At 50.6% G+C, this 71,006-nt stretch overlaps 1 protein-coding gene across 1 annotated transcript; it reads left to right on the top strand.

The window, feature by feature from the left end:
* Window positions 1–37,275: 37,275 nt before the first annotated feature.
* On the top strand, window positions 37,276–70,600 carry Crhr1 (corticotropin releasing hormone receptor 1). The gene is made up of 13 exons (XM_038327188.1): window positions 37,276–37,305; window positions 46,818–46,905; window positions 51,857–51,976; window positions 56,571–56,656; window positions 64,703–64,809; window positions 65,505–65,625; window positions 65,966–66,119; window positions 66,334–66,394; window positions 68,959–69,031; window positions 69,368–69,453; window positions 69,656–69,791; window positions 69,962–70,003; window positions 70,460–70,600. The coding sequence occupies exons 1-13, from the start codon at window positions 37,276–37,278 to the stop codon at window positions 70,598–70,600; spliced, it is 1,245 nt and encodes a 414-aa protein (XP_038183116.1).
* Window positions 70,601–71,006: the final 406 nt, after the last annotated feature.

Here is a 71,006-nt window from a genome sequence, read left to right as displayed (position 1 = left end):
GCAGATGCTTCTAGAAAACCCGATTCTCATACTGTCCTCAGGCAGATGGCACATTCTCTGGGCCCAGGTTCCTCGAACAGAAGGAGCTGGGACTCCTGACCACCAAACTCTTAAGACTCCGGCCTCATTTCTGGGCAGAGATTTCTCATTTGCTGGCAGTTGCCCTCTTTCTCCCTGTACTTGGAGGCTGCTGGCTGGCCTGTGTGCTGGGACAACAGAGGAGGACTCCAGGGTTCAGAGCATCACCAGTCCCTGCAAGCTGACAGTCCAGGTGTCAGGAGTGGGCTGGTCCAAGTGGGATTGGCTGTGTCCTGGAGATCTGGAGCAGGACTGATCCCCACAACTGGAGGTTGGTATTTTAGAGGCTGTGACTTACGTTTGGGATTCCTTCTGATTTCCCACCACGCCACAGCCAGAATCCCACACTGGCCATTTCCAGGACTCCCTTGAGGTACAGAGTAAGCTCTCTCTCACCTTTCCTGGCCTTTTCTTTCTGATCCCAGCCCCCCTTGCCTCTCGGCTTCCCAGACTCTCTGCCTCCCAGGCCTCCTTGCCTGGCCTCATTTCTGGGATTGCTTCCCATACTTCAAAACCCACCAAGTCCTTCCAGGAATCTTTGGCCTCAGCCTAGCTGATTGGCACAGTGGCAGAGCCCTGTCACTCTGGTTTCTGTGAGTGCTACCTCTTCCCTCCTCCATAAGCATCAGATGCAGCCAGCGCTCTCAGAGCCCTGTCTGTGCGACTTCAGTCTTCATAATGAAGGACGCTGATTGCGGGCTGTCTGGATGACAGGTGGGCGGAAGCCGAGGGACAGAGCCGGAGAGAAGTGTCTGTTGTCACTGAACCCCTGCTTTGATCCTGCCCTAATAGAGCAATTTTTTCCATCTCCTCCTCCAACACCAAAGTCAGCAACAAATTCGCAAAACCCACACTTTGAACCACGATACAGAACATGCGACAACACCCCGGAATTCAAGAGAAGGGGTGAGAGGGAGAATAGGGGTTCTGGGAGCATAAAACCTCTATGAGAACCTCTCCCCTGACTTACTGAGAAATCTTGCCCTCTCCTGACTCCTCTTCAAGTGAGGCCAGAAGCAAACCCATAACAGTCTCCCCGCCCCATTTCCCTTTCTGGAGCCCCTGAACCCAGCTTAGAAGCCTGAACTTAGTAGCTGTTCAATAAATGGTGTTGGATAAATGAATTTGCAGTTCTAAGATCACTCTGAGGATTTCCTGGTAAGGAGCCAGATCTGAAGGGACTTGCAGGTATAATTTATTCACTGAGCAGCGGTCTTTAAACAGCGCTCAGGTTCCTGGCACCGCTCCAGATGTTAGGGCCCGAGATGAGGAGAATATTAAAATTCAACAATCTGCCTGGAGCTCTCATTGGCACCAGAAGCTATGCTGGGTTCAAGAGATAGGAGGGTGAATGGCAAAGATATTCACGCCTGCACGGAACCTGTGTGCCTGCCACGGGAAGCAGGCATTAAGAGAGTTAATTATGAATCAGTACGATGGCTCCAGATGGGGCATGGGCTACCGAGGAAACAGGTGGACTCGGAGGATGGCGTCCATTTGAATGGATGGCGTTGGACAGGGGAATGCCAGGGCGAGAACTGGAAGACATGAAAACTGAGCAGTTGGCACAAAGGCGCTGGGGTCAGAATCTGCTGTGATCTAATGGCAGCGTGGCTTGGGTACCGGACTCAGGGCAGGATGGAGCTGCACATGTCACCATCCTCTGCACACAAGCAGCAAGTCCAATCAGGGGTAGGAGCTGTCCGGGAGGCAGGGATGTTCAGGGAAGCCATGAGCCCATCTGTGAGGATGGCACCAAGTCCTTACATCGCACTGAGCCTCTCAGTCTCCCTTCCCAGCCAGGAGTGACTCTGGGTGGCACCAGCTGCATGCTGTGCTGACTCCTCCCCCACGGTGATTCCCTTGTCCCAAGGCTTTTCGCAGCCTCTTTTGGGTGTGTGTGTGTGGCTGGAGTCTCCTGGGATGAGTGAGCAAGAGAGTTCAGCAGTTGCTGTGGTATCTGGGTAATGTGAGCGTGGCACGACTCTGCTTTCATCTCGCTGCTTCCCCCAGAGCTTTGACTCTCACGGAGCCCAGCATCCAGCAGATAGCCCCATTGCCGCCTTTTATCTGGCTGGCTTTCAACTTGAGCCACCCTCTCCCAGTCCCCAATCGCAGAGACGGTATAGAGCTGCAGTCCTCAGAGTGGGCTGTGCCAAGCGCACGGTGATAATGCTAATAATTAATGGTGTGGCAGTAGCTGGAGGTCAGCTCCCTGTTAATTAGGGTCTGCACATGCCGGGGACTGTGCTAAACGCTGGCTGTGCACCAATGTAAATCTCACAATCACAAGACAGATGTCGGTATGCAGCTAAGAGAGGTTCACTCACTTGCCCGGGGTTGCACAGAGCTCAGTGCTGGCTACTCCATAGCCCTCTTCCCACTGTGCACAAGTGAGCGGGTCCCAGTGCTTGGCAGACCATACCAGATGCTTCAAAAGATTTTTGATTCTTCTTCCTCAGCAGTTCCGATCCTGGGTCTGGTATATCCCTCAGTGAATAAACGCACTTGCCATCAAGACTGACAACTTGAGTTTCATCTCCAAGACCCACACCATGGAAAGAGAGAACTCCTTCTGTTGTCCTCTGACCTTCACACACATGCTGTGGCATGCACACGTCTCTCTCACACACACACACACACACACACACACACACGTAACTTTTTTGCAAAAGAAAGTCTGATTCTGTAGGTTTGCAGTGAGGGCTAAGAATGATTCTGTTACAAGACAGCAGAGCTGGCAAGACAGATGAGGTCTCCTGCAGGACTAGAATGCCCCTCTAGCCTCCGTCCCTGCCTCTGGATATATGCCTATCTCAGTTCTTCCTCTGCCTCATCTTCTTCCTTCTCCCTCCTCCCCTCTTCCACTTTTCCCTTCCTTGCCCTCCCGTGCTCTCCGCCCCCCCACTTCTCTTCCCCTCCAGGTCCTCCTCCACTCCTTCTTTACCCTCCTTCCTTTCTCCCTCCCTCTTTCTCCTCTTCCGTTCCTCCTCCCATTCAAGAGAACAGCATAGGAGGCAGGAGAGAAGCATAGGAGGCAGCGGAGAAGGGTGGGGCTGTAGACAACACAGAAGAGGACTGAGGGGACAGGAGAGCGTGGATAATGTATGTGTGTGCACGTGTGTGTACACACCCACAGACACACACACACACACAACATGAAAAGAAAGAAAGCCTCAGTAGCACTTTCAGGGGATCTCTGTCAAGTGGGAAAACAGACAACCCAAGGGGCCCCTGCTGCTGGATATTTAGCACACTCTTGCCTTACAGCAGACCAGTTCCCTGGACACACACTGCTGCCAGCCTCCCTGTAATACAGGTGAGGTTGTCATCATGCCCTTTTCCAGGGGAAACTGAGGCTCATGTGCAGCCTCACTGGGGCTATACAGATCAGCAGCGGCAGGGCTGGCCAGAGGGTTGTGTGCTCCACAGCCCACACTCCTGACCGCCTCGTGGAGCAGGGGGGGGGGGGGTGAACCCAGAGTGGTCATGTTCATTTGTGTGACTGGGTGAACTCTGCGTGGGAGACGACACTGTTTTGAGCTCTAAAAAGGGCCTCATGGTGAGAAGCAGCAGAGCCAGGGACACGGTGAGGCTGACCCTCATCATTGTTTATACGGTGAGGTAAGAGGCGAGAGGGCTCACTCTGTCCAGAGGGTTTGGGGCTTGTTTCTTAGGAAACCGTTGTCTGGGAGCCCGAGAGTGCTTCTGGTAAAATGGCTTAAATTTTGTTCTATCGTTGTCGTTTTGTTGTTGTCTTATTTGGGGACAGGGTCTTACCTGTCCCAGGCTGCCCTTCAGCATCCTATGTAGTCAAGGACATCCTTGAACCTTTAACTTTAGATCCTCCTGCCTTTGCCTCCAGAGTGCTGGGATTATAAGTGTGTTCTGTCATTCTATCAGCCCTGCCAGAAGTACCAGACCCACGATGATGGCTCTTCCAGATAGGTTCTGATTACCACACACACACCAGACCAGCCAAGGTGCTCCATGCCTGCAATCGTAACACCCTAGAGATAGAGCTTGTTGGAGGATCAGAATTCAAGGTCATCCCTGGCTACAGAGAGAACATGAGGCTAGCCTGGGCTACATGAGACCCTGCCCTGCTTGCCACTAAAAGTCCAAATTCTTCCTAGGGAGGAAGAGCTGGGAAGGTGCAGAGGAGGGAAGGAGGGACAGAAAGGCGTTAGGAAACACAGACTAGCACTGCCTGGAGAGCAGTGTGTGGATACACGTGTGTGCAAGCATGGAAGGATAATTAATGCCCAACAACCCACTTAGCATGGCACCGTGGAAAGGCCTCGGAAAGAGAAATTAAGAAGAAAAATTGCAAGTGGATAGACTCAGAACTGTGGATTTTAATAACTGGAGGATTTCTAGAGAGACTGAGGGAGAAGGAAGAATTGAATTAAGCCAAGATTTATAACATGTTCTCGGGACAGAGAACATCACCATTCATTCTGCATTATTAGAGTCCAATACGTCAGGCAAGCTGCTTCGGAAGGCCTTTACTGAGCTCATGGTCCTGGGGTTCAGGGGTGAGGTGCCTGCGCGCATTTTGTTTTCAGCGAGGAATCGTCATAGCCGTGGCATTTGTGGGAACCCAGTGACTGCATTGCCAGTCAGGATGGCTCTGAGGAGATTCACTCCCTGATGCCAGCTTTCCTTTCTGTAGTTAGTCCATCCCTCTCAGAAATGACCTTCCCACTAAGCCCCACCTCAGAGATGCCTTCAGCTCCCATCCCCACACTGAGGACCAAGAATCCAACACAGGAACCTTTGAGGAAACATTAACAATATTTAAACCATAGCAGCCTCCATCTCTATTTAGAGATAAGAGGTTTCAAGTCACAGTATTTACCCATAATCCATTATATCTATGTATGAACATGGCCCAATAAAAATCATAAATTCATGTAAAACAGAAATAAGATGAGGTGGTGCCTGGGGCAATGGCTCAGTCAGCGAGGTGCTTGGCATGCAAGCATGAGGAACTGAGTCAGGCATGGAGACACACGCCTAGAACCCTGGGAAGAAAGCACGCAAAGGCAGGTGCCTGGAGCTCGAGGACCAGTCTAGCCAATAGGTGAGCTCCAGGCTCATAAGAGAACCTTTCTCAAAACAAGCAAACGAAGATAATAAGCTCATGGAAGCTCAGGGAGATGGCTCACCTGTGAAGTTACCTCCACTTCGTGGACGATAATGCGTCGCAGTGGCACACAAGATAAACCTGTGTGTGCTTTGGCAACCACAGGTTGGTGGTCTCCGTGTGGTCGTAAACAATTCTATATTCAATGTGGCCCAGCGAAGCCGCAAATTGGGCACCTCCACTCTAAGGCTCACCCCACGTTAGAGTTTATCTTTACTTTGTTGTTTTATGAACAAAAGGCCTCACAAAAGCTGGGTAAGGAGTCTCCCACGAACTCTGTCCTCAGCCCCGATATTAAGCTGACAGGTAAAGAGAGGGTCAGAGGAGTGGGTTTCCTATTATTGTTGCTGTCACGGCTTCTTTATTTTTAAAGATTTATTTTATGTGTATGAACGTTCTTGCTGTATGTATGCGTGTGTATCACATGCATGCCCAGTGCCCAGGGAGGTCAGAAGCAGGTACCAGAGCCCTGGCAACTGGAGTTGTGGTTGGTTGTCAGCCACTGTGTAGGTTCTGGGTTCTGAGCCCAGGTCCTCTGCAAGAGCAAGAAATGCATCTACCTGGATCCATCCGTCCAGCACCATTATTGCTACGGCAGAGTCTCACTGTGTGGTCCAACCTGGCTTCAGACTTACAGTCTGCCTGCCCAGCTTCCCTCCCGCTGGGATCCATCCAGGCGCTGCCATGCCCCCAGTGCTATTATTTTGACAGGTTTCTGCTCTAGGAAAACCAAGCTTATTTATGAAGAGGACGGCATATGTTGTCACCATTCCATGACCTGTTGCTGAAAGTCGATGGCTCCTGTGGGGTGTCCTCTGGGGTGACAGCTGGTGATTCACAATGACCAGAGGGAGGGCTCTGTCCTCTGTGAATAGTTCCATTCCTAGGGTAAGATGTGGACAGTGTGAAGGGAGGGGAGGGATGGCTACTGAAGGCCTGCCGTACAGAAGACAAATACCCACCCCCTTCCTTTCTGCCTTACCTCAGACTCTGCAAAGGACCGTGTGTCTGTGTGTGTGTGTGTGCGCGCGTGCGTGCGTGTGTGTGTATGCGTGCATGCGTGTGTGTGCGTGCACGCATGCATGTGTGCGTGTGTGCGCGCGTGCGTGTTTGCGTGTGTGTGTGTGTTATACGTGCGTATGTGTCAGCATGTGTGTGGAAGCCAGAAGACAATCTCAGGTGTCATTTCACATGTGGTAGCATTCTATTTTTCTTTCTATTTTGAAACAGGGTCTCTCACTGACCTGGAGTCACCAAACAGGCTAACTGGGGATTGAACCTGGGTTCCCTGAGCATGCAAGGCAATCACTTTACTGACTGAACCGTTTCCCTGAGGTCCCTGTAAAGTGTTTTTATATGTCATTCCACTCCTGGGAAGAAAGCAGAACACCCACAAGACAGCGAGATCCTGCTTTTCAGAGGAGAGATTTCCAGGTTGCATGGATTCCAAGTAGCTTGGAAACAGCTCCAACCTCAGCCAGGGGGATGCCATCCCAAAGTACCCTGGAGCCAGCAAAATGGAGGTTCACAAGGGCATGAAGGTTAGGACCCCAGGTAGGCTGTGGGTGAGGAGGACGGGGCAGGACTGGGTTTAGGGGAGCCTCCTTGACCCTTCTCACCCTTACGTCTCTCTCACCTCTCCACTGATAGCTCCCTCCTGAATTCTCTTCTTTAAGACACCGTGTCCCCAAGCCAAGCAATTGTCTGCCAAGCTCTGTCTGCTGGCAAAGCTTTTCGGCTTTCTTTTTCAAAGCCCTAGTATTAAAAGAAAATCAATACCCATGGCAGAACCTACAGCAGATCAATTGGAGAAGCTGCGATGCCTTTGCCAGGGGCTTCCGCCTTCCGTGAACCTTTCTGTGGGTGGAATCTTCCACGTGCCCCTTCTGGGAAGCCAGCCTAGCCCACCTCCTCTGGCCAGCAGCTTTGTTTGTTTGTTTAAGACGGAGTTTCTCTGTGTAGTTCTGGCTGTCCTGTAACTCGCTCTTTAGATCGGGCTTCAGACTGGCTCTGAACTCAGAGATCCACCTGCCTCTGCCTTCTGAGTGCTGGGATTGAAGGTGAGCGCCACCACCACTTGGCTAGCCAACAGCTCTTCTCAGTAGCCTGCCCCTCCTCCTGGCAGAACACCTTCTCCCAAGACACTCCTACGTCTCTTGCTTCCTGTCATTCCCCCAACACCAAGCTGCTAAGAGACACTTTGGAATAACCACTCTGGTCTCTGCTGCTCTGTATCCCTGGACCTCGGATGACTTCTCTGAGCTTGAGGTTTCTCATCAGTAAAACTGTTGCTGATAAGACCACTTTCTTGGGTCTAGGTTAAGAGCTCTGGCTGTTCTTGCAAAGGACCTGAGTTCAATTCCCTGCACCCACATAATGGCTTGCAACCGTTTGTAACTCCAGCTCCAGGGAGGCCAATATCTTCTTCTGACTTTTATGGGTACGTGGCAGACAGACACACATGCAGACAAAACATTCATACACATAAAATAAAATAAAAATCTCTTTTAAAAAAAATAAAACCACTTTCTTTATAACCAATGAAACTGTCCAGTGTAGGTCACAGCCTCAGCCATGCTCAGCAGAGAGAGGGCTCAGACATGCTCCACACCTTGGGTTGCTTCCACTCTGACCCTTCCCTCCAAGCCACTGGCAAAGCAGCCCGCCCATCTTGGATGCTTTCAGGATCCAGTATGATATTGAGCCTCCATGTGTGGAGTCCACTTCTGAAGGCGGGGCTGGAATGAGGCGCCAAAGAGCATGCTGGGGAGGTAGGGATCAGGGAGGTAAGGCAAACGGAGAGAGGGTGGAGGAAGAGAATCCACGGGTACAGGAGGAAAAACGGGATCCCTGTGTCCTCATTAGACACTTAGGAAGAATCTTAAACTAGCCCCCACAGACCACTGTGGGATGGCACATGTAGTACTGCTGTCTTTAGGGTGGGACCCCCAGAGAGCATGGGCTCTTGCTCCCCAGACCTGTCTCTGTACCTTTCTCAGGATGAAAAGCCAGGAGGGACCCAGCAAGGGTCGTGTCAGTCAGGGTGGGCAGCAGGCTTTCTATTTGGGTCCAGGGAGGAAGATTAAAAATAACTACCAGCTACTAGGTGTGGACAACAAGCACCCCTAACTTCTGGAGAAGAGCCCTGCCTTTGGTTCAGCCCTTAGTCCAGTCCTCCCTACACATAATCCTTCCTAGATGATTAAACTGTAGTCACCCATGGGGTAACTACACCTTCCACTCTCCTACCATCCACAGGACTTGTGGGAAGAGTAAACCACCTCCCATTGACTCTTTCCTCAAAGAGTACCGGAGCAACCTGCCTACAATTACAAACCAGCCTGATGCACCCGGAGGAAGATCTGGCACCGAGCGCTAACATGCTGCATGAACATGGCCTCGGATCAGCAGTTTTGCTCCAGGAATTTATCCTGTATTCATTCATGCATGCAGCGGTTAGCGGACAGGCTTACTCACTGCAATTTTGCTTTTGAGCAGGGATGATTGGTGCCAACTCGGCAGCGGGATCAGAAGTCCAAGATCCATCTAAGTTATAATAGCAAGTTCAAGGCCAGCCCGGGCTATGTGAGATTCAGTGTTGCAGGTGTTTGCGGACTCCAGGAATGTACCACGAAGTCTTAGCTGAGCAACTGCTGGAGGAAGCAATCTGCTGCTGGAAACAGGGGCAGTAGTGGGTGTCAGAATTTCTCCTGGGCACCTTTTGCCATTTATGTGAGGTGCAAATTTTCAATATCCATAAAATATGCACAAGGTAAAAAGAACAACACAGAGAAGCCATATATGTGCCCAGGGATTGCAGGATGGCCAATCCATGTTGTCCTTGTCTCTGAAATGCCAGTCTAGTGGGCAGTACCAGTAACCTTAGGTCTCATTTTGCATTCCCACAAGCATGCTTGAATAAGCACACAGTTTTCTAAATAAGAGCAGTGACCCGGTTCAGGCTAGCCAGAAATCCTGAAGTGTACATCATACCTGCCCACACCCTGTATCCAGACACCAAGAACTTCCCAAGTCCTCAGGCCCAGCAGGGCTCCACCCCTTCACTCTGCTGCATGGAGTGCCAGGTGCAGTCTTTGGCAAGGACTAGATGATGGAGACGCGACAAAGTAGTCAGTGGCCTCTCCATGTGAGCGGTCTATGGGTGGGTATTCGAGTTTGTCTGTGACTGTGACCAAAAAAAAAAAAAAAGGGAAGAAAAGGGTCTGTTCCCAATTACAGGCTCTATTCCACCATCGAGGGAAGTCAAGGCAAGAACTCAAGGCTGGAGCTTGAAGCAGAAACCATGAAGGAACCCCATCTACCGGCTTGTTCCCTTAGTGTAGTCAGCTACTGTTTTAGTTAGGGGTTCTATTGCTGTGAAGAGACACCATGACCAGAGCAACTCTTAGTTGGGATGGCTCCCTTACAGTCAGAGGTTTTGTCCATTATCAACACAGCAGGAAGCAAGGCAGCATGCAGGCAGACATGGTGCTGAAGAAGGAGCTGAAAGTTGTTGTGTCTTGACCGACAGGCAACAGGAAGTGAACTGAGACACTGGTATGGCTTGAGCATATATGAGATCTCAAAGCCCACTTTCACAGTGACACACTTCCTCCAACAAGGCCACACCTCCTAATAGTGCCACTCCCTTTGAAGGTCATTTTCTTTCAAAATATCACATTTCACATCTTGGCCCCCAAACACTTGTAACCATCTCATAATTCAAAAATGCATTCAATATAACTTCAAAAGTCCCCATAGTCTATATCAGTCTCAAATTTATTTAAAAGTCTAAAGTTCAAAGTCTCTTCAGAGATTCATACAATCTCTTAACTACAATCCCTTATAAAAGCAAAAGCAAAAAGCAAATCACACACTTGCAACAGGATATGCATTACCATTCTAAGTTTTTCTTTAATCCCATTTTACAAGTTTGATTTTGCCCAGAGGTCACCATTCCCTTTATTCCATTTCTTAATCTATTTGAACACAGGATTTATTTGCTCCTTTTCTCTTCAAATTTTACTTTCTGTAATTTACCTTGCTCATCTTGCCCCTTTTCATTATAAGTCTTCATAGAGTTGCCACTAATAACCATATGATAGAGTGTGTACTAGGCTGTTTTGAGATTTCCTCTGCCAACAAATTAATCCAAAACTCTTCACTTTAGCCTCAGATTCTTCAGACAAGGGCAAAAAGCAGCTACCCTCTTCACCAAAATATCACAAGAATGATCTCTAGGCCACACACCAATGTTCTTCTCCTCTGAAGTCTCTTGAATCAACACCCACAGTTCAAATCAACCTCAGCGCCACTGTCTTCCAGGTTCCTACTCGTATGGCTCATTCCACAGCACTTAAAGCATTCAAGTGATTTTCTAGCCCACAGCCCCAAGGCCCATAATTCCTTCAAACAGAAGCTTGGTCAGGCCTATCACAACAGTACCCCACTTCTGGTACCAACTGCTGTCTTAGCCAGAGTTTCTATTGCTGTAAAGAGGCACCATGATCAGGGCAACTTTTACAAAGAAAAAACATTTAGTTGGGGTGGCTAACTTATAGGTCAGAGGTTCAGTTCATTATCCTCATAGCAGAAAGCAAAGCAGTGTGTAGCAGACATGGTGCTGGAGAAAGAGCTGAGGAGAACATCTTGATCAGCAGGCAACAGGAAGTGAACTGAGACACTGGGTGTGGCTTGAGCATATATGAGTCTTCCAAGCCCACCTCCACAGTGACATGATTCCTCCAACAAGACCCCACCTACTCCAACAAGGCCACACCTCCTAATAGTGCCACTTCCGAATCTCAGACACAGAGTGAGGGGAGCGGAGCCTTTTCCACAGCCAGGGTTTCACCTGAGCATCAGCTTCTCCACCCATGCAATGAGATCAGAGGTTCCTCCCCCGGACTGTGGAGTGAGACCCCAGGGTGTCTCACTGTGTTGTGCCCACCTCTTTGAGTAGAGGAATAAGCACTACTGAAACCAGACACCATCACACCCTGACCCCCCCCCCATGGCCTTCTGCCTAAAACATGAAAACTCTCATGTTATAGCCCAACCGTAGCCTCCTAAGCTATCGCCCAAGAGCTGGAGGAAACGCTGTCAATGCAGACCCTGAAGGGGTGTTTTCCAGAGCTGCCTACCCAAAGAAGGTCAAGGAAGAGTCCGGCAGACCTGGCCCCTCCCATAGCACCCCCAGTCCAGTGGCCACCCTTCTTCCAAGGTCTTGGAGCTGTCCGGGGTGCTAAGCCCCAGCTTGGTCCTTTGCCACATCCCCACTGCCTTCCCTTGCACGCCCAAGAGAGCGGAAACAGCTCAGATTCCTCTGACAGAAGACTGCACCCGGGGCAGGCTGGGTTGACAAATTGCATTTTAGGAGGACTCTGCAATTAGACCTTGCATCCAACGCGCCTGTCGTTCAGTTCTCTGATTTACAGCGGCGAACTAGCTTAATGCTCAGGGACTCAAAATAGTTGTTCTGTGACGTCACCTCTCCCTCCCCAGTCTGTGATCTCTGGCCATGGGTGAGCGGGGAGGGAGATTGGTGTGTGGCAGTGACCCAGCTTCTAGACTTTCCTCCAGCCACCCAGGGAACAGAGCATCAAGGGAGGAACTGGTGTAACTCTAATGCAAGTGACCACCTTCTCCAAGACCCACTGTGTCATCTGGGCCAGTTCTTTGGGAGGAAGGAAGGAGAGAGTGATCTGTTTGCAGCTTGGATTCCAGATATTGGGGCTCCAGTCCTTACCTGTATTCTGTCCCCAATGTCCTCGCAAAGCCAACATGCATGAGCACAGAGCCCCCATGCTAGCTTTTCCTTGACAGACAGCCACTCGAATGCTGCCTTGGAAGCATTCTGGAAGTGCCCAAATCCTTCCTGGCCTCAGAGCCGCAAGCTGTATCACAGCCATCACCGTATGAAACAAGCCATTTGCAAGTTTTATCAGTCAGCCACATCTCAGTACAAGCAAGTCTGAAAATCATTTTCCGGAATCAGGAGAGCCATAGATTCTGGGTCCCTTCTAGGGCTGCCGGATATTTAAAATCTTCCTGAGTTCCCACAGCCCCTGGGGAAAGTTCTTAAGTGGAGGCTAAAGGCTTCTATGAACTGTGCCCCCAGCCAATCTTTCTTTTCTTTCCTCTGTGTGTGTGTGAATATATTTGTGTTTGTATCAAATGTGCCTATGTGTATGTGGCATACATGCCTGTGTGCATGTGTGTGACATGTGTGTGACATGTGTGACATGTGTGTCTTTATGTATGTACGTGTGTGTCATATATGCCTATGTGTATGTGTCATGTGTACCTGTGCGTGTGTGTTATATATGCCTGTGTGTATATGTGTGTGTGAATGTGAATATGTCTGTGTATGGCATATGTTCCTGTATGTGTGTGTCATATACGCCTGTGTGTATGTGTCATATGTACCTGTGCATGTGTGTGTCATATATGTCTGTGTGTGTATGTGTGTGTGTTTGTATGAATGTGACTATGTCTCTGTGTGCAGGTACAATGCCTATGCACAAGTGGAGGTCAGGGGAGAGCACCAGGTGTCCTTCTCTGTCACTCTCTGCCTTCTTCCTTTGGGACAGAGCCTCCCCCAAACCTGGAGCTGCACTGGTGGCCAGCAAGACCCAGACATCCCCCTGTCTCTGCCCACTACAGTGCAGGGGTTAAAGGTGTTTATGGCCACACCCAGTTTTTGGTTTTGTTGTCACAGGTTCTGGGATCCAGGCTCAGGTCTTCATGGTTACTCAACAAGTGCCCTTACCCACTGAGCCATCTCTCTAGCGAGCCTCCCAGCTCACCTTTCTGTCCTGAGCCTGTTCCAATCACCCCGTCCTCATGTAGCAAGCAAGCATGGTTCACTCTGAGCCTTTGCTCACTGTGTGACCCCCTCTGAAACCTGTCTCCTGTCTCCTCACTGACTCTCACTAGAGCCCTCTGTTGGAGGAAACCACACTCATCTTCAAATGTACAAATGTCACCATCACCACCCCATTGCTCAGTAGAGTCATCCCTCTGAGTTCCTTTTCTAGAAGCATGTGGAACCTTTTTGTGTTAGAACAGGAAGATCCTTAAGGAGCCAGGTACAAATGGCTCATGCCTGTAATCCTATAACTCAGGAGTCTGAGGCAAAAGCATCTACCCTGATTTCAAGGTCAGCCGTGGCTTCAGAATGAGACCTGGGCCACCCAGGGCTAGAGAGTGAGACCCTGTCTCAAACAAGCAAAACACTTCTTAATAAGAGCTTCAGAGACTATCTATAACCAATATTCCCCTCAAATATTCTGTCTGAGATACAGTGAGGAGCCTACTGTGTATGGTGAACCAGTGTACATACAGAGACATATTCATGCATCATATGAGCAGACACATGCATTTGACACAGTCATGCACGCAAACATACTTGTACACACATGTGCACAGAAACCTCTCCTGGCAACAGGTTAAATGAAAGTCCTCCACAGTGTGCAAAGGTCTGGCGTACAGGTTTCTGGCTTTCTCTGAATACTGGTTTGACTCCCTCTGTTGTTTATTTATCCAGTGATGAGTTGAGAACAGCCACATGGAAAGCACCAACGTGGTCCCACCTCTCAGCAACAAAGGAAAGCATCGAAACCTACTGAGAGGTGGAGGCTGGTCTACAGAGGTACAGCCAGGCGCCAGCTCCCTAGGCTTTGGCTGAGGGTCCTGAAAGGTGACTCAGCGAGTAAAACTTCTTGCTGTCAAGGCTGCCTGAGGTCAATCCTGGGAACCCAGGTGACTGAAGAAGAGAATGGACCCTGCTAGTCCTCTGACCGCTGGGACAAGAGTGCAATCACACACACACACACACACACACACACACACACACACACACACACACACGATAGATAGGTAGACAGACAGACAGACAGACAGACAGATAGATAGATCTAATTTTTAAAGTAAAAAAGGAGAGAAGTTCCAGATTGGGGATATGACTTAGTTTGTAGGATATTCACCTACTAGCTTCCTGGGCTTGCTTCTCCATATAGTGATACCTGCCTGTAATATCAAACCCCAAAGCAGAAGGGTTAGGAGTTCAAGGTCATCAAGTTTGAGGCCAACCTGACCCTTTCTCCCTCTTCTTTGGCAAGGTTGTCTCCTACTGCCCCAGGCCTTGTCTATAGTTGGCACCCATCCTAAAGGACATAACAGTGATGACATGCTTCATGAGCCAACAAGGGTTTTATGTCAGCCCCTGAGGCTGGAGATACGGCCTTCAGCTCTGGAGTGCCACTAGGCTTTTCCTGGCTTAGGAAACTGAACTTCACCGTGGGACCTCACTGAAGAGGAAGGTAGTTAAACCCTAAAATGTAGGTCACCAGGAGAACTGGGGATGCTGCAGAGATGACGGCATGGTGACCAGAAATGTCCAATAATCATGGAAGATCTGAGCCAGCTCCCAGCATCTGCTGTCCCTCTGAGGCCAGGAATCATGAGATGCTGTACTGTTACATGTAACCCCGAGATGAGCTACAGAGCCACCAGGACCCATCAGAAGCAGTGCCACCCAGAGATACCCACAACCTCTCCATCCTCCAAGGCCCAGGTACCCTACACAGCTGGGGACCAGGGATTCAGCCACCCATAGGAATGACTCTGGGCCTAAGGCCCTGTGGAAGATTAATGGGAACAGGTAATGGAGAAACAATAAAAGCACATTCTCTTGATGAGCTGGGGAACTGCTCCCCCACTTAGGCTGGGAAGAATTGGAGTTTGTCCCAAAGATTCTGCATGAAGGGATTCTGGTGAGTTTGGTGATTGTGAGTTCTGGCAGGCCTTGCCCTTCTCTCCCATTCTCTCTGCCTTGCAAAAAAAAAAAAAAAAAAAAAAAAAAAAAAAAAAAAAAAAAAAAAAAAACAGTTAGATTACATTCCTAAAGCTAGCCACATTTGCCTATGGGCCACATCTGCCTCCCCTCTATCCAGAGGCAGTCCTTTGTCCCTCCAATAAAAGACCCCTTTCCCCTTTCCAATCCTCTCTCTCATTTACCACCACACCATAGCCAATTCTAACACAAAGTCCCCTTTCCCTCCTCTTAAAACTGACATCTGCCAAAAGCGATCTACAGATTCAACGCAGTGCCCATCACAATCCCAGCAAAATTCTTCAAAGGCCTCAAAAGAATGATACTCAACTTCATATGGAAAAGCAAAAAAAAAAAAAAAAAAAAAAAAAACCAGGATAGCCAAAACAATCTTGTACAATAAAAGAACTTCTGGAGGCATCACAACCCCTGACTTCAAACTCTACTACAAAGCCACAGTACTGAAAACAGCCTGTTATTGGCATAAGAACAGACAGGAGGACCAATGGAACTGAGTAGAAGATCCGATATCAATCCACACATCTTCGAACACCTGACCTTTGATAAAGAAGCAAAAAATATCAAATGGAAAACAGAAAGCATATTTAACAAATGGTGCAGGCATAACTGGATATCAACATGTATAAGAATGAAAATAGACCCATATCTATCGCCATGCACAAAACTCGAGTCCAAATGGATCAAAGACCTCAACATAAAGCCAGCCACACTGAACCTTATAGGAGAGAAAGTGGGAAGTACACTTGAACGCATTGGCACAGGGAACCACTTCCTAAATATAAGCCCAGCAGCACAGAGAAACCCCAGTAACTGAGAGAAACAATTAATAAGTGGGACCTTCTGAAACTGAAAAGCTTCTGGAAAGCAAAGGACATGGTCAACAAGACAAAATGACAGTCTACAGAATGAAAAAAGATCTTCACTAACCCCACATCAGACAGAGGTCTGATCTCCAAAATATACAAAGAACTCAAGAAATTGGACACCAAAAGATAACATAATCCAATAAAAAAAATGGAGTACAAACCTAAACAGAGAACTCTCAACAGAGGAATCTAATATGGCTGAAAGACACTTAAGGAAATGTTCAACATCCTTAGTCATCAGAGAAATGCAAATCAAAACAACTCTGAGATTCCATCTTACACCTGCAAGAATGGCCAAAATCAAAAACACTGATGACAGCTTATGCTGAAGAGGTTCTGGGGAAAAAAGAACACTTCTGCATTGCTGGTGGGAATGCAAGCTGGTACAACCCCCTTGGATGTCAGTGTGGTGATTTCTCAGAAAATTAGGAAACAACCTTCCTCAAGACTCAGTAATACCACTTTTGGATATATATCCAAAGGATGCTCAATTGTGCCACAAGGACATGTGCTCAACTTTGTTTGTCATAGCCAGAACCTGGAAACAACCTAAATGCCTGATGGAGGACTCTCATTGGTTAATAAAGAAACCGCCTTGGCTTTTTAATAGGGCAGGATTTAGGTGGGTGGAGTAGACAGAACAGAATGCTAGGAAGAAGGGAAGTGTGTCAGATGTGATGAAGCTCTGGCCCAAGATGGACATACGCCAGAATCTTCCTGGTAAGCCACCACCTCCTGGTGCTACATAGATTATTAGATATGGGTTAAAGCAAGATATGTGAGAATTAGCTAATAAGAGGCTAAAACTAATGGGCCATGCAGTGTTTAAATGAATACCGTTTGTGTGTTGTTATTTTGGGGCATAAGCTAGCCAGGCGTCCGGGAGCTGGGCGGCAGGAACACGGCCCGCCACCTCCTCACTACAAATGCCCCTTGATCAAAGCATGGATAAGGAAAATGTAATACATTTTCACAATGGAGTACTACACAGCAGAAAAAAATAACAACAGCTTGAATTTTGCAGGAAAACGGATGGAACTGAAAAACATTATTTTGAGTGAGGTAACCCAGACACAGAAAGACAGTTATCATTTTACTCACTCATAAGTGGTTTTTAAACATAAAGCAAAGAAAACCAGCCTACAAATCACAATCCCAGAGAACTTAGACAAAAATGTGGACACTAAGAGAGACTTACATAGATCTAATCTACATGGGAAGTAGAAAGTATAAAAAGACAAGATCTCCTGAGTAAATTGGGAGCATGGAGACCTTGGGGGAGGATTGAAGGAGGGAGGGGAGAAGCAGGGAGGGGAGAATAGAAAAATGTAGAGCTCAATAAGTATCAATTAAAAAATAAAATAAAAAAGCAAAAACAAAACAACAAAACAAAAACCCTGACATCTGCACAGCCATTTGCTCCTCTTTTCTGCCTGAGTCAGAAAGCTGCCGCTTTAACTTCTCTTTCCCACTTAAGAAAACATCTCTCTGTGAAAACAGGTGTTTGGGTGTGGTTTGTGCCTACTCTGGAGTTTGGAAGGAAGCTCCCACTATTTGGGGGTCTCCTTCACTATGCACTTGTTGGATGGATCGTTGAGGAAGAAGCCTGGAAGGCAGCTATGAGACAGTCCTGGAGCCTAGAGTGTAGCGGGGAGCGCCCACTCAGGACTGGCGGATCTGTGTACAGAGAAGTCCACAGGAGGCGTCTGCCCCTGGGAAGTGAATGCAGGCCTTCAGGGGGATTTTTCCCGTGATGAGGTTGTGGGGTACAAGGCACAATCGGCGCTAGGGAAAGCCCTCCAGTGTGGTCTGATGGATTTTTCCTCAGCCCCAGAGATCGGCCTTGTGACGTTGACGATGAAGTTGTTTCATCTGCCTCCAATAGGACTCCTGACTCACAGTAAACAAAACCGTCCAGAGACTGAGTCATACATCAACATGACAATTTGTTTTTCTGAAGTGGACGTATACTTGGCTGAACTAAGCTCTGTCCGCAGTGTGCTTCTGAAACAGAAACCCACTTCGGGTCTCAGCGACACGCCCTCCCTTCTAGAAAGCGATGGGCAAAATTTCCTTGTGAGCCCATTTCCCATGGGGATTATCAGGGTAACGCAGCCACTGAGCCTAAAGATAAACTGTGTTTAACGAGTTGTTTAATGAGTAGCATAAAGTTCAGGCTACAGCTGCCTCCTCATGCTTAAGTTGGGCTTACGGGGTTTCTCTGCACATAGCTAACTGCAACCTAACTTGATGAACAGATTGCGGCCTAATCCAAATCAGGTGGCCTGCTCTCAGCCAATCTCAAGCAGTCATCCGTCATCCACCAATCAGAGTGTCAGTTCCTTTTCTCAGGCTGTATGAATACCCTGCCCACCTGGTGAAGCAGGACATCCAGAAATCAGTGCCGTAGGACTCACTATTAGGTGGTTACAGAGTCACAAAGCCGGTTAGAATCCGTACGCATAGCTTCTTGCCTGGAGTCATCAGGAAGATAAAGTGAGTTGTTATGGGGTTTGGGGATTTGGCTCAGAGGTAGAGCCAAATAAGTGTAAAGTAAGTGTAAAGCCCTGGGTTCAGTCCTCAGCTCAGGAAAAAAAAAAAAAAAAAAAAAAAGAATATGAAAGTGTATCTCAGATCTGCGTACACATGCGTAAGTTCGTTGCTGTTTGTTTTTGTTTTTGTTCGTTTTTTGAGACAGGATATCACTGTATAGCTCTAGCTGCCCTGGAACTCACTATGCACACCCAGCTGGCCTCGAACTCAAAGAGATCCGCATGCCTCTGTCTCCCAAGTGCTGGGATTAAAGGCGTGCGCCACCATCAGCAGATGTTTAAGTTCTTAAATGTGTATACTAAAAAAAAAAAAAATGAGGAACTTGTTACAAAATCCAGAAGATAGAACTAACTAGTCTCCTGCTCTGCACTCCTCCCCCAGCCCCCAGCTCCTCAACCCTGCCCCAGCCCCCAGCTCCTCACCCCTGTCCCAGCCCCCAGCTACTCTTAGAAGAACCACAATCAATGGTCCTTTATTTATGTCCCCCACAAAAAAACACTCGCCTTTTTCTATCTTTGTTTTGCACATTTTTATCTATCCTTTGTGACAATTTCATACATTCATATAATACATTTGATAATATTACACACACACACATTGTCCTCTCTCCCCCCACACTCCCTCTTGACTCCCCTTTCTTCCCAATGAGTCCCCTCCTGCTCCATCTCTCTTTTTTTCCCCAGTGAGATTAATGGGCCAGGAGTTACTTCCTGAAACACAGAGGAATTTACCAAAGGCTACACTACTGAAGAAAACTCTCTCTCTCTCTCTCTCTCTCTCTCTCTCTCTCTCTCTCTCTCTCTCTCTCTCTCTCCACACACACACACACACACACACACACACACACACACGCACGCACACACACACACTCCAGAAGAGCTCCTCCATCATGCTGTGATGCTGATTGGGCCAATCCTGCGCAGCTATTGAGAGAAGAAGCATCATGTCAAGTCCAGAAGACAGCATCCCACAGCCTTCCTCCATGCTCTGGTTCTTTCATTGTGCCCTTTGTTTTTCTTTCTTGTCTCCAAATGCTACATTGACAGGCATAGACCACCACACCCAGAAGGCAATTTCCCCCTGGGTCCTGGGCTTTGAACTCGTGGCATCACATATATATGGCTAGTGTGCTACTACTGACCTACAACCTATGCTCCAGACCTTGTATATCATAAAAGTAACCCCCTGGTTTAAATAAGACTATGTGAGAACCAACATGAACCCTATAAATACTTTGGTTTCCCTAAACCCCAAAGCTGACACCCACCTCACAGCAGTCAGTGATCCTTGCTATTCCTTTCAAATGTGACTGTCACGGCTCATTCCAGAGAGAATAGTCTGCCCAGGAGACCAAGTTACAAATGAGAACATGCTGGATTAGCCAGGCAGTGGGCAGAGGCGGTGGCAAGTTCCTAGGGGATATTTCTGTCATCCCAGAAACATGGAATGAATTGCCTCTGTCCCTGAAGGGAGATTTATCATCCACCCACCCAGCCGCCCCTCCATCCCTCCAGCCTCACTGCAGGGGCCTCTGCTAGGTGCCAAACAGAATTCAAGGAGTAACGAGGCTCACTCTCTTTTTGTGTCATTTACTAGAGCGAGGGACAAGAGAAGGCAGCCAAGGCACCTCTTGCCACCACGATCATTTCACAGATCCAGAGACAAATGTGACTTTCCCAAGGTCACACAGCAAGAGCAAGGCTGGGCCAGGGTGAAAGGTAGGCTCAGGGAGAGAACTCTCTCATAAGGTGGGCACCCATATACAAAAGAACGGAGTGGCAAGCTGTGGCTGTGGAGGGGATCATTCTGGGCTCAGAGCCATGAAGGGGACCCCATCTGATAGTGGGGTTCAGGAAAAGTCCATGGTCTTGGGAGCACTCAAGGTTCTAGGCTTCGGTTAGAGGACTCAGAGGTATCAGGAGGGACGTTCAGATAAGGAGCCATCATCAGCCATGGGTGACCCACAGCCAGAGAGTTAGTGGGGTAAATCCCAGTCTCTCCTCTCTCCAGCCAGAGTTTTCTGTTGGCTAAACATGCTGTGAATTTGAAAGAGGAGGCTGTCCACGGGTATGAGTTCCTCCCTCCAGCCCTGGAACAGTACGGACGGCAAGGATAGAGGTGGAGGACAAACACGTGATTTGCATGACCACCGGTCCCTCTCTGCCATCAGTTAGTATCTGTTCTCCCTTTGTGTCCCTTAACCCAGTCAGATTTCTGGCCATGAACCTCTGCTACAATGTGACAGGTTCTTCCACCACGTGACTCCAAAGTCCCTTCTGCCCTTAGCCTGCAGATGGGACCCAATGCCTCAAGCCCTCATCACCACCTGACTATATAGGGGTAGAACCCCAGGCTAGCCCCTCACACAGGAGAGACTCAGGCAGAAGAAGCAGGGGAAACACAATGCTTTCCCTCCCGGAATATGCTGCTGTGTGGCCTTTGGCTGGACCCTGTTTACTCAGGGCTTCTATGGCTCAGGTGCATTTGGGAGGCACTGGCCCCTGTCCAGCTAAGCTACTGGGGCCTGGCCACACGGCAGGCAGCAAAAGCCAAGGCTGGCTCAGTGTTACAGGCCTAGCTTTAGAAATCAAGTGATGGGTAGTCAGAGGGAGAGGCAGCATGTCTTCGGCCAACTTGGAACAGAGATGGCACAGCCCAGCCAGGTCCCCTCTAGACTTAGACCCCAAGCCCTTGCAGCATCCATGGGTGAAGAAGCCAGTATGGCATCACACCGTATGCAGGAGGTCAAGAGCCAGAGCCTTAGCTGAGTCAGCTGTGCTCCCCATCATATCCGGTCCAGGGAAACTGCTCACCCCCTAGGCAGAACTTTTCCCAGCATGCGATCTCCTGCATAACGCTGCTGTCTAAAACCCAGTTGTCCCTGGTGTAGCGGTGCATGAACGTAATCCCAGCTCTCTGGAAGCAGTAGTAAGATAAGCAGGAGTGCAAAGCCAGTCTGGACTGTTCACCAAGTTTAAAAGAGCCTAGACTAGCTAAGTCCCTGTGCCAAAAATGCCTATCATGTGGCTCAGTTGGTAGTGTTTGCCTACCGTGCATGAAGTCCTGGCTTCAGTCCCTAGCACCAAACAGACTGGGCATGGCAACACCTGCCTGGCATCCTAGCACTTAGGAGGTAAAAGCAGGAGGGCCAAAAGTTCAAGGTCATCCTCAGCTATTTTGCAAGTATAAGGCTGATCTAGGCCACATGAGACCCTGTCTCAAAAACAAACAGATGAAATAATAAAATAAACATTTTTTAAAGATAACAAAGCTTAGTCGAGTGGTGGTGGTACGTGCCTTTAATCCCAGCACTCAGGAGGCAGAGGCAGGCGGATCTCTGTGAGTTCGAGGCCAGCCTGGTCTACAGATTGAGTTACAGGACAGCCAGAGAAAAACCCTGTCTTGGCAGGGAAAAAATAGTTGAAAGCAGAGAGCACCCTGGCATGGTGACAGCTTGCTCCTCTGATTCCAACACTTAGGATGATGAGGCAGAAGGATTGTGGGCTTGAGGTCTGCCTGGATTACATAGAAAGAAGAGAAGGAGGAGGGAATTTCTTCCTCACAGTTCCTCCCCTTTCTCTGCATCACTTTTGGTACCCTCTCTCGGCGTTCTTGGGGTTCACAGGAAATAGTCTGGAAACCCTGGTCTATTAGTTCCCTAAGTATCCCGGCAGCCCCTCCATGCTCTGAGTTGTGTGGCTATTTGTTCTGTGTTGAGGATTGAAGCTGGGGTCTCGTACCTGCTAACCACAAGCTCTTCTGCAGAGCGGCATCCAGCCCCTCATGACTATGTAGAAAAGTTAAATGGTATCTTAAATATTCATGTGCCCGTTACCTAGGTTTAACAATTAACAATGGAATCTGCTTTCATCAGGATTCTTACACTCCACTCCGTTTCTTCCTGTATCACTCAGTACAAATCCAGGACATCATGACATGTCATCTGTAAATATCTGAGTTTGAATCTCCAAAAGATAGGCCATCACTTTTATTTTATTTATTCATTTTGCTTTTTCAAGACAATGTTTCTCTGTGTAACACAGCCCTAACTGTCCTGGAACTAGCTCTTGTAGACTAGGCTGGTCTCAAACTCACAGAGAACCACCTGCCTCTGCCACCCAAGTGCTGGAATTAAAGGTGTGCGCCACCACTTCCTGGCTCCTTTTATTTTTTTAAGATTTAGTTTCTCAGTTTTTATGTGTGTGCTGTGTGTGTGTGTGTGTGTGTGTGTGTGTGTGTGTGTGCAAGCACACGTTCTTGCAGAGGCCAGAAGATGGCATCAGAATCCCTGGAGTTGAAATTAAAGGCGGCTATGAGCTGTCCAGTGTAGATATTGGGGATGGAACTGGAACCCTCAGTGCTAGAGGTGACAGTGCTCAGAGATGTGAATGTGGCCCCTCTGTGATTTCCATGCAGAAAAGGACTTCTAGGTTTGGACCCAAGTTTCTTAGAGTACCAAGTCTGCCATGCATGGTGCCACTGCACTGGCTAGGCCAGATGGCCTTGTGGGTGTTTTGAGCGCGATAGCTCTTTGTTTAGGGGTGCACCACTTTGTACTTTGTAGGATATCCCTACAGAATCCCTAGACCCTTAGATACCAGCAACAACACCCCTAACCACAACAATCAAAAAATGTCCTTACACATTGCTAAAGTTTCTCCCTGGACTGGACACAAAAGGATCCCTGGTCTACAGTTTCTGCCTTAGGCTTCTAGAGGAAAGTAATTTCTCTGTAGAGATAAGTGAGCATGTGTTCTTCTTTTTAAAAATTCCCTTCTACTTCCAGAATGTTCTCAAGGTACCTTTCCATTCATACAAACCTTTTTTTACTTTCATGTATCTTCAAAAAGTCTTCTTACAAAACAACAAAATAAATAGAAACAAGAAAACATCACACACCAAAATTAGTCAGACACCAAATCTATGTAACTCAATGAATGTCTATAATATTTATTTGCATGCTTTTAATAATTAAGTTATAAATTTTAATAATAAAAAGAACAAACCAATAAACTTTAATGGCTTTCTTGGCCCCAGTTAATAAATGCAAAAATATGGTAATTGTGCTCCAGATAAGTATACATGGTGCCCTTGATTGATGCAAACTCAGACTTGGAGAAAGACAAGGAGGAGCCACAAGAATATTCTCCTTGGCCTGTGTCATTACCAAGCCCCATCCTAGAGTCTGTCTCATCCCAAGGTGTCACTTTCCTGGAACTGAAGCCACCTCTAAATCACAGTACAACTCCCTAGAGGACCGGGTTCAAGCCATCTCTCTATGGTACATAGAAACATCCAGAGTGGGAGTCAAGGATATGGGGTTGTCTGTGTCTAGCCAGCTGTGTGGCCATGGGCAAGGTGTGGTGTGGCTTTCCTATCTTAAAAGGCTGCTAAGATCTCCATCACAGAGCTGTTGCAGAGATGAAATGAGAAGATGTTTGTGCAAGAGCTGAGCCTTGGAAGCTGCCTCACAAATCCTGCTGTTAGTGCCTGCAGTTCTAAGGGAGTGAATGGACGATGTCACCCTTTCTCCAGCCTTCCTCCAGCCGCCAGCCTCCGAGACCAATGTTTGGTCTCTAAGGAAATCTCCTCTCTGCCACGGTCACCTGCCCACACTCTTCTCTCAACTGTATCCTCTCACAAAGGCGATAAGATCAAAACCAAATGGTCCTTCTCTACTTAGTGTGGCACCAGAATCCCACCCCAAAGCTAAGGGCAGTGCAGGATACATCCCTAGAAAGATAATGGCAGAGATTCCCATTTGTAGTATTTTAATAATAAAATTGGTAGCTGGGCTGCAGCGTGTCTTAGCTGGTAGAAGAGTCCCTGGAAGCCCTGGGGTTCATCTGGAGCATAAACCAGGCATTGTGGCATGTGCCTGTAATCCCAGAATTTAGGAGGTAAAGGTAGGAGAATTAGAAGTTCAAGTCGTTCTTGGCTATTTGGTGAGTTCAAGGCCAGCCTGGGTTATATGATCATCTCTCTCTCAAGAAAAAGAAAGAGAACGTGAAATGACTCAGCAGATAAACATGCACTTTCCATACAAATCTTGATCTGAGGTCCGTCCCTGGAACCCATATAAAAGCCAGACACAGTGGTGCAAAATCCTACACCAAGATGGGAGATAAAGAAGAGAGAGTCACCTAGAAGCTGAACGGTCAGTTAGCCAGGAGTAGGAAGCACAGCAGAAATTCAAGAGACCCTACCTCAAGAACAAGGTAGAGCGCTGTTGACATGACTCAGCAGGTAAAGACTCTGCTTTTCAAGCCTGAGCCTGTGGCCTGAACTAAATCCCTGGAAATCCATGTAAAGGTGAAAGGGGAGAAACAGCTCCACAAACTGTCCTCTGATCTCGACATATGTGCCATAGCCTGTGTGTTCACATATACATCACACACACAATTAATAATAATAATTTTAAATAATTATTTTAATGTTTAAGTGTGGAAGTTGAGAGCTGACTTCTGAAAGTTGTCCTTTGACTTCCACACACATTCTGGGACATGAGTTATGCACACACACACACACACAGAGTAATGATAATAATCTTTTTAAAAGAGTTTAAATAACTTTGTGGTGGCGGCTACACCTTTAATCCCAGTACTTAGGAGGCAGAAGCAGGCGGATCTCTGAGTTTGAGGCCAGCCTGGTCTACAGAGTGAGTTCCAGGATGGCCAGGGCTATACAAAGAGATTTTTTTCTTGGAAAGTGGGCGAGGCTTAAATGGCACAGGCACTGCAAGGGAAGCTCTTTACACACCTTATTTGTGGAGAACAGGAGGCACGTGCTACTAAACCCATACCTTCCTCCCTCCAGATCCCGCAAAAGCCTTGCCTCCTTGATGGCACCTTCCCTGTTGGCACACACAGGATTAACATTCTTGCCACCGTGGCCACAGTGCCTGGTCTATTGTTGACCTAATTTTACTAGCTTTTAATTATTTATCAAAGTGTCTGCATCCCATTCCACGCTGTGAACACCTTGAAGGCTAGGACCCTGGCACATTAATCATTATTAGCGATGGCATCCCACAGTGACTGGCATGTAGTTGCTGCTCATTAAATGTCTGTTGAGTAAGTAGAGGCTCTAACACTGTCTCTCCCAGTGATCCTGGGATTCTAAAGGCTGCTCTCTCTGCAAGGCCTTTCTCCTGGCTCCATCCTTTGAACTGGGACTGCGGGCATGTGTGATTGACAGGCCGATGGGAGTCTGCCAGCTGTGTTTCCAGTGTGTGACAAGGCAAGTGTCCGGATGCGCCAACGCCGTCCGCTAGAGTCATGCGGGCCTACTGGATCTTCTAGGTTTTGAACTATGCCTTTATTTTGTGTGCCTCCATTAAAAAAAATATTTTTCATTTCCTAGTTATTTCTTACCACTGAATTTGCAATAGTGTCAGTTGTGACCAATCAGAAATGTGAAAATAGCCAAGTTTGATGGAGCATGCCTATAATTCCAGCGCTTGGGAGACTGAGGCAAGAAGATTGCCAGGAGTTAGAGGCCAGCCTGGGCTACTAAGACCCTGCTGCAATAAATAAATAGTCCCGGTTCTTAGTAATCTGAGAGGTCCCATTGTCCAACACCCCCCTTCCCCGCTCCCCCCTAACACACACTCCCACTGTCCTTACATCTCTCTGATATCTGGAAGGTCAATCGAATGTCTTTTATTTCTGTTTGGGTGACTTATGCTGCTCCTTTCTTTGGAAGTGGTGCTGAGTGAGAGCTGACTCCTGCTTGGACCTAGACTGGATAGAGAACAAAAGGAGCCAAGGGAACAGAGTGTGGGAAGGCTCGGCTGGGGAAAGAAGGCTCCAATGGGGCAGGGTGTGGAGAGGCTGCTGAGGAGACCACCCTGAGCATTGGGTTGTGTGCATGTGTGCATGGGGGAGGGGGTGGCAAAGACCAAGCTGGCAGAGCAGCGAGGACTGAAGGTAAAAAGTTTCAGTCTCTGGACAAATACAAGGGAATACTGAGGACCACTGAACCGCGGCTCTCAGAACAAGCTGAATCCTGGCAAGCAAGCCCCCACTCCAGCCTCGGATGCCTGATGGAGATTAGATCAGGGAATAACACAGCCGGAGTGAGTTGAACTGGCAGGAGACACTTCGGGGAGAAGGTGTTCACAGGCTCAAAGCCAGAAGAACCAGAGTTGATTTGTGTGAACGGATGGCATTAGCATATTTAAAGATCGTGTCAAGGGGAGGAGGGTGAGCTCAGAGCAGAAATCTGCTGCTGTTTATTGAGCCCAGGGAGTCGGAATCTGGAGAAGGGCAGCCCTGAAGCTGTCCTTCTCCCCCAGAAATTGTGCTCCAAGGCCAGGGCTGGGATGTGGCCCTGGGGAACGAGCTAACCTCCCCTCCCTCCCTCCATCCCACAGTCCAGGGTTCGGGGCCCTGCTCAAGAATCTACTTCCTGCCAAGAATTTCCTGGAAGAGCACCCAGCCCACTCTATCTTGATGATGACCATGAAAGGGACTATATGCCAGGCACCGTGCCAAGCCCTCTCCCCTCCACAGCCCTCGGAGATGCTCATTCCTGTGCCCATTTAATACATGAAAATATTGAGGCTCCACTAAATCACTTTCTAGAGCTGTTTGGCTTGAACTCTGAAGAGCCTAGGCTGCCTGACTCCAGGACCAGTAGGCCATCCATCCCTTCACTCTATAAATTTCCCTTTTGTTGGTAACAGTGGGGACAGTAAACTGGCAATCTGGTTAGTGTCCAAGCATCTCTCTGGAACTGATTGGGCTGAGTCACTGCCCTGAACCTGAAGATTCAGGACTCTCTCTCCCCTGGGCTGTGCACACACACACACACACACACACACACACACACACACACACACACGATTAAATCAATGTGACCAGTGAATCTTGTCAGTAGCTCCTTCTACCTCAGCACCAACAACCCCATCAGAGTCAAGACCCCCAGGTGTCTTGAGCTGGAAATTAGGAAGGAGGGTATTGCCTACTGGGGATTTGGATAAGCCATGCTCCCCGTGCCTCAGTTTCCTCACCAATAAACTATCACACGACCCATAGCGACTCCAGCTCCAAACTGCCTTTCCACTGGGCCCCTAGATGTGTTGGATCTGGCTCAGTGTGCTGAGAGCAGAGTGTAAAGGAAGGGGGTATACAAAGTATAGGGTCCAGAGCAGTCAGGCTCAGCGGGATTTCAAAGTAAGCTGGTCCCGGCACTAGGACCCTGCCTCTCGGGTGCTTCTGCGTACTCAGGAGCGGCCACCACAGGTTCTGAGGAGTGAAGATGTCTCCACCTCTGAGAGGCTCCTTTTCTCCCTCTCCAGATTCGGCTGGGGGCTAGTGGGGAGTGCGAGGCGGGGAGGGGGGAAGAAATCAAAAGGCCAGTCCTCCTTACGGGCCTAAAGCTGGCGAGACCTGCTTTTCAGGTTGGAATGGAGTTGAAAAGCCAGCCCAGATGAAGATCCCGAGGTCCGGCGGGACAGCCCACCCTCAACCCCAAGATCTTAGCCAAGAGGGGGCGCTGTGACCCCCTCCACGCCCTGCCTGCTGGATTCCCTGTTGTGTCCACAGCGGCGCAGCGCAGTGCGCGCCCCGCTTTGCCCTCTGCACAGTCCAGGTGCCCAGCACTGCTGTCTCCATTTCATCTTGCGAATCCTAAGTACGACCTGGATCAAAGTGGCGGACTCTTAGTTTGAAAAATGAATAAATAAACGAATGAAAGATTGAAAAAGGAAGAGCTCCTGCCGCAGAGCTTTGGTGTCTCTGCACACCCTGGGTGTGTCTAGGCCAAAGGCGCGGGTGGGGTTGGGGGTCGGGCCCGGGCTCCGCTCCGGAATGAAGTGGGGGCGGCGGTAGATCTCCTGGCTGGATGCAGGGCGGGAACGACCCAAATGTAGTTCCCGGCTTCTTGTTTCCATGTAGGCTGAGCTTGATGGAGATAGCCCTATTCTCCAGCTCCTACTAGCCTCCTAATTTCCCCAGAACCCTGCAAGTCCCCCGAGACCCCCGAATTTCCTTGGTCCCGACCTCCAGCCACACAGGAGGCTAGAAGAGAGACACTGATTGCTATCCCGCCGCCGCCTCCCCGATTCCTATTTCTCCCAGAGCTGCGGCGGCCGCCACCGCTGCCTGCGCGCCCCGCGCACTGCCGCAAGCCGGGGTGCGGAAAGAGGGGGGTCAGCAACGCCCGGCCAGGGGCTGGGCAGCGAACCGAGGAGGCGGTAGCCGGCAACCAGCGGAGGGGCGAGGCGCGGAGGAGGCACTGGAGGAGAGGGGAGGGGAGGAAGAAAGAGGAGGGGACGCGAGGCGAGGGGGCGGGGAGCCGAGGCGAGCGGCAGGCGGACCGTGGGGGAGGCGGCGGGGCGACGCGGGCTCCAGGCGGGAGTGAGGTGGCGGCGGGTCGGGCTGAGTAGGGAGACGGAGACCAGACTTGCTCGCGAAAGGCGAGCCAGAGCCGACCGCCGGGGCGGGGCGGGGCGGGAGGGTGCGAAGCCGGGCGCCTGGGAGCAGCGCAGCGGCCCGGGAGACCGGCCGCCCACTGGAGACCGCAGCCGCCCGTTCTCGGCTCTGGGATGTCGGAGGGATCCTGGCATCTAGGACGCTGACGGTGCGAGCCCGAGGATGGGACGGCGCCCACAGCTCCGGCTTGTGAAGGTAAGAGCGGACCGACCCGCCGGGGATCAGAGACACTCTGGGCCGGGCGAGCGCAGGACAAGCGTGGGCAGGGATGCTGGGGGAGGGGAGCAAGGAACCCGGTGCGTCCCGGGAAGCTGGGGTGCAGCCTGATATCCTCTACCTGGACCTCTGAAGCCTGGCTTCGGAGACTGAGGAAGAACTCCGGTGGAAAAAGAAGGGATAGTGGCGAAGCCGTTGCGGTGCCGGAGGAGGAGGGGGTCCGCCCACTCTAGGAACCGGCTCAGCGCGAAGAATCGCTGCAGTCTTAGGGGCGGAAGCGACGTCCCCTCCGAGTCCTGGAGGGGGTTCCCGTCCCCGCAAGACACCCTCCGAGCCGCCCCTGTCCCGGTCCTGGGCGCGCTTTCCTGCTGGTTCCCCTCGATAGAAAGCCTCAGGTTCCGGAGATAGATGCGGCTGGCGCCTCGCGGCCCTCAATCCACATAGCATTTCTGGGATGCCACGGTGCCGGTGCCTCGGTCCCAGTGTCCGGCCGGTTCCCCCCACCTCTCCGGGCGCCGCAGCCCCGGAGCGCAACGCTTTCTCTTCAGCCGGCGGCCGCGCTCGCTCCTGCCACCGGGCTGGGGAAGCAGTACGGCCGCCCGGAGTTTCGTAAAGTCTCCAGCAGGCGTTTGCAGCGCCTGCTGGTTGAAATTCGGGGGCGATCTGGGGCTGTGCGGGGGTGGACAGAGTCAGAGAAGAGCTAGGTGCTTCGCAACCCGGCCCGCAGCTTAGAGACAGGCGTCACTTCTCTGGTGCCAAGTGCGTCCTGGAGCGCACGGGCTCGCTGGGTACCAGCACCTCAGCGCTGATGCCTGGAAAGGTGAGTGGGCCTGGGCGCCGCCGCCCCACCGCTCCAGTTGCCATGCCTGGGTCACAGGACTGCTCAGAGCCTACAGGGATCTCCTGGGCCCCAAACAGAGACACCGGGTTAACTGTGGCCAGGGCATTCAAAAGCAATTGCGTTCAAAAGATTTAAGTGGATTTGGGGGCGGAGGGGGTGGGGGGGAACAGTGAGGATTGACTGACGACTGACTTTTCCATCAGTTATTAAGCTGACTGTACGTTTACTTGCTTAAAAAACGTTTGAGTTAAATCACTACGCTTTTAAAATGTGACTTATGCCCGGCTTACCAGTGACTCAGGTTCCCGTGTCTTCCCTCTCCAAATACTCAAAGATTGTCTTCAAATCTGCAGTAGTTTCAGTGAAACCTAAGGGCTGGAGCCTCAGATTATTCTCTGGGTGACCAAAGTCCCCCTCAAAGAAGGTAGGAAGATACAGGGAGGTTGCATAGCTCGGCATCAATGGGAGTATTTTTCCAAAGCTTGCCTGTGTGCTGAACCCTGATCTAAATTCACAGAGGAGTTATTATGTAGTTTTTTTTTAAGCGAATTCAAAAGATTTGGGCTGTGGATATTTTCAAGTTTACATGGAAATCAATAAATGTTCTTTTCTCAAGCCCTTCTTAGAATTGTATGCAATGACCTGTTTAGAATGTTCACGTTTTCTTAAAATAAAAAGGCTCTTTTTTTCTCTTGTTCCTACTGGCTAGTAGGCGTTGGGGGACTTGTCTCACCTGATACATTCAGCAGTTCTCAGGAAATGCCGACTAAGGGGCAGTAAATGTGGTGTTTGTATGCCACACACATATTTCCTGGTGGTAGTCTAGTTTTTTTTTTATAAATATTAAGTCATTTAGTCTTCATCACCATCCAGGAAGTAGGATTATATCCTAGGCATAGAGAATCTAAGCCACTTTTTCAGAAAGGAGCACCATAAGCTTGGCAGTCAGCAAGCCTGACTTTGCCCTTAGCACCTGCACATAGAAATCAAACCCAGGCACTCGCGGCTAAGGCTTCCTTTCCAGCTTTTGCCAGTAAAAAAAAAAAAAAAATCTTAAAACCCACTCTCAATCCCTACCCACCAGGAGCCTGAGAGTTTCGTCAGTTTGAACTCTAGGGAACTTGGAGATCATGCAAAAACCAGTTCTGTTACTGATGACAACCAGACAAGCCATGCTGGGGAAGGGGTCATTCAGGATCCTGTAATGAGGGTTTCACATTGAATTAGTTATAGAGCATTGTGGGAGAGTGTAAGAAAGATGAAGAATGTGTGTGTGTGTGTGTGTGTGTGTGTGTGTGTGTGTGTGCATGTGCACCCATACATGCACCAAATGAAGGGAGATACATGTGTGGAGTGTTTATGGATCGAATACAGGTGAGCTGGGTGCTGGTGGTGCACGCCTTTAATCCCAGCACTCGGGAGGCAGAGGCAGGCGGATCTCTGTGAGTTCGAGACCAGCCTGGTCTACAAGAGCTAGTTCCAGGACAGGCTCCAAAGCTACAGAGAAACCCTGTCTCGAAAAAAAGAAAGAAGAAAGAAAGAAAGAAAGAAAGAAAGAAAGAAAGAAAGAAAGAAAGAAAGAAAGAGAGAGAGAGAAAGAAAGAATACAGGTGAGGCATGGTCCCTCGCCCTGTCACCCCACTGGCTGCTTTTGCTGGAGACCGGTCTATGCTCTGGTAACAAGTGACTCCTGACAGTGACTATGAGGGGTGAACCAGGCCTCAGCGGGTTCTTACAGGACAATGAGTGTCCAGTGACTTACAGGGAGGCCATTTTCATTGCTGTTGGTATTGTTTATGACTGTTCAGAAGCATTAGGTACAGTCTGCGAACCAGAGGCTATAACTGTGACATCACCCCTTCCATTGCCACTGTGACAATGATCCTTGCCGGTCCTGTTTTTAAAGAACAGGTCTGGGCATTGTTGTGACAACGGACAGCCCTCGCTCTTGCAGTTTCCCCACCCTGGTCTTGTCCCATGCCATTTCTGAGCCCTCGGAGAGAGCTTGCCCACCGCTGGGTAATGGCTGTAAGTGGCCATGAGTGATCCTCTTCCTATTGTTCTTCTGCTTAAGTAATAATGGAGCTGGGTTTTCTAGAGGTGCTGGGAAGAACAGAAGGGGGAAAATGAGCGAGGGTGGGACTGTAAGCTGTGGAGTATGAAGTGGCCTGGGCCACAGACGGGAAGCAGAGTAGGAAAGGGAAGCCCCCCAAACAAGGGCAAACCATGGGATTTGATAGCCGGCCTAGGGAGAAACCGGGCAGCTCAGGTTTCTCAAAGCATGCAGACACAAAAAGCAAGAGCCTAGAGCTCAAGTGGAAAATCCATTTCTTATCCTTGTTGACTTTTGACTCCTTGGGGGCGCATCAGCAGCCAGCAAAGATCAACCTCATATCTTTAGGGGTCAAATGTGCCCTTTGGCTCCACTGTTAGGGTCTAGATTCTTGCCAAGATCCAGAGCTCTGGTCCCAGGGAGTGGGAACAATGGGGAAGTAAGGCCTCCGTAGAGGCAGCAAGGTGCAAGGCTGAGAATTTCAATAGCAGAAGGGGTAGGCAGGCCATCAGCTTGGAAGTCAGCAAGCCTGACTTTGCCATTAGCTCTGCAAACAGTGGACTGTATGATTTCAAGTAGGTCACCTTCCCTCTCTGAGCCGCAGTTTCTCTGTGTGAACTGACTCCCTTTACCTGTTTGTCTCTCTGGAATGTTCCCAAGAGCTCCTGAGGGCTTCAGCCTTACTTGGGAAGAGCAGGTCCAGTAAACCCATTCTGCAGCTCTGCGCCTCTTCATCCAGGACCTCAGTGTGTGGGGACCAAGTATTCTCTGCTTACTTCCCCTTCATAGCACCGGGCCTGGAAACCCAGTGAACACAGATCGTGTCTACCAGACACCTACAGTGAGGGTTGTGTGCCACCTTCTCCTTCTAGTAGATGTAGTTGGGATGAAGGAATTCTTGTCCCCGTGGGACATGAATGTCACCTCCAAACGGAGGAGCTAGAGAGAGATGTAGGCTTAGATGAGAAAGCGGCAAAGCCAAGCCATCTCAGATATGGAAAACACTAGAGTCCCATCCTAAGCCACTGTGGTTATTACAAAGGAGGATCGAAAGCAGCAGGCATCTGCACAGCTCACAGTGACCTGCTGCCTTAGGAGGCTGGAGAGGCAGCCTTGTAGGGACTCTGGAAAGACCGAGTGAGCCCTGCAGGGTCCTTCCCTTCCTGCCTCCTTCTGGATGACAGGAGAGCTGGGTGTGCTGTCTTTCATCTCAGATTCCACCCCGGCCATTTCTGGACTCTCTGGAAATGAAAGCCCATAGGGGACGGAAAGACAAGCGGAGATTTTGACTGCAGTTTTCTGGTCAAATAATGAATTGTTAATTAGAAACGATCTCTGTCCTGTTAGAAGTTACTGTCAGCAGAGACACTTGCAAGCCATACACCGATTCCTTTTTAAATACTCTTCACCAGACATTTGCTCTTGGCCAGGCGTTTTCTTGTAGGAGTTAGGAGCATCCGTGTAGCAGATGTGGGCTTGAATCCCGACTCGGCTGTGAGGCTCTAAGAAGCAGGGTTAGCACTCTGATCTGTTTCTGTGTGGTTTAAAGGATGGGAAAGACGAAGCTGGAGAGATTGCTCAGTTGGTACCGTGCCTGCCGTGAATGTGTGAGGACCTGAGTTTGGGTCCCTAGTATAAAAACTTGGGCATGGCAGTTATGTTTGTAACTTCAGTGCTTGGTGAGTGGATGGGAGTAGAGGGAACGTACAGTAAGACAAGTGGATCCCTGAAGCTCGTTCATTAGCCAGCCAGCCCAGCCTAGCCTAATGGATGAGCTTCGGCGTCTGAGAAAAATAATGACCAAGAGTCCTAAAGATACCTGATACCTGTCTCTATCCTCCCCACACACATGAGCATCGTTGCTCACACTAACAGGCATACGTATCTCATGTGCACACATGAGAACACATTACCCACACTAACAAGCACACGTATCACATGTGCACACATGAGCATGCGTTACCCACACTAACAAGCACACGTATCACATGTGCACACATGAGTATGCATTACCCACACTAACAAGCACACGTATCACATGTGCACACATGAGCATGCGTTACCCACACTAACAAGCACACGTATCACATGTGCACACATGAGCATGCGTTACCCACACTAACAAGCACACGTATCACATGTGCACACATGAGTATGCATTACCCACACTAACAAGCACACGTATCACATGTGCACACATGAGCATGCGTTACCCACACTAACAAGCATACATATCACATGCACAACACAGCACGCATACGCACTCTTCCCAAAATTAGAAAAATGGGGTAACTATGACTTCTTGCACTGCTGCATGAGGAATGAAACAATCCTAACATGTCGGGCATATAGTCTACCCTTAATAAGTGTGGGCTGGAGCTGTCCTGTAAGATATCCTAGCAATGGCTCCAGTCTAACAAAGGCCATCAGAAGTGGGGATGGGGGAGGCTGGGATGCAGCTCATTTGGTTGTGTTTGCCTAGGCAGGAGGTCCTAGGTTTGGCCCCCCAAACTGCATAAACCAGGCATGGTGGCTCATGCATCCGTCATTCTAGCACTCAGGTAATAATAAGAATTAGAATTTCTTGGTCATACTGGGCTATGTAGTGAATTTGAGGCCAGCCTGAGCTACATGAGACCCTATCTTGAAAAAAATCAACTAAACCAAAAATAAATAAAAATTAAAAACTTGAAGAGGATGAGGAGAAGGAGGGTCGGGGAAGTGGGAGGCGAAGGAGGAGTCGGGAAGAAGAAACATCCCCAGGGCTCTTCACTTCTCACTCCCTGGGGGAAAGGCTGGAGCCACCAGCCTGCAGCTGAGCCAAGGTCTGGGGCCAGACTGATGGTGGAAGCCAGTGGACACCTGCAAGGAGGATGACACAATGTGATTAACTTTGGGGTGTGAGCAATTGCTTTGAAAACAACTCTTTGGAGTCTGTCAGGCAACAGGATATCAACCACTGATTTTCCAAGCAGCAGCTGCTTGGGTGGAAGTAAAAAGCCCGAGGGCAGAGAGAGAGAGGGAGGCAGAGAGGGAAGGAGGCCCAGCCTAGCGGAATTTCACCCCAGAATTGGGACAGGTCCTTCCTCCTGTGTGAAATGGACGTGTCGGGATTCTGCTCCAGGACACAGGACCCTGTGCCCAGAGCCACCTCTTGAGATGCCTGATCCAAACCTGTTCTTTGGCAGTCATCCACCGGGAAACTGCTCCTGGATGGCATGAAGATGCTATGGGCACAGAGAGTCTCACCACTGGCCTGCTGGGCCCAGGGAACAGAAAACTACAGGAGCTCAGAGGTGGTCTGAGTGGCACCCACCCTCCTCTCTCACCCTGATATCTGGTCTGGTGGGGAGCCAGGGCACTGAAGTCAGAGTTCAGAAGAGAAACTGAGAAACTGGCTGGGCAGGTCCAGCTGCTTCGCTGCCTGGGAGGGGATCCCTGGAACTCAGTTTGAAGTCTCCTATGTTACATTGAACGGGGCTACCAACCTTCTGGCTTCTTTGGGCCACACTGGATAAAGAATTAATTGTCTGGGATGTACAATAAATGCTGGAGCTGTCCATCCTACCACCCAAAGGTATAATGTGGCCGAAAGGCCGTGAGTGGGACACCCCTGGTAGAGATCTAGGGCTGCCATGAGGCAGAGTAGGACTCTCGGTTGAGTCCCCAGGCACTGGGAGGTCATGACATTCAGGGGGGATGAGAACAACTTACTGGTCAAGATCCCTGGCAAGCACCCAGAGTGCGAGCTAGAAGGCAGCCTGCCCAGGTACAGGGCTAGGACAGGAGCTGGCTGCAACAAGGACAGGATTGTCATCTGGCAGAGGGAAAGGTGTGATCTTCCCCTTTGAGGTCTTTTGCTTCCCCAGCCCTCTTGGGAAGGGCTCTGGTTTCCAGAAGGCCTTTGCTGGTCAGCGGTCCCCTTCCACTACGAGGATATTGTTGGTGGGCAGCCTGTGGGTAAAGATGGGAGAAAGATAGAGGCCTAGGCAGCAGCAGAGTAAAATCTTGGCTGATGAGAAAGGATTGGGAACAAATACAAGTAGGGCATGGTCCTTCTGGGACCAGGCTCTCCTGTAACGAAGGACCAGCCTGGTTCGCAGCCTTCTCAGGTTGGACAGTTGTGTTATGATAAAGGAGGCAATCTTCAAGACAGTCTGGTAGAGAGAGACTTCACTGGCTAAAGGAGAGGAGAAAGAGATCTGAGCAGGCTTGAGGAGGATGACTTGCATCTCTGCTTTGGTCATTCTGGCCTTTCTTTTTTCTCTAGGCCCAAGATGGCATGTATCCCTGCTTCTGAGTGTTCAGTAACACTCATGGGTTCCCCTCCTGACCTGTGTCCCCTGACACGAGCTGGGGGTGGTCCCTACACTGGGAGAGGCATCTGCATCTTGAGGGCTTCTAGAGAGACATCACTAATGGGAGATCAGGGTCCAGGCTGGGGACACAAGAGAACAAGAGTCTTCTTAGAGGCTGGGATGTCACAGAGCAGTCTCTGTTCCCCAAGGTGGAATTACTGATCCTCCCGGTATCAAGGCAGGAGTAGTCAGAATGGTGGCATTCCTGCCTCCTCTAAATGGTCTTGTCCTGAGTGCATGTCATAACCCCCAGCACCCTATGGGTGGCAGTGGGACAGCTTGGGGTCCTTTCTCTGCACATAACTGGACCCCATGGTCCAGGGTGAATGCTGTTGCCAGCTGTGAGACACAGGCCAGGAGTGGCAGGCTCATGTGTACCCTGAGAAACAGAGTGTCCCAAGGAAGGGGCACATCCCTAATACTAAAACTATAGGAGTCCTGAGGCAAGAGTCAGTTCTGTCGCTTCCTGGTCGGGTGACCTTCAGGAAGTCACACCATTCTCCCGGATTCTGTACCTTCTTTACCTGGACAATGATGAGGATTAAAGCAGGAAATATTTGTGTGGTGAGCAGCCTGCACCCACTAAAGCTCAGAGCAGGGAACCTGCTGCTTTCATGGGTGCCAGCCGTCTTCCCCGTTCCTCCCCTCATGCTGAGCTTGGCAGTTCCTCCGTCTCCTCTGTGAGGCCTTCTGTAATGAGCTCTGTCCTCCAGCTAGCCAGCCGGGAGAAAGACCACGGGGATTTTCCAGCCCTCTGCAGACTAGCATGTGGTCCCGGCTGCACCCCGTGATTCACCTTGCCGGTTTGACAACACTGGAATTGGTCTAGACCCCGTTCAAGGAAAAGAGTTTATCGACAACTTGCTTGGATGTCACAGCAAGGTCAGATTCCCATCCAAGTTTCTAAGTAGTCGCTCTCTGTCTTTAGACTTAGCACACTGGGCACTGGTATTGAGTTGTTTGTCTCTGGCAAACCTGCCCAAACAGGTCATGCGCACTCTGAGCAGCACACTTCTGGGATGTACCTGAGGGCGACAGTCCCCACCCCCGGCACCCGGATCACTGCACAGGCCCTGTATGGCCATACCCTTTGGACCTGATCAGCTCTGCTGTAGAGACTTGCGTTACAAGCATCTCTAGGGGCTGAGGCGGTGGTGTGGAGCCTAGGAGAAAACCTTGAGAATTATCCTGGCAGGACTGAGTGCTGGCTTCTCTCTCATCCTTATCCTACAGCAGTAGAAACCCTAATATGCCCGTCAACCTGTCCCTTGTCACGAATGTAAGAGAAAGTCTAAGCATAGTCAGTGGGTCCTAGTGCCCCAGAGAAGATAGAGATGTTTTTCCTTGAATAGTGTGCTCATTTATAGCTACGAAGGCCAGTCCTTCACTGTCTGTCATTGGGTTGCGACTCAGTCTAGATAAAAAGACCAATTCCCATATCCAGGATCCTGGTCTGCCAGGGAGCTGGTCCTGTTCTGCCCTTGAACTTCAGCCACATCAACAGTCGATCCTTTCTCATCTTTTTGGCCTTCTGCCACATCCCACCCTGTAGGAACCAGGAGGAACTGGCTGGGTGGCGTCCACTGGCCAGGTGGGATCCTTGCTACCAGTCTCCTGATCTCAACTTGAGGCCAGAAATTGGGAAGCAAAGGGCCATGGACAGGGAGCACTCAGAATTTCTCCCTTGATGTAGATGGCTCTTTCCCTGTGTTTTCCTTTTTATCAAGGACCTCCTTCGTCTCCACTTCTCTTCCTAATGGGCAGACAGGTGAGTGCCATCAGAATGGGGTGGCCAAGGCCACTGCTGTAGGTGGTCACAGCTCCTGAGAACAGAATGGAGATGTGGAGACCAAGTAGGGACAGTCCTGGTAGGAAAGACTGAGTCAGGAAAAAGCACCTGCAAGGAGAAAGCCCCTTGCTGTGGAGCTAGCCAGGACCTTGACCCCTTGTTATTCTGTATGCAGCGAATCATCAAATCTTTCCAAGACCTCTTGGCTATAAATGTTTCATTCTGACTAGTCCCATTTATAGAACAAGGCCGGGAGAAGTCCAGTGGTTTTCCCAAGGTTATACAATTGGGCCTGGAAGTAAGCTATTCCACTGTGGAGCTCTCTGACCCCAGAGTTAGAGGTCTGGATTTGGGCATTCCTGGGGGTCTGGGAGCCAGAGCTTATTCATACCTATAAAGGAATTCTGGGAACAAATGTCCTTCTCATTTCCCACTTGTGGAAACTGAGGCTGGAAGAGGAACTTGCCCACTGTTCCAGAACAAGCCTGTCAGAGCCACACTTCCTGCGCCGGAGTGCGCCTTTCTTGAGCTTGTCTCTCTGAAGTCCAATGCAGGGATGTGATGCATGAAGGCATAACAAGAGGAGGGAGGGCACTCCAGCAGGAGGAGAAAAGGAAAGGAGAAGGAAGTAGGTGTCCAAGTATCTTGGTGGACCTGGGCACAGTGGCACATGCCTGCAATCCCAGCAGGAGGAGGCTGATGCAGGAGGATCACCCTGAGTTCAAGGTCAGCGTAGGGCACATAGTGAGTTCCTAGACTAGAGTGAGATCTTGTTCCAGAAAATCAAAGGTAGAAAAAGAAGAAAATTAAGGAAGGGAGGGAGGGATAAAGGAACAGGGGGAGGGAGAAAGGAAGGAAGGGAGGTGAAGTGCTAAAAGTTGTGGAAATTATCACAGGACCCTTTGGACCAAGGATTTAGAAAGGGAAAGTTAGTCTGTTCATTCATTTGTTCGTTCGTTCATTCATTCATTCATTCATTCACAGGTCTTGCAGTTCATTGAGGTTATCAAAATAGCCATGGACCCTCCCCCAGAAGCTTATAGCCCAAGCAGACATACTCCTGTGTCCTCAAAGGCCAAGTATAAACTCTATTGCCCTGTGGGAGAAGCTGGGATGGGGCAGGTCCCGCCCTGCCATGAACGAAGGGAGGTTAGAGACCTGTAGGAGTGGGAGCAAGGATAAGGGAACACACATGGGAGCTCGGGACCCAGGGAGACAGTCTGGAGGTGGGGAACGCCCAGGCATGCACCCCCCGCCCCTTGAGTGTAGGCAGATTTTTCCTTCCATTTTTTTCTTCTCTGCACAACAGCAATTTAAGCTAATTAAATGCAACAATACATTATTTCTTGTCTACCTGGAATAATCTTTCACTGCTCGCCCACTTTGGGGGGAAACAGGCTCTTTCCCTTCAGATGGGGACAGGTTGCGGCTGTCAACAGAAAGAGATGGTTTGGAAGGAACTGGCCTGGGGCAGGGTAAGGGGAGAGAGGGCTGCATGGGCATATCAGGAAGACAGAGGAAGGACTTGTGACATTGCTGCCCTCTGCCCTTAGTCCCATTTTGCCCTGACTTAACTTTTGAGCATCTCTGCGGATCAGAAGCAAAGGTGTCCCCTTCACGTTTCAGCTGGGCTGTGAACAGCTTGCAGTCTGAACCACCACTGACCCCTGACACTTGGGAGTCCGTGGAGTCCTGGGAGTTGCCTGTGGGGTCCTTTGCTATCCCCAGGACCCCTGTCCAGGGTCAGTCAGCCCATAACTGAGCGTGTATCTGTAGCAGATGGGGGTTGAAGAGTTGATGGCACTCGTCTTGTTTCTGCAAGCAGATCCTAGCATTTCAGTGCAGTGGGGGAGTCGGCTTGGGGAAGGAAATTATGGTCTATGAGTCCTGTGTGCTTTCACATCTTGGCTTGTTCCCCTTGGCCTTGCGTAAGTCAGGCTCCTTCAGAGTATGGATCGAAACAGAATAGTCAGAGGAGGGCAGGAGAGATGGCTCAGTGGCTAAAGTATTAGCTGCGTAACTGTGAGGCCCTGAGTTCATATCTCCAGCAAAAAAGCCTGTGGTGTCTCAGGGCTCACTAGTCAGCCAGCTGAGCTAATCAGTGAGCTCCAGACTCAGTGGGAGACCCAGTTTCCAAAACTAGTGTGGAAGTGATAGAGGAAGACACAATTAACCTCTGACCTCCACATGTGCACAGACACATGTACCCACATGCACATGAGCACAGTCTCCTATGATACACACACACACACACACACACACACACACACACACACGGTGCGGGGGAGAAATGTCAAAAGCAAGGAGCAGGGCTGTGATTTGACTTCACTTGGGAGTGGGGGGGTGCCTTTCTGGTCCATAAACCACGGTCAAGGACCTACGATACTGCCTCTGCCTCATGTAACAGGAGGCTCTGGCTTTCAGTTTCTCCCCAGGCTTCAGCTTCCACACTTGCAAACGATGGCACTGATAAGACCCAGTTGTCTGCCACCCAGAAATCCGAGTTAGCTCTCCCGGCCTCCGGGATCTCTCTCAGTTTAGTGTCTGAGTCCCCCAATTCTGGCAGCTTGCATCTCCGTGGGCCAAGAATGCATCTCCTCCAGATTGTACCCACCCTCAACAGGCTTACCTCCCTCCAGAAGCCAGCTCATGGTCATGCTATTTAGCTCCCCTCCCCCTGTACTCAGTTACACTTTCTTTGTCTTTGTGACGTGTGTGTGTGTGTGTGTGTGTGTGTGTGTATGTGTGCATGCATGCGCACGCGAGATAGAGAGACGGGGGGGGGGGGTTGTCCTGGTCCTCTCTGCCTCTGAATTAATTCTTTTACTCTTCTACAAATTAAGTTCTTGGTTTTGGGCTCCATGACGGTAGACTTTCAGAACAGCAAGGGCTTGCAAAACAAACATGGTAGATGACAGGAAGCCATTTGTTTAGGCCGAAAACCCCTTCAAAAGGGCAAGCTTACAGAGAGAGCAGGATGTGACTGAAGTAGACTGGGCGTGGCGCAGGTGGCAGCCGGAGCACCCTCATGGCTGTTACACCAAGAGCTAAGGACAATTCTGGGGCCCAGAGGGACCAAGTGGTGAGGATGGCACTGCTGGCCCCATCTTCCAGGAGCACCCTGTTCCTTGCTCCCAGGAATGTCCCTGCTTCCCAGAAAAGGAAGTGGGGTGTCAGGGGGCAGGTGACTCACTCAGAGCTGCACTCTGAGTTCAATAGAAGGGGGAAGAAATGGCTGGGGACACTTGAGGAGGACCCAGTGCTGAGAGGAGGCCATGCCTGCCCTGTGGCTCATCTCTCGGGATGAACTTGGAAAGGAAGGCAGGTCCTGCTCCTGATTCTTCGGGGACTTTGAGGAGGTGGGGGTGGCCTAGCTGCCTCTGGGCCACATCTCCCTCCCTCCTGTGGCTCCTTGGGTCCCTCCCCAAAAGGTTAATCATAGAATGGTCCCATCAAAGAAAATTGTACTTGGTGCCTCAAAGACCAAATGGAGCTTCCGTAAAGTGGTTATTTACGGCCTCTAATGAGCATTTTCTGGGTGTGATTAACCTTTATGCCAAAGTCACACTGGGAACTTGGATGGCAGCTCAGATTGTGCTGGCCTGGGCCGGGGGGCGGGGTTGCTGGAGCTGGAGCAGGCAGCTGTCAGGCTCAGCCCTCCCACCAGCACTCCAGAGACTTCCGTGCTGCTTTTCTTGCTTCTCTCTGACTGTTCCCGCTCCCACTGGGAGTGCCCTGTGATTGTGCTCACCAGGGCCTTGGTGCAGTTACTTGAAGGCAGATGCCCTCTTTGAGTGGCAGGACGCCCTTGTCTTTCTCAGACTTGACCTCCAAGGCCCGTAAAGATTAGCAGTGAGACAGAGGTTTTATTTGGGGTCCAGAACCAGGCACTGGCCAGTGAGTGAACCTAGCACACTGCTGGCTTCACCTGCTGACCGTTTTAGTTTCTCTGCAGACTAGAAATGGCAACTTGCATGAGATACTGTATTGTGGAACGTTTAACTGTCTTCATTTGTTTATGCTGGGGAATATTACTTTAACTGTGTAAAGGTGTGTTCCATTTGTTTCTACTGCCCTTGTTTAATTATGTAAAGATGTGTTGCTCTGCCTGCCTAAGGCACCTGATTGGTCCAATAAAAAGCTAAATGGCCAATAGCAAAGCAGGAGAGGGATAGGCAGGGCTGGCAGGCAGAGAGAATAAGTGTAGAAGGAGACATCTAGGCTCAAGAGAAAGAAGAAGAGAGAGGACAGAACAAGGGAGAAAGAGAGGGAGATGACCAGCGGCCAGTCAGTCACCAGTCAACTAGATGGAGTAGGGCATACAGAAAGAAAAGGTAAAAAGCCCCAAGGCACACTATAGATGAAAAGAAACAGGTTAATTTAAGTTAAAGCAAAAAAAAAAAAAAAAAAAAAAGCTAGCCAGAAACAAGCGTGAGCTAAGGTCAAGCATTTAAAACTAATTAATAGTAAGTCTCCATGTCATGATTTGGGAGCTGGTTGATTACCCCAAAGAAAAAATCTGGTATAATACTGAAAACTTTTTCCCCCTAAACTAATTCTAGAGGCCTAGGAGATGGCTCAGTGGGGAAGGGAGCTTGTAGCACAAGCATGAGGACCTGAGTTCAAATCCCAAGTGCCTCCATAAAATGTTGCACATCACTGTATATGCCTCTAAACCCAGCATCAGAAGATAGATCCTGGAAGCTCATTGGGCAGTTATCCTAACTAAAGGACTGAGCTTGCAATCACTGAAAACCCTGTCTCAAAGAAATAAGGTGAAGAGGACTAGAGGACGAAATCTGGTATCTTCCTCTAAACTCCACATTGTGTGCTGCACACTCTTGGGCATGCAACACACACACATACACACACATACACACACATACACAGACATACACACACACACACACACACACACCACAAAAGTTTAAAAATGGTTCGGAAGAGACAGCCGCCAGTGTTCAGCGCTAAGGTTGGAAGGAGGGAGCAATGGAGAAGAGGCCAAGGAAGTGGTGGTTTTCAGGATAAAACCACATTGGCCTGATTTAAGAAGATCCTGATCTGATTTCGTAGAGGTCTAGACCTTGTTAAGAAGTAGAGGAAGTGATGAGAAAAATAGCTTTTTAAAATTACAGGTACCATTCCACACTTAATTACAGGGTACACACTAGACACTACCCCCGGTGTGTGTGTGGACTCCAGATTAAGAAATCCCAGTTTTTGACTGGCAGTGGTGGCGCATGCCTTTAATCCCAGCAATTGGGAGGCAGAGGCAGGTGGATCTCTGTAAATTTGAGGCCAGCCTGGTCTACAAAGCTAGTTCCAGGACAGCCAGGACTGTTACATAAAGAAACCCCATCTTGGGGGTAAAAAAAAAAGAATTCCCAGTTTTAGCTGTGTGTCTTGGCTTACGCCTTTAATCCTTGTGCTTGGGAAACTGAGGCAGGGGGATTTTGAGTTTGAGGCGATCCTGGACTACGTTGAGAGCCTGTCTTCAAACAAACAAGTCTCCATTAAGAGGAAGTCAGCATTAGCCTGGGCCGCTTGAGAGCCTTTTGCTGTGGGCAGAGAAGTAGCTTGCTGATGTGGCTGTGGCAGAGTCCCAGCGGGTCTGAGGAGATTCCTAGGAAAACGCTGGATCTTTTGTGGAAGTATAATTTCTGAATTAGCTGGAAGCTTTTATAAACCTCTGCAGAGCAGGAGGGGGCACAGGCAAAGATTCTGCCACGGAGCTGACCTTTCGGGGGGGCGGGGAGGAAAGACCAGCTTAGGAATTTTAAGAAGCATTTGCCTTTGCATAACGAAGCCCAAGACCTCTGTGGGTGGAAAATGGGTGCCATGACCTGGCACATCCAAGACAGCCAGACTAGCAACAGGGTTCAAGGTCAGCTGAGCCCTTTGCCCTGTGGCATTTGATTCTCTTTTTTTTTTTCCCAACAAATCTGGGTTTCTGCTCTAATGAACCCCAGGACATTAAGATGTGTGAATAAGAGCTTCCGGCCCTTACATTCTCCGGCACCTAATTGGAGCTGGGTCCAGTGTGTGTGGTAATGAGCTGGCTTTCACACGCTCTGAACTACCCCAAGGCCTCCCCTGGGAGCATCCGTGACATGCGCAGGGTATGGGGGTGTACTCGGGCACACTGAAAGGGTATACTGAGTCACTTTGCTTTGGAGGGCTAAGGAGAAGCTCTGACCCTAAGGACAGCTGAGTCACCAGGTGCTGGGCAGGGTTAGAAGAGACATAGACTGTGTGGGCAAAGGTGTACCTGAGCAGGAGGGACTGCACGGTGAGAGGTGACAGGGTTAAGTAGATGGGACTGGGGTGTGATATTTCTTTAAGGGCGAGCTGGAAGATGGAAGCATGTTTTGGTTTTTTTTTTTTTTTGGTTTTTTTCGAGACAGGGTTTCTCTGTAGCTTTAGCATGTTTTAAGTATTAGATTGATAAGGGTAGGTGTCGGGTGGTGGACTGATAGTTTCCAACAGAGTATGCCATTTCTTTAGTTTGCCTATGACTGAAATGAGGTTGGTTGGTTGGTTGGTTGGTTGGTTGGTTGGTTGGTTGATTTGTGTGTGTGTTAGAAGGTGAAGGGGAGCAAGACTTTCTAGAAGGGACCTCTAGCCCCAGCAGCCATCACGCATCTCTGGGGACAGCACAGGTTTCCTGCTGACTCTTAAGTGAGTGGTGTAGCTTTATCATGAGGACACTGCTCTCTGCTTAGCGGACAAGAGCCACCCGCTAACCCGTGACTTCTCTTCACTTCTGCCTTTGCATTTGGAAAATGTGGCTAATGATATTTCTTCACCCTCTGGAGACTGTGTAGCTTAATTACTGATTAGTAAAGTATGGGAAATTGCTCAGGGCCAGAGCAGCGAAAGGGTTTATCCTGATCATTGCCAAGGCCCAGGGGTGAGTTCACTGTCCCCAGGGCTGATGGCAGAGTGACTTCTGTACCTGCACAGGATGGTGAGACTGAGGTCTGTTGAGGAGTCTGAAGCTTGTGTCAGAAAGAGCAAAGAGAGCCCTGGGGTAAGATGGAGGGAGGGTGCTTGATGTGGGGGAATGAATTTAAAGCCCACTAAGGACTTGGACAGACATCAAGGGTACAGTGTGGCTGTGTAAATCACCAGGATTAGAGGTGGCGCTTATGAAGGTGGGTTCAGGCCCTGGTCAGGAATTCAAATGCATGGTGGGAAAGAAGGCAGTAGCCTGCCTTTGTCATCAAGAGATGACAGAATGGGGAAGGAGTGAGTACTAGTGAGGCTGGAGGATTGCTGGGATGGGAGTAGACAGGGGACATTCCTAACAGGTGAACATAGAAATCTGGCCTCTGAAGGGAGGCGGACAGATGGACGGGGACACACACACACACACACACACACACACACACACACACACGTACGCACGCACACTTTTAGCCCAGTCACAGTCAAATAAACTAGGGTTCCATTTTTCTCAAGCTATGTGTGTGGTGGTCTTGATCCTAGGGCCCCCAAAGAGGGAACAGGAGAACAGAATGGGGTGGCTGTGTGGAGAACACTCCCAGGGTTGCCTTCCTACCTGGGGATTCTTTGCTCACCATGGTTAGGGCCCCAGCAGAGGAAGGATCACATGCTGTAGTTCCCCTCCCCCACCCACATGCTCTGAACTCCCTTGCAGAAGGAATTCCAACAGACACAGCTCCAGCCCATTTCTGCCTCACCCAGTTGAAGCACTGAGTTCAAGTCAGTCTGTCCGTCCTCATTGACCACCCATCGTGGACCCAAAACACAGCCAGCATCATTCATTAACCTGATTGCCAAGAGTGAGACTAGTATGTGCTCTTAGACACAGGGGAGGCCTGCACTTGCTTTACAGCCAGGACACTGAGGCCCAGAGAGTCACACGGCCCACCCATGCAGACTCTAACCTGTAGAGAGGGTGGTAACCCAAAAAAGGATCATCGTTGTTGGGGGTGTCCACTCAAGAAGAGACAGCCTTCCAGTCGCAGGGCCCACGCCACTCCCATCCCAGCAGGGCTGAAATCCTGGAGTCAGAGTAACACGGGGTCCTCAGTAGGGTTAAACGACAAAGGCCTTCCCTGAAACAAGGACCCATCTTCCCAGACACAATCATTTCTTCAGTGCCTCAGTTTCCCCACCTTTAGTAGCCGTATCCATGCAGGTCCCAGGGAGAATTAAACCATCATAGACATCACAGCACGTCAGAAGAGCTTGATGCATGAAACACAATTTGCAATGACTGACAGAAGTCAGGCGGGGAAGAGGACTCAGGAGGAGCTCATTAAAACCACAGGCCTGAAATGCCACAGAGGAAGGGAAGGCGGAGGGTTGTGTGCAAATGTGTGTGCGTGCATTTGTAGGGGCCTAGGTAGACATGTTCGAGGTCTGAGCAGTGCAGGAGGCCTTCTTCAGTAGCCAGAGACAAACATCCTCTTTGCCTAAGTAGCTCAGACTTCCCCACTGACCAGCCTCCATTCCCCAAGGCAATTTCAAACATTCAGAGAGGGACCAGAAGACTGGGCAAGGGTAGAATGCTTGGCAGATGAGGAGGGGGCAAGAATCATTAGGTCAGACTGCGGAACACCCCTAACAGCGTCCTATACCCCCTTATGCCCACAGGCTCTTCTCCTCCTGGGGCTGAACCCCGTGTCCACTTCCCTACAAGATCAGCGCTGTGAGAGCCTGTCCCTGGCCAGCAATGTCTCTGGTGAGTCATCCTGCCCCTTACCTCCCTGGATGCCAGGTTCTCCCACGATCTCCTTCCCTGGGGCTCTGAGCGGTGGTCTGTATAGGAAAACATCAGGAACTGAAGTCACTGAGTGGAAAGGGGCCTGTGGTTAGCCAGTGACCTCGACTGTGGACACAGGAGACACACTCAGAAAATGTGCCACATGGTCACCCTCCCATGGGCAACAGGGGAAGGCCCTCCAGGCCTCACTGCTGGGGATAGTGGCAGAAGGACACAGGTTGCTGCTGTTGGTAAACATGCTGACATGTAAGGCTACATGCTACTAGCATGAGGGATCTGAGATACTGTCCCCATCAGACACCTAAGGTGACCAAGGCACAGAGAAACACTAAGTGCTGGACCCTGGGTTGCAAAGGCAATCTGGCTCCTTCATGATGCTCAATGCTTCCCCAATAGAAAATGCTAAATGAATGCAAATTCACCAAGACCTATAGCTTACCCATTGACTAATGGCTTCTGCATAGTTATTTTATCCTCCATGAACTAAAAACCTGATCTCTGTCCATGGGGAAACTGAGGCATGAAAGAGTTTCATAGGTTTCCTAGGGTGTCACAGTCAGTACTAGCAGGGTCTGGTCCCAAATCTAGGTCTTCTGGATCCCAAGGCCTCCTCTCACCCTAGACATGGCCCCAGGGATGGCAGTTGCCAGGTGAGACGCGGTAAAGATGCATCTTTGCCTTCTGGAATCAGCCGTCAATCATGTCACAGATCCCGTGTATGTCTCCAGAGGAGCTGAGAGGGTCTCCTAGTCTCACCCAGGTCCTCAGTGCTGAGAGCAGCCAGTGGAGAGATGGATTCAGGAAGGTTAAGGAGGCAAGAGGAGTTCATTCCGACAGCTAAGGCTGGTGAGAGAGACTTGGGCAACTGAGAGCAGTGGCCACGTGGCCTGCTGTCCCTGCACAGAGGTGGTGGAAGAAGGGAGTGCTGGGTCTGTGGCGACCAGCTGGGTCCTGTGCTGACTCCAAGCTGGATTGGCTCGCACTCCAGCTGTGGGTACCCACAGGAAGACTATGCCCTGGACTTTGCCCAATGGGGGATCATGAAGTTAAACGCACTGAGTTTTGTGGATCTGTTTCACAAAGTGTAGAATGCAGACATCTACTGGGCATTATCATGGGTGGCTTTTTAAAAGTACTTACTGTATACCTAGGAGGAAGAGAAAGTACGCCCTACCAAATGCTTGCGTACCACAGTGGAGGTGTCAGGGAGGCTGGGACACAGGTAGGGCAAATCCAAGAAGCCTTCCTGAAGGTGGGTTTTTAAGTGAGCCTTGAGGTAGAACAGTCAATGGTTGAATGCCAGTGGGGAAGTTGGCAGAAGGACTCACCAGGGTGAAGGAGGCACTGGCCAGCCCAGCACTAGACTACCCACTGGCTGACATGAGCAGGGGGTGTATTGTTCTCAGCCTGAGCAGTCACAGCCAAGGACACGGAGGGAGGATGCCTGGAGGAAAGCCCCCCCACCTCTCCACCCCAGGCCACGTCAGGCTCCATTAACTTGCTTGTGTTCAAGAGAAGTGACATCCTGGGGCCACACAGGTGTCACCTATCCTTGGCAGCATCCAGGCAGTGGTCTCGTGATTTGTACTAGATGCCCCACCCCCTTCCCAGCCTGCCTGGCTTCATAGGATGCGATCCATCACCCTCCACAACGGCCTCCGCTATGGCCATTTGTCATCTGATGGGCATTGGCAGAGACAGATGGTGAGGGTGGGGTGGAGGGCCCGGGACAGATGGATGGGCGTCTGGCCGGAGTGGCTGGCACAGTGCTGGAACCTTTGGGGGCCTTGCACATGTCTCATGCTAGAAGTAAGAAGGGGCTAGGTTCCCATGGCCAAGGCCCCCATCATGTGACAGGTTACAGACTTGGCGATTTATACAATCATGGCATGAATCTGACTGTGCCAGAAAGTAATAGAATTACTGACTCTAGGCAAGTGGAGTCGGAACTCAGTAGGACCTGGGTCGCCTGTTCCCATCGCTGTCCTTAAGGTGATAATGATGATCAACAAACAGCAATAGTAAGAGCTAATGTGTGTGAATGTCCACTTTGTGTTGGACACAATGCTAAGTGTCTCATTTAGCCATCTCAACAGAATCAGCAAGGGTCTCTGTTCCCGTTCTTTTTTTTTTTTTTTTTTTTTTTGGTTTTTCAAGACAGGGTTTCTCTGTGGCTTTGGAGCCTGTCCTGGAACTAGCTCTTGTAGACCAGGCTGGTCTCGAACTCACAGAGATCCGCCTGCCTCTGCCTCCCGAGTGCTGGGATTAAAGGCGTGCGCCACCACCGCCCGGCTCTGTTCCCGTTCTTAAGAAAAGGTAAGAACCTTCACCTGGCATTGGATGGAGAAAATGACAGAGCCCCACATAGGAGCACCGGACTGAGCTCCCAAAGTTCTGATGAGGAGCGAATGGAGAGAGATCATGAGAAAGAAAGTCAGAACCATGAGGGATGCGTTCACCCACTGAGACGGCAGGACAGAACTAATGGGAGACCACCAAGTCCACTTGGAATGGGACTGATGGAACATGCGACCAAATCGGACTCTCTGAGGGTGGCTGATGGTGGAGTCTGACCGAGAAGCCAAGGACAATAGCGATGGGCTTGGTCTCTACGACATGGACGGGCTCTGTGTGAGCCTTGTCAGTTTGGTTGCTCACCTTCCTGGACCTGGGGGGAGTTGGGAGGACCTTGGACTCAACATAGGGTAGAGAACCCTGATGGCTGTTTGGCCTCAAGAGGGAGGGAGTGGGGGTGTGGGTGGAGGGGAGCGGAGGGAAGGGGGAGGAGGAGGGGAGAAGATGGCAATTTTTAATAAAAAATAGATAAACTGGAAAAAAAATAATAAAATTAAAAAAAAATAAAATAAAAAAAGAAAAGGAACCTTAGACTCAGAGAGGTTGAGTTACTTGACTGAACACACACAGTTACCAAGCCCTGGCCACAGGAGTTGAGCCAACTGGGCCTGACTTCAGTTTTAGTACATTATGTGGTCACTTAAGAGATCTGTCATATTCGAGGCCAGCCTGGTCTACAAGAGCTAGTTCCAGGACAGGCTCTAAAAAAGCTGCAGAGAAACCCTGTCTCGAAAAACCAAAAAAAAAAAAAAAAAAAAGGAAAGAGATCTGTCATACCCAGGGCTCAGTGTCCTCAGTTACTCGGAGACAAAGTGTCACTTGGAGGTACAGTGCCAACCCTGAAGTTTCCCCTGTATATACCGAGCTTGTATATGGTCCTGCAGTTTCTTCAGCACCTACTGTGTGCCTGGACTTCTACTAGGTATTGAGTGTAAAACTCGGGAGTGTTCAGAGCCACAAGACAAAGGTTCACGTCTCCTACCTACTGTTCTGGTATGGCCCACACCCTACAGAGACACCCTTCTTTGCCCTGCTAAAGAGGCAGCTTAACCCAGAGTGAAGCCTACCTGCCTGCCCCTTGCCTCTCTCAGTACCCTGTCACCCAAACAAAGCAACTACCCTTTCATTCCAGGGTACTTGTCTCCCGCTGGCAGGAGTGCCCAAGGTTGCCCCAGGGCACCTGGCTGCTCCCTAGGCAGCCTCCAAGGAGTCACGGCACCAGCCTTAAACCACACGGGTAGATGGCCTTCCTACCTGAAAAGGGGGCTGCCCAGTGCTCACACCCCTTATGGTTCACCCAGAAGCAGGTGACGGGAGACCCCTCCTAACTGGGGCAGGAGCATGGTTCTAGTTTCCTTCTGGCATTACCTACAGGGAAAGGGTCCTCTGAGCACATTTGAACACTAAACTTGTAGCCAACTTGAAAGAAGAAACCAGTGCCCAACTGTGCCTGAGCAGAAACTGGGCCACCCTTCAAAGAGACCTTATCTGTTATCTGAGAGACACAGTGGCAAGAATGTCAACCCCAGAGACCTCAGCAAACACCTGCCTCAGGACCTTTGTATGGGCAGCTCCCTCTTTGCCACGTATATCCATGACTCCCTCCCTCCTTTCAAGTCCGTAATTAAATTTAGTGTTTTAGAGAAATACCAGGTTAAAAGAGCACCCAGTCTGTCTTTATCTCCATATATTGTCTGTAATATTTCTCACTGTATAGCACATGCTTGCTCCATCACCCTGTCTAGATGCAATCACCCTTGGGGAAGGACATCTGTTTTATTCTCTGTTTCGTTTCTTTGCTTGTTTGTTTTGTTTTGTTTTTCAAAATAGTGTAACAGCCCTACCTGCCCTGAAACTAGCTCTTGTAGATCAGCCTGGCCTTGAACTCCCACATAACCAGAGTAAATTTTAGGTCATCTAAAGGAAAACCCCAGAGACATTTGCCGTTCTGCATCACCCACCATCATGTGGGTCCCCAAATCACTGGACAAATGTGGGCAGGGTTGGAGCTCCAATTAGGATCTCTACAATTGGGGACCTTGGGGGGAGTGTTCCCAGCTGGAGACTCCTCTGGGTGGAACCTCACTGATTGAATGGGCCTTGACATCAGCGGGTGCTAGCTGCAGCTTGGGTCTTTAGGTCTTTCCCCGCCTCTGGTCTTAGCAGAAGCGGATCTGGGAACTGTTAAAGGAAGGGAAAAGGCATTTTGGCAGAAGGTGTGCTGGGCACTTCCTTCCCTGGACCCCTGACAGTGCATATTACTGCCCCAGAGCTGGGTGAATGTGTGAGACCCTGTGAAGGAAGCATCCTCACCAATGGAGCCCAGCTGAAACCAGCCAGGACTTTAACTCTTTGTTCTGCTCTGGACCCCATGGTCTCCCTAGTGCTGTAGGAACAAATCCACCTTATTCTATAGGCTGAACTCGTGTCTGCACTGGGGCGTTGCTTTTCCTGTCTGTAGTGGGGCTGAGGGTGGGCAGAGCTCTAGAGGGACTTCTGTCTGCCTGGGGCCTTGGCAGGGCCTCACTCTCTCACCTGTTGTCTCTGTCCCCAGGCCTGCATTGCAATGCCTCCGTGGACCTCATTGGCACCTGCTGGCCCAGGAGCCCTGCAGGGCAGTTGGTGGTTCGGCCCTGCCCTGCCTTTTTCTACGGTGTCCGCTACAACACGACAAGTAAGGAAGGAAAGGAAGAGGGCAGGCTGCTGGGGTCTGGGGCAGCAGTTTGCAGGTGGGAGAAATAATCCGATGGGGCAACACCCCTAGGACCAGCTCTGCTCTCTGCTGGCTCCTGTGGATTCTTGCAGAGTTAACATCCAGTATCTGGCCACTGGGGCCTCTCAGGACTGGAGAAGTTAGGGAACTTGCCCAAATCACCAGCTGGAAGGGGGTGAAGCTGCAATGGGCTGGTCTACCTGACACTTTTTCTTCTTGTAGTTGACAAGCCTTCTGGTTAGTTCCATTGGGCCTCAGTCACTCCCAAGACAGGTCTTAACGGTCCTGATAGTCCTGACTGCTAATAAGGACCCGAGGGCAGGGAAGTTCTGGGAAGACAGGACACCTAGAATGCCACATCCATGATAGAGAGCGCTTTGTATCCCGGCATCCCAGGCCCACAGGTGTAATGGGGAAGAACTGACCCACAGACTAAGCAGATACTGGATCCCCATGTAAACACCTTGCTCCCCAGAGGCCCAGCCTTCATGCTGGGCTTTGCAGCTCCTTGCTAGAGCATCTGCCACCCTCAGAATTAATTTGTTTTCTCCTGCCAATGACTCAGATCCCTGCTATCAAGAGAAAAACAGATGGAGGCCAGGGGCCCTGGGCTACACGACGAAGGGTTCTGGGTCCCTGGGGCTAGAAGCCCCTGTGTGAGTCCTGGAGGTATGCTGGGTGATCCCCAAGTTCCAAAAAGTGCCCGGATACCAGGTCACCCATGTCAAGACTCAGTGGGTGACATCAGTGCTTTCTCCCTTCTTGTGACCCTCTGGCTTCCTTATGTAGGGGTTAGAGGGGTGAGGACCTCTTCCTGCTCAGAAGTCCCAAGCCTCTCCCGCCCCTCCCTCCTTTACTAAGTGGGTGAAGGGGTTAGAATTAGAAATACAGCCAGAAGGGCTTGCCAAGATGACTGGGGGAGGTCAAGAGAGAAAGAGAAAAAAGTACTAGAATGGGCTAGGAGGAGAGATCCAGTAGGAAGTAAAGACGAAGAGGAGGCTTGGTGGTGCACCATTGGCTAGCTTCTGATGTAGTAGGGCGTGATTTTTGTAAAGAGGAAACTGAGGAATAGTTTGGTTGATAACCTAATGAGGGTCACAGAGCCTGAAGGTGGAAGCCGAACTCAGGAGTCCAGGCCTGCATGCTGCTCTGCATACATGCCACACCTTGTCCCAGGACAGAGGCAGCGCGGGCTGGCACACCCAAGCTCCCCAGAGGGTCTGTCTCTTTGCAGCAGCCCCAGAGCCTGTCCGGTCAGCTCCCTGCCTGCCTGCTGCGCGGTCTCAGACACTCTGCTCACACCCACCACGTAGCCTTTCCTTGCTGTGCCCCACCCACTGCCTGTGTTCCTGAGTGGAGGTTTCCAGGCTGTCTGTGGTTACAACCCTGCCCACTTTTGAACCCAGCCATTCTCCACGGGTATCCTCAACTTGGATATCCAAAGTTTCCTGGACAAGTCCTGTTGGGCTTTAGTGCTATGGTCTACATGGGCCCTGCCTTCAGTAGAAGCCAGCCACCCTGCGCTCTGTATCCATCTGTTTGTCCATAGTTCAAGAGCCCTTGGCTTTGGGCCCTCTCTAGGACTTTGTTCTCTATCCACAGGATTGATGGGAGTGGGATGGGGTATCCCCTGGATTCCCCTCTCACCCAAGAGCTCCAAAGAGAAAGTTGAGATGTTGGTTTCTTGGCATGGGCTGCCAGACTCCCCATGCAGGAGCTGCTTGTGCCAGACTTTGGGAATGCAACCACGGTGGCATCAGGAGGGGGCAGAGCTGCTCCTAATCATTAGTTTCTAATTAACTCATTTACTGATGAGGTGTTGCTAGGACTTCCAGGCTGCTCCTTACCATCCTCCCTCCTGCAGCATCAGATCTTCAAAGGGATGGGAAACATTTCCAAAAATATCCATTTTCCCATGTTCCTCCAGGAGGACTGCTCAGCTCAGCAATTAGATGAGGAAGTTGGCTCCTCCCTGGCAACAAGCCCTTATGTGTGAGGCTTGTTTTCCTTCAGGGTCAGTTGGTCCCTCTGGGTCAAAGCCTGCTGCTTCCAATGGTCCAGCCTGGGAATGTGCTCCAGACACCCTTATGCTAGACGGGGGTGGGGCAAGGGAAGCTGTTGAACAAAGATGATTCTTATAAAATCTCCACCTGCACCTCTTTGGATAGAGACAAGTAATAGGTCCTATTATGTAAGGTTATATAAATACAACTCAGAGACAACAATAATAAACACAGGACGGACACCATATGTCCAGTATGCTTCCAACTGCTAACTAAAAATACTAACCCAAGCCGGGCGGTGGTGGCGCACGCCTTTAATCCCAGCCCTCGGGAGGCAGAGGCAGGCGGATCTCTGTGAGTTCGAGGCCAGCCTGGTCTACAAGAGCTAGTTCCAGGACAGGCTCTAAAAAAGCTGCAGAGAAACCCTGTCTCGAAAAACCAAAAAAAAAAAAAAAAAAAAAAAAAAAAAATACTAACCCAAAGAGGCCAGAGTGTCGCAAGATAGGGAAGCTGAGCAGTCAAGTGACTCACCCAAGGCCACTCAGCTTGTGTAAGGGTGGTGCCAGCCTTTAATCCCAGACTCAGTAACTCTAGGACCCTGTTCTGAACCCTCCTTTGGGCTTCCTCTCTCTGCTTTATGCTCTCCCTAACCATCTCTGCCCTAAGCCCCTTTCTCTGCTGACATTCCAAGCAGCCTCTGGTTGATGCTGTAATCAGTCCCCTTGTTCTTGGCTTCATGTCCCCACAGATATCCCAGAGCATCCTCATCATGAGCCCCTTGGGGATCAGCTCTTATTTAACACCAATAAAGAGCCTGTGGCCTCATTTCCAACTCGGCGCAGATCATAGCTTTGCCTAGGATTCAGATCTGTTCACGGTGAGGCCCAACAGAGCTGGGAAAATCCATAAAGATAATTTTCCCCATCAGGTCGCTGCAGCTAGAGCAGCTTCTGAGGTAAGAGAGAAGTCCACAGCCTTTCAGCTTGGAAGGTCAAACCAGCTCCCTCTGTTGAGGCAGCATCAATTCCCCTGATCCCTCATTCTGCATCTCTGGTCCTGATGCTGCCAATAGAGGCAGCTCCTAGGCTGATGGGCCTCAGAGGTCAACTGAAGCATCTCCACCTTTGGAGATGAATGGAGGGACCGAGAGGCACTCCAACTGCTCAGCCACAGCTGAGTTATGCCTTTGGCCCCCCTGTAAGGTCTTCAAGCCAAGGGACTGGGGCTCTGGCAGCTTCCCCAGCCCTCTTCCAGCCTGTGGGTCAGTTGGAGCCACAAAGTGGACTCCAGCCAAGAGAGACACCAGTGGAAATGACTCAGAGCTCAGTTTCTTCTATGAGCAGTGCTGCTTAGTACTGATGCCAGAGAAATGCAGATGAGGGAGGGGGACAGCACAGGAGGGGAGCAGAGTGTGACTCCTTGATCTCCATCCCTAGTGGATCCCCCAGCTCTGCTACCCAAGGCACTATCCAGGAAATGGATAAAAGGGGTTCTTCGGGCAATCCTGTGTTCCAAGGCTCTAAAGCTAAGTAGAGAAGCCCTAACTGCCCCGCCAAGCCTCCTTAGGAGGTGAACTTCTAGCTACAGCCCAGTCTGACAGTGACACAAGAGCCCCCTCCCCCCCGCCATCTGTCCTTTTCTACCAAAAAGGCCTCCCTGTATAGTCTCCAACATAAGGCATGCTATGGAGAAGTGGTACTATTGGGACCTTCTGTAAGTCTGACCCATGCGAAACACCTAATATGTGAACTCCACACAGAGAGATCAACCCAAGGAACCTCAACATTTAAACCACCCCTGTGAGCAGTCACTATGTATCATCCACCAGATCTGCCTGGCCGCGAATCTTTTTTTTTTTTAAATATTTATTTATTTATGATGTATACAATATTCTGTCTGTGTGTATGCCTGCACGCCAGAAGAGGGCACCAGACCCCATTAGAGATGGTTGTGAGCCACCATGTGGTTGCTGGGAATTGAACTCAGGACCTTTAGAAGAGCAGGCAATGCTCTTAACCTCTGAGCCATCTCTCCAGCCCCCCGCGAATCTTTTTTAAAGTCAGTCTCACTATGTATCCCTGGCTGGCCTGGAACTCACTATGTAGACCAGGCTAACCTCGAACTTGCAGAGATCTGCCTGCTGCTGTCTCCTGAGTGACAAGATTTAAGGCATACGTACACCACCACTTCCGTGTATCTCAAGTCGCAGGATCTGTCATTCTCTGTTGTCATGCAGGACCCCAAACGAGAACATCTTGGAAGAATAGCAACCAGGAAATTTACCACTGTAGAGCGTTTGTGAGGACATAGGCCTCAGGGGTGAGGGAAGCCCATGATGATGCCAGTTTGGGCTAACAGAGCCAACGCCCTGTGGGAAGCTTGTAGGGAACAGTACCTTTGTGGTACAGGAGGTGGAAAGAGGTGGGACATGGGACAATCAGGAAGCCCCTCCCCCAGTTTTATTCTGGCATTCCCAGGTAGCAGGCCCTGTGCTAGCTCAGATGTGTGAACAGACAGATGTCTCTTCTGTCATGGTTTTCTTCTTTTCCCAGACAATGGCTACCGGGAGTGCCTGGCCAACGGCAGCTGGGCAGCCCGCGTGAATTACTCCGAGTGCCAGGAGATTCTCAACGAAGAGGTGAGAATAGGCTGCCATACTGAGGGAGCAGGCCAGGGCCACCAGCACAAGCTGGGTGCCTGCCACATGGCCAGTTGGGGCCTGGGAACTTTTCAGAAGCTGGTATTGAGACTCTGCCATAGGGAAGCTGGTGGGGAGCCACTGGGGTGCCAAGGATAGTGAATTCAGTCCTGGTCCCTCTTCTTTCCTTCCTTCTTTCCTTCCTTCCTTCCTTCCTTCCTTCCTCCCTCCCTCCCTCCCTCCCTTCCTTCCTCCCTTCTCTTCCCTACCCCTCCCTCTCTCCTTTCTTCCCTCCCTTCTTGCCTCCCTCTTTCTTTCCCCACATCCCTACCCCTTCCTCCTTCTCTCCCCCCTTCCCTCTCTCATTCATCTTTGGCTGCTTTCACTGGGTGTGGGACAAGGCTGGGGTGCAGTCAAGCCAGACAGTAGCTGGATCACACCAAACAGTGACATCAAGGTCCAGCCCTGGGGCCTATGTCAGAGCCAAGGCTGGAAGTGGGGCGATGATTCACTTTGAAAAAGCCCCAGAGATGCTTTACAAAACATCAATGGTTTTGAACAGCTGTTGCTTACATGGAATGCAAAATTTAAAAGGTACAGATGGGAATACAGCAAGAAGAGCCCCCCTCCTATTGCTATCCCTAGCCAGTTTCTCACGTGTTCTGTGTGTACGAGTCAGTGTGTCTCTACATAATGTTTTTGGCTTTAACCAAACTTCACCCGTTAAACAAACTACTTGACGCTTGCTTCCTCCTGTAGTCATCTATCCCAGAGATTGTTCCCTGTCAGTTTAGAGCAAGCATCTTCATTCTCTTTATATTTGTATCATATCCACTCTCCAGATGTGCCAGTCTTTAGTCTCAGTCTTTGGTTTTTACAGTCTTTGGAAGGTGCATGGATGTGTGGGTTCCTCTGTCACTGCCTCTACCTACCGTCACCCTTACCCCATCTATGGGGTCAGGCTGTCAGGTCCCTGTGCTGCAGGAAGGAGGAAGACAGACTGGTCCAGAGGATCCTGGGAATTCCATCATCTGAAAGTCTGAGTTAGAAAGGAACTTAGAGACCCTCCATCTCATCTTGCGATTTCCAGACCTGCTTAATCTCACCTAGAGCACTTGTTCACATACAGGTTCCAGAAGCCCAGCCAGAACCTATAAGGTCAAGCTGCCCAGGGACAACCTGGGAATGGGCATTTTCACATGTGTCTGCGGTATGCTTGTATGTGCATGTTCCTGATCCCATGTATGTGAGTACATGCAAACGTGTGTGCTGTGTGGACACTAGAGGGCATCTTCCCAGATCACTCTCCACTTTACTTACTGAGGCAAAGTCTCTCACTGAACCCAAAGCTCAGTGATTTATTAGTCTAGCTAGGCAGCGTCCCTCGGAGATCCACTGTCTCACCTGCCAAGCCCTGAGACTACAACTGGACCATCATAGGCACTCAACTTTCAAAATTACTTTTATTAGTTTCTATGAGTGTTTTGCCTGCATTCATACCTGTGTATGCTCTGTGTGTGCCTGGTGCCTGAAAAGGCAAAGAGGGTATCAGAAACCCTGGCACCAGCATTATTGACTGTTGTGATTCCCCAAGTAGATGCTGGGATTTGAACCCAGGTCCTCTGGAAGAGCAGCTAGTTCTTAACCACTGAGCCATCACTCCAGCTACCAACTCAGCTTTTATGTGGAGATTTAAACTACAGTCCTCATGCTTGCATAGTAAGCACTTTCCCACAGAACTATATCCCAGAAACTGGTATTTTTAACAGATGCCCCAGGGAGCCTGCAAATGAAGCAAAAGTGGGAAACTCAAGCCTGGAAAGTGGGGAGTAGCATACAATGTCACATAGCCTGGGTGTGAATGTGCACTGAAGTCATAGATCGGAACCAGGTACCTACTGAAGCAAGGTGGATGGGGGCAGTAGCTTGCCCCACCCCAGCTTCAAGACACCAAACTATTGGACTCCCTGTCTTCTTCTAGACACCATGAAGACAGGTCAGTTTTGGCAAAAAGAAAAGAAAAGATGTCAAGCTGCTGTCCTATTAGGTGGGAAGTTCCTCAGCATGCAGCATGAGGGTTATCTGGCATCTTGGATCCAATGAGGCCTAGCCAGCAGTTGTCTGACCCTGACCCCGCTGTGAGCCAACTTGAGCAGGCCTAGGCTGGGAGAGGGTCAGAGCCCCACTAGGAAGCAGGTGTGCCAGCAAATGGTAGGATAGGAGACTCCTTCTTCAGCCTATAGTAGAGGAGGCAGCAGGAAAGAGATGGGGCCTTTGCTCTTAAAGCTGCAGTTCCTGTCCAGGGATGGATGGTACAGATGGGAATATGTTGGCAAAGCAGAAGTCTTCTGGCCCTCCCTACTGCTGCTACCTAACTGCAAGATTAATGGCAGCATCTGATGCCTCTCCAGCTGCCCTACAATGAGACTGACACCCCAATACCAATGCAACCATATGCCCTTGGATTTGGGCAAAGCTGGAGTCTCCGCAGTTGCTCCTACTTCAACCTCCCAACCTGCCTCTGAGTCTCCTGCCTCAGGATTCCCACCTCCCTGCTCTAACTTAATCCCCTTTCTTCTGGTTGGCTGATGGGGGGCTCCCAGAAGCTTCCCTTCTCCCTGCCCTATCAAGATGAGAGTCTCCCCTCCTTCCATCAGCAAGGTTAGGTAAGGAGACTTGAAGTATCCTTCTTTGGCAGTGTGCTTGGGGCAGCATTGGCCTGGGGATGGCCAGTTTGAGGTCTGGAGATGTTTGATGGTGTGCCCATGGGCTGTGATCTTGAGCAAGGAACTTCCTTGAAATTCCTCACAAGGCTAAGAATAACTCAGCCCTTGGATCCTGGTGGGAGGGAGAGGGTATTAGCTTGAACCTTGGTAAAGAAAGAAGATTCATCCTCCCACCATGCCTGAGTCGTCCACCAGGAAGTCAGAATAGATGTCAGTGTAACTGAGAGAAGGTGACATTGGTGGGGAAACCCCAGGCACCATGGGTCCTGCTTTGTCAGGACTGAGACCCACATATACCATGCAGTGACCCAACCCTGCCTGATTCTCTTCTATCTGGCTCTGCTGCTCTTCCCTGGCCACCCCTGCTGGCCTGGTTGTATGTTTGCCCTTAGTTACCAGTTCCTTTAGTGGAATCTCCATCTCTAGTGCCAGCCCCTAGCCTCCAAGGCTCTCTGCCCACTCAAATTTACAAAGAGGCAGGCATCTAGCTGGATGAGCAGCAGGTTGCTCAGCTCTGAGCCTAGGATTAGCCCGGATCAAGTACAAGGGTGGGGGTGGGGTGCAAATAAAGGGTCTGTCTTAGTTACTTTTCTATTGTAACAAAAGTGAGGCAATTTACAAAAGTATCAGTCTTTAATCCCAGTTCCAGAGGGTTCATGACCATCACAGCTGGGAGAATGACAGCAAAGAGCCAGGCATAGCGCAGGAGCAATAACTTATATCTTGAAGCACAACCATGAAGCAGACAGAACTAAGAATGGTGTGGACTTTTGAAACCTTAAAGCCCACCCCCAGTGACACACTTCCTCTAACAAGGCCACACCTCCTAATCCTTCCCAAACAGTTCCACCAGCTGGGGACCAAACAGTCAAACATAAGAGCTTTTAGGAGTTATTCTCCTCCAAATTACCATCGGGACCTCAGAAGGCTGCCTGAGAAGTGGCACCTCTGAGGGCATGGAGACAGCAGGTGCAGAGATCTGTCCACAGTGGGCACCTCAGCTGGGAAGCTTGACTCATCTGGGCCAGGGATGGCACCAAGCCCCCCAGGACCACCCTGCCTGCACTAACTTGTTTCCTGGAGCTCCGCCCACAAAGTGACCCGTTACAGTGTCCTCAACTATTATCTGTTCCCCTGATACTTAGAAACACTGTCTCCTCTCCACACCCGCTGAGCACAGGGTCTCAAGCTCATCCTGGGAGGGTGCAGTGGAGACGTGAAAGGGACTCTGTGAGCTTATGAGCCAGGGGTCAGGGCTGGAGGTGGGGCAGTAATTGGAATGGGCCACTAGAATGTTCAGATGCTCAGCAACTTCCTGGGCTTCTTGCTAAAGGAAAGGTTCTGATTCTGTGGTGCTGGGGCGGAGCTTGACTGCCTCTCTCAAGATGTCCGCCAACTCTCAGCCTCTGATGTTGGCTTAAGGGCCACACTTCAAGAACTAGAGGTACAGACCACTCACAGAAGAGTAAGAGAGGCAGCTCAGGAAGCCAGATGGACAGGAAATGCCACACGTATGATGAGCAGGGATGGGAAATGAGAGAAGTGGGCCACAGGGAAGGAGCTGTGGAGATCTCATTGCTTTCATCCTGACAGGGCATCCAAGCAGGTCTAATGGTGCTGGCCTTTGGGATAAGATGATTTCCTCTGGTCTGGTCAGAATCAGTTCAGCCAGCTTTAACTGCTTGTTAGAGTCCGGTCTTGAGAGCGCAACACTGGTCCCTCTCCAACACCCCACTGTGCCACCCTCCTCAGGGAGCCTGTGGACCTCATCCCTAGATTGGACAGGGAATGAGAGCTACTTAAGCTTCCCGGGATTGGTTCTGTCCACTTGTGCTATGGGAATCCAGTGGCTTTTTGCAGTTCTTGGTGGCTTGTCCCCAGGAACTCAGGGTGTCACTGACATCTGTTGCCAGGAATCCAGGGAGACCATTGGCTGTCTCTTGAGACATTTCCTGGCTGGTCTGTCCAGGTGTCCTTGACAACCTTTTGGGGTGTTACTAGCTTTTCCTTGGGGTACTGCTGGCTGCTTCTCAGGGTATTGCTAGGTGTCTTTCTAGACAGGGCCGACCAGAGCTCTGGTTTGTTAATGAAACTTTCTCATTGTCACTTACTGTTCTTCCTGGGTGACACTGGCTGCATTCATCTCTCAGAGAGTTGGCAACTGTTTTGATCTGGTTTTGCAACTGTAACAGAATACCTAAGATTGAATCTTTTAATTTTTGAGACAAGGTTACATGTGGTGCAAGCTGACCTCAGACATTGTATCTCAATGAGGGGCTGGAGACATGGCTCAACGGTCAAAAGCACTTGCTTTTTGCACATACCCAGGTTCTATTCCAAGCATCCACATGGATTCACAACTGTCTGGTAACCTCAGATCCAGGAGAGCCAGTCCCTCTTCTGACCTCTGCAGGCACCAGGCCCATACTTAGTGCACATGCATACATGCAAACAAAACACTCATAGACATAAAGATAAAATAAATAAATCTAAATGATTATTTAAACTTGACTCCTAAGCCCTGAGTTCCGGGCTTCCAGGCATATGCCACCACGGCTGGTGCTATGAATTGCTAAGAATCGAACCCGAGGCTTCATGCGTGCTAGGCAAGCAGTCTATCAGCTGGGCTACATCCCCAGCTCATGGATCATTTATAATGAGTAGGAAAGTATTGGCTTTTGGTTCAGCTTCATCCAAGGTTAAGGGCTAGCATCTTGCAAAGGGCTTCCCACTGTGTCATCTCATGACAGGAGGCAAAGGAAGGGAAAGCAGATGGGCCTCACATCCTTTTAGAAGGAACCAGATCCTGCAGTGAGGCCCCCACTCTGCTGGGAGGCCCCACATCCAATAGCTCTGTATTGGGCACCGTGTTTCCAGCTCTTTAACTTTCAGGAACACATTCATATCACAGCGGTTGCCATGGCTGGGGGTGTCTCTGTCGCTCTCTCCATGACCTTTGCCCTCCCCACAGCTGTCTTTTTGTTCTGGTCCTCAGATTGCATGTGTGTGGGGCATGAGATGAGTAGGTCCCAGAGCTTGACCCAGCTGGATCTCTGTTCCCTGCAACACTGGACTTTGTTTTTCACTGACCTTAGTGAGGAAAAACACTAGTGAGCCACGCTCTCTCTGCAGAAGTCCCTCCACCAAGATCCTGGACACAGGCTTAGAGCCCCCCATCAAGAGAGTGCCCTTCCCCAGTCCCTGCTTGTCACCCTCATAACCCTATGAGTGGAAGGAGAAAAAGGATCCCAAAAGCCAGGCTGGTCCAGATTCCCATTGCTAAAACTACAGCTTGGATCAGTTGTGTGGCCTTTCCATCCAGAAAACGAGAGTGCAGGGACCATCTCAGTGACGTCACGAGGATTTTGGTCTGGGACCCAGCATACGGTGTGTGCTTAGTAATGACTTCTCTCAAAGTTACCAAGCCGCACCCTGATGAGCAAGTGGAGTGACCAGGGTAGGGGCTCTGACAGAAGAGGCCAGCAAGTCCCTCCTCCCTCTCTCCTCCTAGGCCCTGAGAGAAAGCTGGGATGTGGCAGCAGCTCAGCTCCACAGATGCTGTTATTACCCAGGGGCATCTCAGCATGGATGTGAAAAATTTAATAAAAGGAAATCAAGTGCTGGTTCCAGAAAGGCTTTGCATTTTGCATGTCGGGAGCCTCTGGTAGGATCCTGGCAGCTGCCAAAGGCCCACAGAGACCCTTGGCATTGGAAGGGCAGAATGGACCCCTCTCCTTGCCTTCCTGCCCTGTCTCCACTCACCACCCTGGGGTCCTAGGGCTCCAGAGGTATGAGCTGCTCATGTGATGTCCTGTCTTCCTGGAGCCTAGGACAGGGTGGATGGGGATTTTGCACTGGGACTCTGTAGAGAGCTGAGCACTGGGTACACTGGCTGGTTCCCCCATAAAGTAAGGACCTATCTGTAACAAAAGATGGTTTATAAGATGAAGTTGGTAATCTAGAACAAGTCAGCATCATCTGGGTTTCTTCTTCTGCAAAGAAGTTATGGATGCGTTTCCAGCTTTTCCCACAGAGTCACTTTGAAGCTTCAAGATGAGGAAAGCTCTAAGTGGGAAGGCTTTCGTATGTGTGCCAGTAGCGTGTGGTGAAGATTATTCACAACTGGATAATTAAGAAAGTTAGGGGCCAAAGAGATGGCCCAGTGGGTAAAGGTGCTTGCCACCAAGTGTGAGAAACTGAGTTTAATCTCAAGGACCACCTGGTGGAAGGAGAGGCCTGGCTTGTGCAAGTTGTCCCTAGCTTCCGCACACACGCCATGACACACATGATCACAGTCATGCTCCTACACACATACACACATTGAATAAATAAGTGTAATTAAAATGTTTTGTTTTTTTAAATTAGGAATGGCTAAGGGTGTAGTTCACAGAAGACAGCGCATTCGCCTAGCCTTCTCAAGGCCCTGGGTTCAATTTCTGCTGTCCAGAGAGAGGGGAGGAAGTCTCAGCGGGAGGGAATGAAGAGCTGTTGTTCACTTGGGGCAGCCCATGGCCAGGCAAGGAGTAGGGAAAGGCTCTGGGAATGAGGAATTTGTGTTCTTTCTTTCAGGGTATGTGCACGTTACATGCATGTGTTCATATATATGCACATGCGGCGGGGGAGGGGGGAAGCACATCCATGTGTACCTGTGGAGGTGGATTCAGGGTGTTTTCTTCAATCATTTTCGAGCTGATTTTTTTGAGACAGGGATCTCTTCACTAAACCTGAACTGACAGTGTCGCTGGGGTGGCAGGACAGGACCCCAGGAAGCCACTTGTCTCTGATCCCCTGTTGGAATTACAGCTTCCCACAGTCACACTTGGCTTTCATGTGGGTACCAGGTCCTTGTGCAGCCAGACTCAGGTGTGACCAAGATGGGAACTCAATTCAGAAGTGGATGAGGGATGAGATCCTGGGGGGTGGGGGGGCGGGGAGAGGCTCTGCACCCACCGCAGCCATGGCGTTGGGACAGAATGCGGCATGAACATCTGCGAGCACAGGAGTACATGTGTGGGTGGGAACAGCGTTTGTTAATGTGACACGGGAACTCTGCGTGACATGGCTGCAGCTTCCGTTTATACCAGTCTAACCACACAGCACGGTAGACAGACTGGATTCGTAGACAGACTGACCCAAGTGGTAGCTCATGGCTCACAGTCACTGGGTCACTCTGGAGAAGGGCAAAAGCTATTAGTAGTTCCCACACCCTTCCCCAGCACCTCTCCCTGGTGCTGCCCTCACAGAGCCAGTACTTTCAGTGAGCGCAGAGGTGTGGGTGTGCGGGAGACTCAACTCTGCCCATCTCTCTCTCCTGCCTCAGAAGAAGAGCAAAGTGCACTACCACATCGCGGTCATCATCAACTACCTGGGCCACTGCATCTCCCTGGCAGCCCTCCTGGTGGCCTTTGTCCTCTTTCTGCGTCTCAGGTGAGAGGGCCCAGGAGCTGCCTCCTGCTATCCCCTGGGCCCTTGGGCATGCGCGGGGGAGGCGGAGAAGATGCAAGCATAGCTCTGAGATAGGGGTGCTGAGAAAGGGGTAACCCGCCTCTCCTTGAGTAGTAGGGAGTAGCATCCACGGGAATTTCTGGTCTCTCAGGACCTCCGGCAGACTCACATCCGTCCTTCCCCCCAACAGCTGCCGGGACAAGGAGAGTGAGGTAGGACAAAGCCCAGGCTCACCCGTGTTACCCCTAAAGCTGGTCCTCATCCCTCTTGGGGCTCTCAGAGAGGTAGACCCCAAGAGGTGAGAGTTCTACAGAGTGGCATTCCTGACTCAAGGTTAGGTTGCCATGGCCCAAGTGATAAGAAAAAGTTGGGAGCAGGTAGGACCAGGACCAGAAAGTTGAGAGGGCACTTACTGTTGAAGGACCTTTTTGCCAGCCCTCTGCCTCTCAGTCCTGGAGTGTGGAGAACAAAGGGGGATCCCTGACCACATCAGCTCTGACAAGAGCAGGTGTCTTGGTGGCCCCAGATAGACTTTGTGGAGCTCAGGCCGACCTGTCAGCCCCACTCACTCCAAGCTTTAGTTCCTCCATCTTGTGTCTGGGCTGGGGTGATATCAGCATCATCCCTCCTTCTCTCCTTCCATTGCTGTTGCCGCCTTCCCTCTCCTGCTGCCCCAGGAGCATCCGATGCCTGAGAAACATCATCCACTGGAACCTCATCTCGGCTTTCATACTGCGCAATGCCACATGGTTTGTGGTCCAGCTCACCATGAACCCCGAGGTCCACCAGAGCAATGTGGTGCGTCCCAGCTAGAGAGACAGAAAAGGCTGAGCCTGGGTCAGAGGAGCTAGAGTGGGGTTATCCTGCAGAAGAGCTAGGCCTGGGGCTGGGGTTCTTCCAGAGGACCCGAGTGGAACCAAGTTCAATTCCCAGCAGCCAGATGGCAGCTCACAACTGTCTGTAGCCCCAGTTCCAGGGCATCTGACATCTTCATACCCATGCACATAAATTTTTTTAAAAGGTGGGGGATGCGGGTGTGGGTATCCACAGAACAAGAGCAGGAACCCCAAAGAGTCTGGGGGTGGGGCACTGTTACTGATGCCCTCTCCAAGCTCATTGTCCTTTCTGGTTGGGGCAGGGATGGTGCAGGCTGGTGACGGCTGCCTACAACTACTTCCACGTCACCAACTTCTTCTGGATGTTTGGTGAGGGCTGCTACCTACACACCGCCATTGTGCTCACCTACTCCACCGACCGGCTGCGCAAATGGATGTTCGTCTGCATCGGCTGGGGTGAGCTGGGTCAGCCCCGCACCAGCATCTCCTTACGTGGACTGGCCGGGTCAGGAGGGTGGGGCTTGCACCCCTCTTAGGGGTGAGAGTCGTGGGATCCCCATGAAGGAAGCATCAGAGCTCAACTCCCAGAAATCCCTGCTCTTCTGCAGGCCCTGGACTGCCCTGGGGTCTTCTATCAAAGGGCTCAATGGCAGCCCCCTCTCTCCCTCAGGTGTACCTTTCCCCATCATTGTGGCATGGGCCATCGGGAAGCTGTACTACGACAATGAAAAGTAAGTCACTTTGTGAGGTCAGAGTCTCTCTTCAGCACAGTCCCCAGGGGATTTTGGTCATTGTCCTGTAAGGGCAGTGACTTCTGCATCAACAAAGGCAGAGCTGAGCACTGGCCTCAATTCAAGGATCCTTTCCAGTGCTCTGCCAAAGGTGGAGCCAGACACCCAGGGTCCCTCCCTGTCTGTCACCTGTCCAAAGGTGGAGCCAGACAGCCGGGGTCCCTCCCTGTCTGTCACCTGTCCAAAGGTGGAGCCAGACAGCCGGGGTCCCTCCCTGTCTGTCACCTGTCCAAAGGTGAAGCCAGACAGCCAGGGTCCTGGCCTGTCACCAGTCCAAAGGTGGAACCAGACAGCCAGGGTTCCTCTAGGCCTGTCACCTGTCAGGCAGCCCAGGTTCTGAATTGTGCCATCACTAAGTAGCTATGTGGCCTTGGGGCTGTCACAGCAGGCCTTGTTTTCCTCATCTGTGAAATGGGCATCGTCACAAGCTGCAACTTCAGAGCTGTAGTGAGGGTGAAGTGCATCCGTGCATACTAAGCATATAGACGTGGCACCCAGGAAATGCTGCACAAATGCTTGTTACCATCAAGACGTGTTTTACAGTAAGATTATATGGGCTTAATAGAAACTGGTCCAGGTGGTTTCAAAGACTCGTCCAGCTCCTCTCGGGTTGTTTGTAAAGGAGACTCGGGCATTCCCAGTCAGTCCTGAAGTCGCGGCTTGGCATGTGTGGGGGAATCCTATGGGCAGACCTAGAAAGTTCTCTCCCTCAGAACTCTCTGCTATGGGACTGAGGTGTGGCCTGGGTAACAGGGTGGTTCCAGTGTGAAGCTGAGATTGGGAACTTCACAGAAAGACAGAGAAGCGGGGAAGAGCCAGGCAAGGCTGAAACCATAAGCATCCCCCCCCATCCCTGCTGGCTGACTGGTTGACTGGGGGTTCACGGTGGCAGGTCCTCCCCTCCCTTCACTGGGCTGCACCAGAAGTCTGGAAGAGCATCACCCACATTTGTGAAAGCAGGGTTCCTTCTGCCTCAGGCTGGAGGGTTTGCACAGCAGCAGGGTAGGCGGCAGGCTGCAGGGAGTCAGTTGGTTCACTGAAGTGGGTGTGGGGTGTCCCCGGGATCCTCCTGGGAATTCCTGGATGGGGGTGCCTGTGCTTTGTAGGACATGAAAATGTGAGGCAGAAGATGGGGGTGGAGGAGGGGGAATCAGAAGGAAGAGAGAGGCAAGGTAATCCCTGTTACACGTATTCCCACCCTGGAGCAGAAAGGGTACTACTGCTTAAAAGAAAGTTAGGTCTGAGCAGCCCTGAGCCCCATCTGGTGGACAGATGCCAGCAGTGCAGTGGGAGGATTCTGGGTGTGCGAACATAGGGGGAAGGTAAGCAGAGAGGCACTGGGGCCCCAGTTTGGAGCTCACAACAGTGATGTACGACCGGAATAGTGTTAAACAAGCTTGTTACAGCCAAAAGGTCACCTATACAAACTTCATGTTCTGGTTTGCAGAAGCATCCACGGCAAGTCCATATGCCCGTAAGGACACAGGACTTCTGATTTGCCCTGTCTCCACCTACTCCATCGAGCTTGCTGCAGGGCAGCTCAGGAGCCTGCAAGGCAGCCCATCTCTGCTGTAGGTGTTAGCTGTGAAATCTTCCCTGCACAGGCTGCTCTCAAGAAATTGCGGCAGGGCAGTGAGCATATTAACCACTGCCAGAGTCCCTGAGTGGGCGCCAGACACAGCAGTGCTAGGTCAGGCTCCAGGCTGTTTCTGGCTGCTGTTTTGAGAATTATTTCCCTGAGAAATACAAACAAGCATCTACCCCTTCCTTTTAGGGGTCCAATGACAAACTCAAAGCAATTCACAGAAGTCCATCTGGGGAAACCAGGAGGTTCACTGGGATTACTTACAGGGCGTAGGTTAGAGTTTATTTATAGGAACATCGGTGACCTCAAAGTAGCCACACCACTAGGTCTCCCCACAGAATGGGTAATGACTTCCCTGTGGCCACATAAATGGAGTCTCACCTCCAATTAACGCTATAAACGTTAGTACCTCCTGCGACATGAGGCTATGTGCAGTCAGGGCAGAATTATATACAAGAAGTATAGGAGGAAATGGCTGGACTCTCAGGCAAGGGTCCACTGACCCTCCCTCCCTACTCGCCTTTCTGTGAGGGAATGTCAACAGTCGGACCCAACTTGAAGGTCTCTGTCAGATAGTCACAACTACTTGGATGAGGGTTATAACTGTTCAGGAGCCTTTTTCTCAGACTCTCCCTCCACAGATTGCTCCAAACTTTACATCCCATAGCATGGGGTACCATCCTCTTTGCAGGTAGACAGGGCCACGTCTCTCGGCACAGGGTACCATCCACTCTGCATATAGGATCACTGAGGCACTGAAGCAGAGTCCACTGGCTTGGATTTCTTAGAAATTGGGGTACCTTCTCCTGGCCAATGGCACTGATCCTGCTCTGGTCAAGCACTTCCCTACAGTCAAGCACTCTGCCACTGAAAGGACTGTAATGACCCCTCCCTTCCTTTTCCTTCTGTGACCTTCTAGGTGCTGGTTTGGCAAACGTCCTGGAGTGTACACTGACTACATCTATCAGGGCCCCATGATCCTGGTCCTGCTGGTAAGAGCCTGGGGGAGGTAGCAGGAGACAAGCAAACATGGGGAAGGACAATCTGCCTACCAGGGATAGAGAGGACCTCTACCTAGGTGGCCCCAGAGAGGGAACCTGGGCCAGGAATTTGCTCAAGCGTTAATGAGAGAAGGGGGGAAGAGACGGAGGGGGATGAGAGACTGTGTCAGGAACACCAAGAACAGAGCTGGGAGGACTGAGAGCCTGGCCTGTCCACCATACCCACCTCCATTTCCTGCATATATCCCGGCCACATGTCCCGATCCCTGCTGCCCATCACCACCTCGGCCGCCTATCCTCACTCCTGCTGCTGTGCTCCAATTGCAGATCAACTTTATCTTTCTCTTCAACATTGTCCGCATCCTCATGACCAAACTCCGGGCATCCACCACGTCTGAGACTATTCAGTACAGGTACCTGGCTCCCCAGGGATGCTTCTGAGGGCCCGGCCTCCTCTGAACCTGATCACTTCCAAGCCAGTCGGTCGACCCAGAAGCAGTAGCTCCACCTTCCTAGACATCCCTGAGACCATCTCTCAAACCCATCCCTCTCCCCAGAGCTAACAGCCCCACTCCTTCTGGGTGGCCTGTAACTCTGGCCTCTGTTCCACCCTAGGAAGGCTGTGAAGGCCACTCTGGTGCTGCTGCCCCTGCTGGGCATCACCTACATGCTATTCTTTGTCAACCCAGGAGAGGACGAGGTCTCCAGGATTGTCTTCATCTACTTCAACTCTTTTCTGGAGTCCTTTCAGGTACCACCGTTCTCCCTGAGCCCTGCCACTCCGGCTCCAGGAGGACCATATTTGTGCCTGCGTGGGTGAGGATTCTTCAGGCAGAGGCCCTGAAGTTTAGGGGTGGGGGGCTGGAGCAACCTGGGCTGGTTAGGGACCCTGCTCACCTCTGACTCCCCTCTTCCCTTTAGGGCTTCTTCGTGTCTGTGTTCTACTGTTTTCTGAACAGTGAGGTAAGGACCTACGGCCAGGGCTGAGACTAACAAGATTGGGAACTATCCCCTCATATCTCTTCTGCCCTGGGCTCACTTCCCCCCCTCTTCCTGGGTCCCCACGGGTTGCTGCAGAGAACTTTGAGAAGTCCCTGTCCCTGTCGATCTACATCTGTGAGGACAGCTCCCCCTCTCACTTTAGGCACGGCATGGGTGGTGGCTAGAAGATAGGGTCTCTGTCTTAGAAGTCGGGCAAGGTAGGGGTTCTGTATGGCAAAAGCCAGATGGCACCTTTGTTAAACTAGAAAACTGTGTCCTCTTCCTCACTGGAGGAAACCGGCTCAACAAACACCAAACCAACAGCAGCAATTATGTGCATGTTGCCCCCTACTGTAGAGTCTGTCACTACACCTGAGCAGCTGCTAGCTGGGCTAAGGGAGGGGCGTGTCCTGAGCCCGAGCTCTGATGTGCCCACAGGTCCGCTCCGCTATCCGGAAGAGGTGGCATCGGTGGCAGGACAAGCACTCCATCAGAGCCCGCGTGGCCCGTGCCATGTCCGTCCCCACCTCCCCGACCAGAGTCAGCTTCCACAGCATCAAGCAGTCCTCGGCAGTGTGAGCTACAGACCCAGAGCAGCCCCCGGACCTGAGGCTGGGGCAATGATGCAAGCTCGCAGGCGAGCCTGTCTGCAGAGGCGGTTGGCCTTCCCGTTCCTACCCCTGGGCTGCAGACCGCATCCGGCTGCCTGCTGCCCATTCTTCTTGGAGACCGGGGACTGAGAATCCTGAAGCAGTTTCGTGGACCCTCTGAGAGCTGTCTTCTCCCAGAGCAGCTCACTGAAGATCGGCAGTCTCCAGCAGCTGTGGGGAGGCCACTTGCTACCCCCGGGGCATCATGGGAAACTCTCTTCTGTGATCGTGTCTTTGCTCGCTACTGAGAACCAAGGCCACATGGTCCAGTCAGGAGAGCTGGAGACAGCATTAGAAGTCTGGTGGCTTCAGACAGCATTCCACAGCCGTAGGAG

The sequence above is a fragment of the Arvicola amphibius genome, chromosome 4 (genome assembly GCF_903992535.2).
Source record: "Arvicola amphibius chromosome 4, mArvAmp1.2, whole genome shotgun sequence".
Classification (NCBI taxonomy): domain Eukaryota; kingdom Metazoa; phylum Chordata; class Mammalia; order Rodentia; family Cricetidae; genus Arvicola; species Arvicola amphibius.
Note: the sequence above shows the minus strand (reverse complement) of the source record. Positions and strands in the feature narration are given on the sequence as shown.

Bases quoted from the DNA above. Each gene is read 5' to 3' on its own strand.
- Crhr1 (XM_038327188.1), top strand. From the start codon at position 37,276: ATGTCACAGCAAGGTCAGATTCCCATCCAA. The intron at 51,977-56,570 runs GTAAGGAAGGAA...TTCTTTTCCCAG, and splicing joins TGTCCGCTACAACACGACAA to ACAATGGCTACCGGGAGTGC. The intron at 65,626-65,965 runs GTGCGTCCCAGC...TGGTTGGGGCAG, and splicing joins AGGTCCACCAGAGCAATGTG to GGATGGTGCAGGCTGGTGAC.